A 67305-nucleotide genomic window follows, 5' to 3' on the forward strand; every position below is an offset into this window, starting at 1 on the left:
GTCTCCCCACCTTCTAACGTCGTCTTCTTCAATTTCTTTCTTAGTGTTCTTTGTTTTCATTGTAGAGGTCTTTCACCTTTTTTGTTAGATTGATTCCCAAGTATTTCAATTTTTAAAGAATATTGTAAATGGGGTATTTTTCTTAATTTCTATTTCAGTAGATTCATCACTGATGTACAGGGACACATTTGATTTATGGGAGTTGATGTTATGTCCTTGCTGAATTTGACACTTCACAGAAAAAAAAATGCAATTAATCAAAAAATATATGAAAAAAATGTTCAACATCTCTAACAATTAGAGAAATACTCTAAGATTTCATCTCACTCCAGTCAGAATGGCAATTATGAAGAATAAAAGCAACAATAAACGTTGGCCAGGATGTGTGGAAAAGACACACTCATGCATTGCTGGTGGGACTGCAAATTGGTACAATCATTCTAGAAAATGGTATGGAGATTCCTCAGAACACTTGGAATGTAACCACCATTTGACCCAATTTTCCCACTCCTTGGTTTATACCCCAAGGACTTAAAATCAGTGTACTACAGTGATGCAGCCACATCAATGTTTATAGCAGCTCATTTCACAATAGCTAAACTATGGAAACTTAGAGAGATGAATGGGTACTTATACACCATGGAATATAACGTGACCTTAAAGAAAAATGAAATGATGGCATTTGCTCAGTATTTGGTTGGATCTAGAGAATATCATGAAAAGGGAAGTAAGCCAAACCCCCAAACCAAAGGCAGAATGTTTTCTCTGATATGTGGAAGCTAATTCACAATAAGGTGGCAGGAGGGACTAGGAAGAATACAGGTACTCTAGATTAGGCAGAGGGGAGTGAAGGAAGGAAAGAGGATCTGGGGATTTGAAGGATAGGAGAATGAATTGAACATTATTACTCTATGTGCATATATGATTGCATAATTAGTGTATTTCTGCATCATATACAACCAGAAGAAGGAGCAGTTATACTTCATTTAGATATGTTTCAAAGTGAATTTTAGTGTCATGTATAACTAATTGGAACACATAAAACAATCCACAACCCAGAATACTCAGAGCTATTATAAAAAAAAAAGCTAAATTATACGTTTTTGAAATGAAAATGAGAACCATATCACAAAACTGCAGGAAAATGTCAGATGCTTTCTTTCATACAATGATGAACATTCTGGTCCAGTTCTCTAAATTAACGGGGTCTGAGGGCAGCTGGAAGTTGTGCACATACTCAGAATGAAGCTTGAAAAGTGTTGGGAGGGTGTGGGTACAATCCCAATGGCAAACCCTATGGTAATTTTTGAACAAATCCAATAAAATAAACTTCGGCGATTGTAAACTGTAATTGATTTAGTTTTTCAAGTGTGCTGAATTTTATTTTTATTTTTTTCAATAATACATTTTATTAACTTAGTTTCAATTCTACAGATTAAAAGTCATTAAAGTAAACATTTTAATGGTCACTAAAAATCACTGAATTAAAAGCCTCTCTAATAAAAATCAATGTAATTTCCATTTGCCATTTACACTGACATTTAGCATTTTCATCATTTTGTATTTATTTTTGTTCAGAATGGCTTAATTCTACAATAATGTAATTACTTCAGTGATTTTACCTCACATCTAGGTTATGAAATTTACATCTGTTTATTGACAAATGCTGAAGTTAACAAATTTATTTATACCAAACAACCAAATGCTCACATATATAAAGACATAATTTATGTATGTATGGTTTTTACAAATAAAAAACAAGTCCTCTTTTCAAACATCAGTGTATCAGGACTGGTTACCACTAAAAAATAAAAAGAAAAACAAAAAAAAAAAAAAAAATAGAAAACTTCTTTGAATAAGAAACCAAAAACAAAAGATGGCATTTCAGAAAGGAAAATTATGGTTTCAAAATAAGTGACACTTCTTTGCATTTCCAAAGAATGTACAGTGTTTTAAATGTGTAAAATAGAAAGGATACTTACTTAAAAAAATGCTGCATACCTTAACTTAAAAAACTAGGGGAAATAAAAACACTCCTTATTTCTGTACAGATCTGAGATGAAACCATGCATATTTTTATAATTCATGTAAGTCGTTTATGGAGAACTGTACCTTGCTAATGGAAGCTTTCATAAACTCTCCACATTTCTTAATTTTATTCCCTGGTTCAATAAATGATACTGTTTTCATCATATAAAGCAAGTTCATTTTTAGTAGTAATTTCTCTGAAAGGCAGGGAAAACTTAATGCTATATCCTACAAAGCAAAGTACAAAGCAAGGACCTATTGTAATGTTTTCAAAGTAGAACTATGTGATTTTATTTAAGTTTTAAACTAGCAGCTGCCTAATTAATCCAGAGAATAGGGAAAAAAGAATCAGGAAATAAGAGGTGAGACTAAGCAGTCAAAACAGCTGTGCACTTCACTCTGACTTCAGTTTGTTGAATTTTCATCAGGTTAAAGGCAAAAACTGCCCATTCCCAGGGCAGGAACAACAGAAAACCAAATAGGAGGTGTTATTACCCACTGTGCTCCACTAACATTTCCTATAAAAATGGAAAGAGGGCTGGGGATGCAGATCAGGGAGAGTGCCTGTCTGGTGCATAGGAGGCCCTAGGTTTAATCCCTAGCATGAAAGAAAAATTACAACACTGAAAATACATTTAGGAAAAACAGCTCTTCCACCTCAAAGGATGTTAGGAAAATCAGAGTTTAAAAACTTCTTTTAAGAGTAATTACATTATTTAACAATATCCTTTCTAAAACAATAGTCTGAAAAGGGAAAAGCACATAACTATTTTAAACTTCATGGAAACTAAATCTTTACACTCATATGATAACTTTTCAGCTGCCTCTTAAGTGTGCAAAAATTTCTCTTTAACCCTACAAAATTCCATGTATAACATGTAAGGTAGTATTGCCCATGTCATAGGTGAAGAAACAAAGGTAAAATATTACATGATTTGTAGGATAGGTTCTGCAATTACCAACCTGGGAAGCAAGACTACCCTACTCCTCTGTGAATGTGTTATACACACGTTGATAAATACCAATGGAGTTATTAAGCACTAAACCTGGTCTTATCTTCAGCAAAAGTTAGGGTGGAAAGGGAGGCGCTTGTTCAAAAACATTCAAAATAATTTTGAGGGCCTGAAGAGTCATGGGTAGAGCCAGTGACTAATAAACCTGGGATGAGGACCCTGAGCACCAATAGAAAGAAAAAGGAAACACAAAACAAAACAAACAAACAAAAACCCACTATTTATTCCAGTGATCTTTAAATTCTACTTTTCAACTACTAATAGGTACACTTACTTACATGGCACAAACACCATTTACTATGTAACAGTAGCATATCTGATTAAAAAGCTGACCACCCCTGAGATAAAAGAACCTTGGAACCAAGTCAACATATTAAGAAAGAGAGCAGAGAAGGACAGGAGGAGGCTGGGGCTTCTCATCACATAGTTCAGTCACTGTTCTCATTCTGGAACCATCCACCTCCAGACTTCCTGTTGTAAGAGAGAATTAAATATCTTTGTTTTTTTAAACCATAAAAGGAAAGGAGGGTAAGGGAGGAAATGTTTTACATAGGGGGAGACAACAAAAACAACCAAACACCTTTTTTCCTCCTTGAAACAAAAATGGTTAAAAACCTGGAGTGTTGTGAATACTGAGCTTCAAGGATACACCAAGCTGAAGTGTCTGGAAACACTGGGCTGCCTGGATTCCTCAGCAAGATCACAAAGTACTCAAAAATTCTTTGACCTTTTCAAAGGACTCTTAAGAACTCATTCATACCCAGAGTCAAGACTACTTCTCTTGGAGGTAATCTGTTTGTTTTCAGTGCTCAGTGCAGAAGTCAACTTTAATGTTTACAGGGCAGCTTCTCTATATTGGAGAGAAATGCCTTGCTCTTCAGTTCTTCCTCATAAATGCTTAAGTATTTCTACTTAAGTATTTCTCTGGAGTAGCTCAAAGATAAATGATTCCATCCAAATCAAGACTGTGGCCAAATAGGTTAGTCATCCAGTTATGTCAGTCTTGATGCATCATTCATTCTCTTCATTCATGCAGTCAGATTTATGCAAATTATATGCAAAAAGATATACTCATTATTATACAGATCATTAAAAACATACAGGTTTCTCTGCATCTTTGAACTTGCTATTGAGAGACAAGCTGAGCCTATATTTGATTGAACCAGGCATATAATTGGAAGATTTTAAAAAATTGTTCAGGTTTCTTGGACATCATCTGAAGAACATTCCCACCACCTTTCTGAGATACCAGTTCCTCAAATTCATTTGTAGTACAATGAAGATTACACCACCAGTCACAGCTTCAGGAACCACTTCCCCAACTTCCCCATCCTCATGGGCTTGTTTAAGGGCATCACAAACATTAACTTCCTGTGCCAATGCTCCCTTCCACAGAGATGTTCCTGATATGAGTCCCTCAGAGCTGGTCATGGGAGATGGGCAGGGTGGCCTTCCTTGGTCTTTTGGGTGCCCCAAGTGTGCTCTCCTATAAATGCTTTAAATTACTTCCAATGTATGATGTCAAATATCAAAGATAGATTTTTGATCACTAATCAAAAAATTTAAAATATCTTTATTAATTTCAATTCATAGATGAAAAACCTTATTCATTCATTATACATTTTAATAGTTTTCCACTGCTTTCATTACAAAGACCAATCTTCTATTAATATTGAGGTTATTTTACATTTTCTTAATGTTGCAATAATTCCAAATACTTGCTATAATGGGCTAGTGATTGGGGTAAGGGATTTAAAAAGATTTTAAATTTTAATTTTATGATGATCTTCTGTGTTGGTGCCATTAGTGTTTTGGAAGAAACCCAAGGAGGTATTGTGATAAAGATAGGCAGTTGGTAGTTTTAAACCTCAGCCTGCTTAGATGATTCACTTAGACTATAATGAATTTGAACAGTACTAACCTACTTTATCCATAGCAAGGACATAATACATATTTCTAGATTTGCAATTTAAAAGCAATAATAAAATAATATGCTGAATATTCCAAAATCATGTTAACATTTCTAATGCATAGCTCAATCAAGCACAATTAAGACTCTCTAATATGGTATGCAATTGAAGTTTTATGTGATATATTTTTCTTCATATTATATAGTGTATTAATATTATAAATTCAATAGTAACAATACTTCATTAGTAACAAAATAATTTACTAAGAAAATCTTTGTAATTCTAATTATTTCATGATGGCAAAGTAACAAGCAATATAAATTTTTATGTTTATGTTGTCATGAGTGCATTATGGTTATATTGGAGTTCATTTTGTCATAATCATACAAGCATGGAATTTAATTTGTTCCACTTCAGTTCCCGGTATTTCATCCCCCTATTTCCCTTCCTCTACTGGTCTACTCATTTGTAGATTTTTAAATTTAGTGCTATCTCTCTCTCTCTCTCTCTCTCTCTCTCTCTCTCTCTCTCTCTGTGTATGTGTGTCTATGAAATTCACTGTATATGTGGCCTAATTTGGGCAATTTGATTACAACATTCCTCTCTTTTCCTGTTCTTCCTCTCTTCCCCCTCCTCTTCCCCTGGTTCACTTATCTCCTTTCTGTTTTCATGGGTCCCCCTATTTATAATCTTATTTTGGCCCAGATTCCTAGTTTAAGAGAAAACATTCAACCCCTTTCTTTCTGAGTCTGACTTTTTACACTTAGCATGATGTTCTTTATGGCCAAGTGAAGTTCCATTGTGTAAATATACCATACTTTCTTAATCTATTTATTGATTCTTGGGCTCCTGGTCTGTTTCCATTTCTTGGCCAGATTGAGTTGTGCTGCTAAAAACATTTGTGTGGCAGTATCACTATGGCATAGTGATTTCAGTTTTTTTGGATAAATACTGAGGAGTGGGATAGTTGAATCTCATGGTGGTTTTATTCCCAGTCTTTTGTGTTATCTCTACTCTGCTTTCCACAGTGGTTGTATTAATCTGCAGTCCCACCAAAAGGTCATGATGTGCTCTGGCTTCTGACATCCTGGGAGCAGAGAGGAAAGGACCCAGTGGTCTACCATGTACATTTTCATTTGAGCCTTGCATGTACTAAATGAAATAAAATGCATTTCCTATATTTGCAGCAATTCTCGGAACCATAACTGATATGGAACATCTCTCTTTTGCACAATCCTCTGTAGATAGCTCTTTCACCCTTGGCCAGCACTTTAGTTGTTTGAGTTTTGAACCTTGATGGATAACTATAAAGTTTATCTATAAAAGATCAATCCCTTAATTATCTTTCTCTCAATTATTCACCTAAACTGACATTTACCATTGTCTGCACAGGTGCAAAACAATCCACTAAATTCTTTGTATTTTTAACAGAGGGATTCCTGTTCTAATCTAAGGTAGCAACTCTCGTTACTCACACTAAAGAGAATCAAGTATCTCAGCCAGAACATCAAACTTCTATTTCGTTTGTTTCACTTGGATGAGAGCACAACTACAGTGATTTCCACTGTGTCCTGGGCAGGAATTTTCTTTACAGAATCGAAGACTCTATATTGGTGAAAATGAAGACTATCAAGTGGGTGACTGGGAGCATCAACATCCCTAGGAAATCAGGATGAAGGATATAGGCAAAGGGGACCCACAACTTCTTGGTTCAGTATTCAGTTTATACTTAATTTAATTCTTAATTTAACTTTAATTCTGAGGACGAATCTCAGTGCCTCCCTAAATTGACTTCTTTGACTTCCAGTTATTCTCTGAACTGAATTCTTAAGAAGTTTTTGCTCTGTTTTGTCAGGATGCTGCTAGTGGGTAATATGCTACCTGGTAAGATAAGTGAATTCTGATGTCATGACAATATTTTCACATCTTCTTTGCACAAAGATAGGTAACTTGTCTTTGTCAATGTTTAAGGGATATTATGTCAATTTGTCAGTTAGTTTAAAAGCCATGAAATGTTGGTATAGATTAAAGAACTGTGGAGTCAAGAAGGCAAACCTATATCTAAGGTATTTATCAATTCAGAATGAGGAAAATCTGCTGCCACCTGTTGTACAAGGGGTCTGATATAATTAACCAATTGCCAGCTGAAAGTCTGATGTCTAGGGACTGATTTCATATAGAGTGCTTAGATGCAGAATGTGTATCTGGGAGGTTAGACACTCACAAGTGGTAGAAGGCAGATCAGTGTTTCTGATTTGGAGCCCACATCATTGAGACTACACATAGCTTATATCTTTCCCCTACAAACCCTATATTCATATGTCTGTTATGCTACCATCTGATTGATATTCATAGTCCAGATTATATCAAAACAAAATTTAGCCTGATCATCTGGATATTAAAATTCTACTCTCTTGTATTGCTTTCTAGTTGGTGCCTGCTTCAACAGGTCTGTTCACATTACTCTTTCTAGACCACCTTGAAGGATCTTTATATCTTTCAGACACTTGGTCAACAAACCCAGACATTTTCCATTGTCTTTGAGTCAACAGATACCCATTATCCAGAGCACTTATTTCTCCATACAAAGGGAAACCAAGTTTATTATTTGGAAATTTAACATTGATTTAAGAGAGGTCGATGACATGAATCAGAACCATCCATTTGTTCATGAAGTACCCTTGTTTTTGACTACTTAGGGTCTAGTTATTACTAGTTTTAGTTAGTTCATCCTCCAAAATTTAAGACATGTTGACTTTGTTATATTCTTTTAATAATGGATAGTTTAATCTGAAAAGCCACCTGGCATCCCTGGTCAAGAGTCAGTATTTTTTCTACTTGCTGAGTAAAGTGAATTGATTTTAAGCTTCTTATTTAAGAAAATGAAGAACTATGCATCCACCTAGCATCAACATTTCAGTGTTCATAGCAAATGTAAAACACCCAAGTTAAGAAGTTATGCCTGGGGGGCTGGTGATATAGCTCAGTTGATAAAGTGCTTGCCTCACAAGCACAAGGCCCTGGGTTCAAATCCCAGCACTGCCAAAAAAAAAAAAGAAGTTATGCCTGGAATTTGACCTTCTTCATCTGTAATGCATTTGAATTTTGCAGGAACCAGACAAATTAATAAAAGAAATATATTACAGAGACTATTTACTCTGCATTTCTTACATCTTTGATACTGGCAATAATCTTTGCAATGTCTGTCAATGTGAAGCATTGCTTCTGATTTATTGTATTTTCTGGGAGTCAGAGACTGCTTCAGGAACTTCTCATTGTTCCTCCCTAACATAGGGGTAGTATTCCACAGGACAGGAATTGATAAAAAGTGGACCAACTTACTGGTTTATTTAGAGATTGGAAAAGTAAACTGAGTTAAACTGAGTTGACTGTTCAGATGGTAAGATGTACTCAGGTGGTATCACGTGGCTTCCACATTCTCTTACTATAACATAGAGAACCTAAGAGCATTTTAATTTGTTTTGTGCACTTTTAGTTATGCACCCACATATAGAAATCCCTGAAAAATCTTAGTATCCTCTTTTCCCTATGAATTGCACCAGCAGAAGCAGTTCTTTGTTGGAAATATGAAAAGAGTATTTTTTTTATGCTCTCAGTATAGTGGTCCTACGTCAAGAGGATCCAACATTCAATCACTGAATCTTAGGTTTTAAAATCCACTTAATTCCAAACCTGGTTGAGTCCACAATTTTCTATTGCAGTTATTGATATTACTGTTTTCACCAATTATCATTATCATTAAACAATGTCTTGAAAATACCAGTTTCATGTCCATTCATTTGTTTTCCTATCATCCAAATTGAACTTAGAAACCTCAGGAGCTATTTTTCATTGTAATAGAGTCACTTGGGAAAAAGCACATGATCATACGTTTGTCTTGCTGTCATGATAACTGTATAAAATTTACCTCTAACAGATACTAACTGCTGCTTCTTTCTAGTCTAGAATCCCATCACTACCATTTATGCCAAGAAACAAAGTTTTTACAGAGGCATTTTTATCTATATCTATCACCAAGGGTCTCAGAAATGTCTGTACTCTCTTCCCAGTAAATTTTTCTGTTATTACTGGGGGATGTGCCTTCACTGTAAATCAATGGTGGGTTCTCTGGTCTTGGATTCTAACATTCTTATCACTCTGAGACTTCCAATACTTTCACAATACTACACCTAAGAACTTCTCGCCCTGCACTTCATTTTGTTGAGTGCTACTGTTAGTGACAAAATAAAGGCTTCTAGACCTTCCCTCACCTGAGAATATATTAATTTACATGGAAAAAATGAAATTGTTTTTTTAATTAGCTGCCCTTGTAATATTAGTTTATCCTGGAGTAGTTAGATGGGCCCTACATAATCACAAGTTGTCTTTACCTTCAATATCTCTTCCCATAGTGAAGTGTTACCAGGGTTCAAACTTACACCTTAGCAAAATCTTGCAAATTCCTCAATTGTATCATTTTTCCTAGAAGAAGATGGTGTCACGTCCAGCAAGTACAACGAAGACTTGGCTCTCAAATGAAGTTTTAAGGTCTTTATTTTTATGGGAGAGCTTCTGAGCCGAGTGCCTGGTTCTTCCTCCTCCTCCACCGCCGCCGTCTTCTTTTTCTTCTCTTGTCGCGCAGCTCTCTCTCTCCTTCTTCTTTTGTCGTGCAGTTTTCTCTCTCCTTCTTTCCTCTCGTGCAGCTGTCACTTCTCTCTTCTTCCTCTCTCGTCGCGCTGCAGCCCTCTCCTCTTTTCTCCTCCCACAGCTGCTGCCTGCCCTCCTTGCCTTGCTTGCTCTGCCTTGCTTGCTCCCTCCGCCCCGCAAAATACGCAGCTTTATGGGATATAATAGCCAATCACCTTAATGGGTCAGGCGTTTGGCTCGTGGAGACTTAATGGTGGGTAATGAGGACATGTACTGATCACGAGCTAAGCATGGATGCGGAGGAGATCAGTCAGCCAATAGAAAGCACTTGCAGCTGGGCTTCTTGGCGCCATAGAGCGAGGCCAGCCACCACTGCGGGCCCTACAGGGCAGCGGCCTCCAACAAGATGGTACTTTCCTGCTTGGACCTTCCTTGCACTTTGCCTTTTTAGGGTCAACATGAGATATAGAAGAATGGTCCCTAGGGAAATAAGTAGCCATCCTTTGATGACAAGATCTTCCAGAGAGGTACTAGCAGGGTGGTTGGGCTAGGGAAGACTGCTCTCTGTCAAGGGAGAGGAGCTGCGGACATGACAACAGAAAGGATGCAAGTTGGTTTATGTGAGTATGGTTCTCATTCTTCCCCACACTAATGTCTTTATCTCAGTTCTCAGATTCCCACTCTTTTCCTATTAGAACACAGACTGTAACCAAAGAACCTGGTGATGTTTGCCATTCAGTCTTCTTTGCACCTTTCTTAAAAACCTGAACCTGGTACAGAGTTAAATCTTTGTCTGCAGGAGCTGTGATGACAGTAGATGTGGAGCTGTGTATTGCATGAATGTCCAGAAGTCACATGGGAGTGCATCTGGGGAGGCACCTACACTGCATCCTCTACATGTTCCTTTTTGCATCTTCCTTGTCTTAAAAGGAAAGAAGACACCAGCTAAAACTCTGCCCACTGGAATCTACTACCCTGCACACCTTACAACAGCAGAGTTAAAGTGTAAATTCTGTGCTTAACGATGAACCTCTTGAAAGGAATTTTTACCTTGAAATCAACAGAATATGAAGAAAAAAGGGATGCATACATGCCTCTGTAGCTCATCATGGAATCCACTGTTTTTCACATTGTGGAATCCACAGCTTTGCATTATCACACAGAGAAACAGAAAAATTTGTCATGTCAAAACATTCTTAAGTTCCTAGTACTGTAAATTTTATCACATTTAGTACTTGTAATATAATGTAGCAATTTATAAATAGAAATGTAAGTCCTAAATAAACAAAAATGCACATGCTTAATTTTCTTTATGGATAAAAATACAAATGAGGTAGCAAACAGAAAGCTGAAGCAACATGAGTGATCATGCAATTGTGAAAAGTGACATTGGTGGATCATGACAGAGTTAAATCCATCTCCACTGCAGAAATGCGTCTTTGAATCCAGTATCTCTCTTTCCCTGCTTGAGCTCCTCTCTTCTGGTTGTATTGAAAACTCCTTAACACAGTATCTGTAGTGTAACTATTTTTTTTTGTTTGAATAATAGAAATATTCTTTTTGTGTTTATATGTAATCTGTTTATCCAATGATGATCTTTCTAGTCCTGTCCATGCATTTATTTCATTGTGTTTAGAGCCATTAGACATTAGACATTCTAATGGCCATTAGACATTAGCCATTAGACAGTCTAAGCACAGAACTTCCATTCACATGTGGATTTCCCCTTTTCTGTAGTAAATATTTTTTCTCCTCAATTGGTTTGAAATTTTTCATTCTTCTTCCAAATTGAAAACATTTAAGAAAATGCCCAATCAAGTTACTTATTTTATGCTGCCAAGAACAGAAATAAAAAATTATTTTTAAAATGTGTGATGTTTGTCAAGATTCTTAAACTGCATACCATTTGCATATTCATATATTTACATAGAGTAATGATGTTTGATTCATTCTGTTATTTTTTCCCTTCCCCAGCACCCCTCCCACCTCTCTTTTCCCTCTATACAGTCCCTCCAGCAAATGGTATGCTGTTACTCCATATACAAACTGAAACAACATGTATCTCATTTGTTTACAATAAAAATAAATTAAAAAAAAAAAGAAAAAGAAAAAAGATTCTTAAACTACAAGGAAAATGAGTGTTGACAACTAAATAATGAAATAAGATCATTCTCTTTTATTGATTTATAAGAACCATCTATCAAGAAGTAATTGTACTTAAATAAGTGGTAGTCGTCAGAGGCCAGAAAATATCAAAGGATCTTCCCCTTCAATAGTTAATGCATTTAGCCATTCCTTTAACTATATAATTTTGGTTTGTTATTAATCCTATTAAATTGTCCATGTTTACAACAAGGATATTTCTTTATATATTTGATCCATGTTTTAAGATAAATTAATAATCTGATGCCAATTTCTAATATATTGTGAATTATGGGTCTTTATTAAAATGTTTAATCATTGGTCTCTTTCCTTCCTTGAATGATTTTCCATTTCCAGTTATTTTGGCTGTCTCAAAACTTCAGGACCCAGCTTCCAAGAAAACTCCAATAGGTGGCCTTTTACTAGTATTTGACACAATAATAAAATCATATTGATCTGTTGCTCTCTAAAGCCTTTCTTCAGGGTTTATCTTATAATTTTACTCACTATGCTGACATGCAATTTTTTGTGTACTTCTACTTTTCCTCCCTGGATTAGAATCTTGGAAAACTGTGAATTCTAAGACTTTTAGTCTTCATAGAACCAAACCCAATGCTTTAAACAATGCAGTAGTTTAGTAAGTAAGCTAGTTTTTAAAAATGAATCATTGTTCATTATCTCTTAAAATGAAGTAGCATTTATCTTCTTATTTTGGTACTAGTCACAATTAATTTGCTGAGGTCTTTTATCTATCATATATAATAAAGTGACTACTGTGTTCTTTATTTATAAAATCAGGAATAGAACCCAAAAAAACAAAACAAAAACAAAACTGATATTGATTTTTTTTTAGCTATCATGATACTTTTTTAATTTTAATTTTAATTGGTTCTTTTTTATTATATAAGATAATGGAATATACTATGATACTATTATAAAAGCATGGAAAATAAGTTTTTTCTAATTCAGTTCCCAGTATTTCCCCATCCCCTCTGTAATAGTTAATCTGAATTGTCAACTCAATTGGATTAAGAGATGCCAATGATTAAGAGGCTTCTGGGTGTGTCAGTGAGGGCAAGTCTAAGGACGATTGGAAGGTGGGATAGTGAACTGAAGTGAAGATCCTCTCTAGGCATGGACAGCACCACCTCATAGGGTGGTAGCTTGGATGGAATAAGAGTTGGAATACTAAGGAGGCAGATGCATATGCAAACTTTACTCTTCTTGAACAGGTTCTTGACTGCTTCTTCAAATGTCTGAGGATATCCGACTCTTGCTTCCTCACTCTTCCAAAGCAGCCTCTGCCAATGATTCTCCAGGTATTTTCCAGAAACAATGGTCTCAGACTAGGGTAGCACTGTTGATCCCTCTTGTTCTGGAGCTTCCACCTCTTGAACTGTGCAACTACTGGGTCTTCCAGCTCTCCATCCTGCAGACAGTCATTGTGGACTATCCAGCTTCTGGTGGTGTAAGCCAATCTAATAAATCCCTTTTTCATAATTGTACTTCCTATTGATTCTGTTCCTCTAGAGAACCATGACTAATGCACCCTCTTTTCCTCCAACTCCCATGTTCCCTTCTCTACTCTTATTGATCTGTTATTTATTTATAGTGAGATTCATTTCATATGAATTGGGCATTAGCTCCATGGCCTGGAATACATTATGTGTGATCTTCCTTAGCACCATGCTGCACCAAAGACACTGGAAGTCTGCCCCCATGTATATGATCCTCTTAAGCATTTCTTGAAGAAAAACATGAATCCTTGGCCTTTAAGGGATACAAGAAGAATCTTGACATTTTTGTATATTCTAGTTACTAACCCATGATTATGTCTATGACGTGTGTGTATGTGTGTGTGTGTGTGCGTCTTTTTTTCCAGAGGTGTGTTAACACCTTTTATCAGATTTCCAAAGGAATCAAACAGAAAAATAGATAACAATGACTGAAGACAAGAGAGCCCCAATATCGTAGCACATCTTCTAGTAACTACCACATACACCTCAACATTTAAAACAAGATGAGGCAGCTTTAGGACGACTGCATTGGTCAAAGCAATAGTAAAAACACAACATGCTGGAGTTGTAGCTAATGGAGAAGAGCTGAAAGAAAAGTAAGCAAGAAAAGGTGGGGACTAGATGAGAGTGGGATAGAGTGTCAGAGCTTCTGCAATGCTTCTAGGTTTCCTAAGCAAGAAATGATGCTTTCCATAAAGATTCTCTCTTAAAGGATCCACCCATTCCCAAGCCAATTACACTAGACTTCTATCTTTGGAAGAATCCCTCTCACTTTCTTTATAGAAGTTACTGATTCCTGGGACTATTAACTGGCAGTCCCAATTCCTTTACCCTGAAACCCTTGAAGTATGATATAATTGACCCTCCTTGAGCTTCTCACTGTATGCAATTGAGCCTGTTGTCCATCAGAGATGCCCTGGGAAACAGCCAGGAAACCAAAAGGTTGTCATAAAATTCCATATTCACTAACTTTCCTTTCTATATCCTGTTTCCCCAAGGTCATGAAATAAATATTTCACCATTATTCTTTGTGAATCTTCCTTGACAGAAAGAAGGAACATTGTGGAACACTAAGGACACAAATGGACAGATATTTCATGAAAAATAAGATTGGATATTTACAGATATTTAGTGAAAGAGAAGACTTATACCCAAAATATTTTCAGTAACACCCCTACCCATGTTATCTTTCATCTTTATTATATGTCACAATGCATTTTTTAGTTTCCTCATTGTCATATTTGATCTAAATTTTATCTGAAAAATAATTATTCAGCTTCTTAAACTAAATCTCAGGAGTACATCAATTACGAATTACATTCTTATTTTAGAGACATGTATAAATTAGTAATTCTATACTGTAATAGGTATTATTCTACTCATATATGTCACTTGGAGATATAAAAGTGAACATTCTCCAGAAGTTTTGACAAGGTCACTATTCTCTGTGAGCCTTTTCTCTATTTTTAGACACAATCCAAGTTTCTGGTTCCATAGCTCTCAGTGAAACTTACCTTCTCATCCAACTTACATGAAGTTTTGAAATTTTTCCAAAGTCTGCCATCTCAAGTAAGGGTGAAAAACGTAAAGAGAGAAACTTTCCCCTTCCCATATAACAAGGGCAGTTTTTCACATATCCGGGCTCACTAAGTGTTTGTTTAATTCAAAAGTTTGCTTTACTTCAAATATTAAATTTCACTCAATTGTCTATAACAACAATAAATCTTTAAAACGTGTTTTTTTTTTCTGTTTCTTTTCCAGAGGATATAGGAGTAGCTTATTCACAAGAAATCTATTATTTAAAATACATTGGATTAACATGCAATGATTCATCTGTGAGCCACAAACATGGGAATAGCCTCTCCCGTACTTGTTAGAGGACTCTGTATTTGCCTTATCTGTTCATCTCCTTTTTATAGCAACTTTCCCAAAGGATCATAAACAAAAGCTATCCAACTTCCAGAGGGAATATTTTAACACATAAGAATGAGTAATATTATCACCTTAGCACTATTCCCTAAAGATTCTCTTCCTGTATTAAATATCCTAGAGGTGATACATTTAACTTTTGGTTTGTTTATTTAGCCTATGAGAATATCAAGACAACCTTCCTTATACATAGTAACTGGGTGGAAACAAGGATGAGAAGGTGTCAGTTTCCTCAGGCACATGGTAGTTCCAGGAAAAAAGAAGAAAAGTATAAATGGATGGTGGAGAAGGTGAAGAGCACAGGAAGAAGAATGGATAGTGTCACTGGTACAGAAACATTGGGTTACCAAGAAATGACTGCCCTAATTACCTTTCCCTGCATTAGGAAACACACTACTCTAGCTCCTTAGAGCCCTTGCAATATTTTGTGTTTTGTTTCTGGTGGTGTTTTAGCTTTTAAAACAATATTTTCAATTCATTTTTTAGAATTTGATTTCCTCCATTTAAATTCCCAGTTCTACCTTTTTCCTTACAATCATAAGTTCTGGTATCTAAAGCCCAGTCACATAAAAATATTGATTGAGATGATCAATGACTAATAATTTTTTTTTTTGCATAAGACTAGAAATGAGCAAACAATTCTTATTTCTTTTTCTCAGAATCTTATAAAGTTCTATACACTCCAAATGCTTATTGAAGGTAAGACTCATGATTTTTATTCTTCACCATAACTACCACTGTTAAAAATAACAAAAAAATAGGGCTAGATTATAACTCTGTGGTAGAACAATTGCCTAGCGTGGGTGAGTCCCTGGGTTCTATTGACACTGAAAATAAAGTGAGTATGTGGTATATGTGTGTATGTGTGTGTGTTTGTGTGTATATATACACGCGTGCTTGCAAATATATAGTATGCACTTCATCAGTTAAGTGAATGAGTAAACAAAACACATTGAAAGAAATCTTGAGTAATATTTTATAATTTTTTTTCTGATGAATTACCTCTGTGATGCTACATGAAATAAGTAGAAGATGTTGAATTAATATTAAACAGATCATTTAGAAGAACAGCACATAAAGGTGAAGTCAGGTGCTGGGACACTCCAAATACTTCTCCAAATTTTCTTTCCATCTGTGATTTAACACTTATAGTCAACAGCACAAGGAGATAGCAGATGAAACACTGTAGAGACCAGGCTGTCCAGAGCAGGCTGCAATCATTTTCCTGATATAATGTGGAAAACAGTATCAATAAAGGCATTATTCAATCTTTGGTGGACATTTGCCATTTTATGCACAATACATATACACTTCTGCAAATGTGTCTAGTCTGTGTCATAGGGTACAAAACCCAGATTGTGAAAACTGTCTTAGTAGGCTCTGATCACATCTGACCTGAGTCTGTCATCTTTGAGTAACCGAATCCTGATTTTCCTTCAAGTAACCACGTCTTTTTCATGTTTTGGTTCATAAGATCTGGGCACAGTAATTTCCCAAGTGTGAAAACATGACTCATACCTGTTTGATCAGAAAACATGTTCCTCAGATTTTAATGATTGGCTCAGGTATCTGTTGGCAAGCAAGTGCAAAGGCAACACTTTTCTCTACATCCCTGAAAACACCACATTTTTTCCTATTAGAATTCCTGAAAGTTCAAGGCCAGTGCTGCTGTCAATCTCACCATAAATGGAGAGTCAAAGAGAAGGAAGCCAACTTGGAAAAGAGCAGAAGAAACCAGCTCCTATAATACAATTTCAAAAGTAGAATTAATCTATTTACAAATCATTTGATCATTTTAAAAAATAGACAATATTATTGCTTTATACATTTATTAAAATGAAATAAAAATCAAACCTATCCATACCAAGAACTAAAATATTGCCAATATTTACTCCTGTTTTTATATCTTCCCTATTTTGCCCACTGTCTCATCTTAAAAGTGATCAACATCATGAGTTTTAAAATGTATAATTATCTTGATACTTAGAACAACAATATATTTGCCATATATATATTTATTTTTAGTTTTACATGTTTTTGGATTTTAAATAATTTAGCATACTATATACACACTTTTAGTAATTTTATTTTTATTAAAAAAACAAGTTGCTTAAATTTATTTTTTTAGTATAGTTTTGGATTCATTTTCACTTCTCTAATTGCCATTTTGTATTGCATTATGTTATTATATCAAAATGTGTGTATTTCTGGTTCTGTCAATGAACACTTGACTGATGAACTGTATATTTTGGACAATTTTGAATATATGTTCTGGAAGGGCAATTAATGGGTTGCAGATTACTTAAATATTTGATTTTATAAAATAATGTATATCCACCAGAGATCCAGGAAATACAATCTATCTTATGCACCAAAAAAGAAGAGAGCTGGAATATTTGTGAACTGAATTTCCACACAGAGAGTAGAATTACATAAAAACAAGTTCTATTTTCCCTATTCATTGTTTTAACTAGAAAGTAGAAAAATGTGTTATCCACAGAAAACTGTGTCATCCACAAAATAACCTGACATATTTTTCATGGTTAATTTCAAAATATCAGTTCTTAGTCACTTTATTATATCATATGTGGAATAGAGTGTCTTGAACACTAAAATACACTGATATCCTGAGAAAGGAAAATATGTTCTTTAAGTCATAAAGAGTTCCTATTATTTATTAAATATTATAAAAATATGTGACCAAGAAAATTAAATATGATATATGTATGCTTCTATTGATGAGAAATAGATTTATAAAAAAAATTCATCTATGCTTACATAACTACATTATAGATGACTTACAGAAGTTAGCAGAGACATAATAATGAAAAATCTCACAATATTTTACTAAAACTTACAGTTCCTTTTATTTTAGAATATAACCTGGACTAAACATCTACCTATGTAAAACAAGATCTCCTGTTTGGAAGATTATAATGAGATATATCACCTTTTCTTAGCTCAATAAATAAATAAACTTCCAGAACCTGCAGTCCCAAATAAACCCAAAAGGATTTAATGGCAGACTCTGTCTACAATTATGTTATCCTATGAGGAATTCCTTAAAGTGAAGAGCTCAAAAAAAGCTACTAATAAAAGAGATTTACATTTACAGCATCATCTCTGGGGAGGCCTTGGACAACCCAGCATCCCTCACCCTCCAAAGCACACTTCTTGCTTGCAGTTCTCAGAATAACTGAAATGTGCCGACATGTAACATCTTGAGCTGAGGATTCATATCTAGATTACCTTGGCTTTGTTCCTTTTTTTTTTTTTTTTTTTTTTTTGGTCTGTTTGTTTTTGATATCTGATAATATTTCTGAATATTTCTGTCCTGCTAGAAAAATGTCTTCTGTTGTATAATACCTAGAGAAGACTGCTTTGGAGATTCCTCAGCTGTAGTTCAACAGGAGACACAGGTGAGATTACAACTGCTTAGAGCAGCTTTTCTGAGCCTTTACAAGCAGCTTGCTGTGAATCCTGGGATTTTACTGCCCCTTGTTGGCATCTGGGATTAGTGAAGTCTCCTTAGTTAACTTCTTTTGTGGGTATTCTGTCTCCCCAGAACCAGATAATTGGTAGAAACTGCAGTCAGAGAAATAGTAGGCTGGTGCATTTGAACTCCTGTTCCTGGTGGTTGGCATAGTGATGACACCTGCTACCTGCCATTCAGTAGGCATCCCCTCTGGGATTGATAGCCTGTGAAATGAATCTGCTTCAAATCTTTCATCCTATTTAAAAATCCATTGTGATTTGTTAGAAGTTTGATAGAGGTTTTACATGCCAACTGTTTCTTCAGGGTGTCATTTCTTGGGATCATGAGCTGCCCCAATGATAATGATGTGTTCTTTAGCTCAGCCCTACTTACAGGTCCTTAGAACTCTAGCCCCTGCTCTGGATGCTGAAGTGAGGAAGGGAAAAGAGCATTCCCTAAGGAATATGGCAAGCTGAGGTCAGTAGCTTCTTCCAACATGGTCTCTTGGTCTCCAAGGCTGATGCAATGTTTAATTATTTAGAAAGTTTGCTGCCAAACCATTTCCACGCTAACAGGCACTGTTGTTTATACAATCTCCAGTGATAAATTCCGGCAGTTAATGGTTTCTTGGCAAGAAGCTTTGAAGCTGAATCATACTATTGAACTACTGAAAAATGTCTCCAGCTAACTGACCCCAATTCCCTTACCTTAGTAGAAGGTTCTCTGAAGTCATTACATCAGTGACCTTGCGTGGTGTTTCTGCCTTCAGTGTTCTGCCCAGTCAAGAACTGTCACTAGGACCTCTTTCCTTTCTCCCTGTCCATAAGTTCATGTCAATTTTCTGCCTCTGCAAGTCCCTCTCCTGAGATAACTGTTATCCCCATCTCTCTCACAGCATGAGCACTGCTCCATCCTCTCTCAAGCCGTCTGTCCCTGGGAATGTCCACTGTTCACATACAGGGCCTTTGTACTGTGTAGACACTTGTTTCTCAAATGTTAATATCTTGTAAATACTGCCTTTTATTTTAGACTGTCTGAAGTTCTACTTGTTCTTGACGTTCAGTCAAAATCATTTATTAATTTAGACTTCACACTTTGAAATTCAGAATGGGAAAACCACCCACAAGTGTGTCATTTCTGACATCTCTTCCCTTAGGTCTAGGATGGCATAGGCTATTGTCATGTCAAATGTGTATGGTTCTGTTACTGTTAGTCAAAATAATCAGATTCATTGTCAATACCTGATTATTCATTCTTACTTGTTGCTGAACATTTCAAATGTAACTTGAATAAATTATTTCCTTATTTGTTTCCTTTTTCCACTTTGGTTTTATCTTGAATATCAAACATCGACCAGATTTATATGCTTATAATATCAATAATTATAATACTATTTTTTTCCAAAAATTAAACACAGACCTGATAGTTCCAGCTACTAATAACCCTAAATCAGTCAGGAATAGAATGTTTAGGATCACACAGCAAAATGAAACCGTGCAAGTAATTCCCTTTTACTTTTTATTTTTAATCTCAGACTTTATTACTATAGAATGAAATCCTGCTTTTTCCTTTTACTAGAAAATAATACAACTTTCCAATCTTTATGGCATAGTTCTGTAAGATTTTAAAGCGCATACATGTATGATCCATTAAAGTATATGAAATTCATCTTTTAATAATATTTTTATTTTCTGTTGGTTTGTGGGGTTTTATTGGATATCTGTAGAAAATAGTGACCATTGATAAAGGATCTAGGTAAATTTCTCCAGAGATGTTGAGAAAATATTTCCAGGAGAGGGCAAGACACAGTAAGAGGATTAAGCAGAATATGGAAGAAGGATACCAGATCAACTTAAAAATAAATGAATGAATAAATTGAACTCTTAAAAATTAAATAAAAAAGAAAATAAAGTATTTGGAAAAAGAAATAAAACAAGCATTTTACTCATGGGTACAGAAATGCTCTGGGTACTAGTTTCAGTACCCATAAATATTTCCAGGATATTATCTCTTGATTAATTCTCAGCACAGCATGCTCTACCACATATTGACTTAAGATTTTCAACTATGGTTATGATATTGAAGAGCCAATGATTGTCTGAATTTCTATTCTTGCTGCATAACACCAGACAATACTGTTTAGTGCATAGAGAGCCACTGAGATGAGTATATGGTCAAGTTAACCCCTTACTGTAATGTCTGGAATCAGCTCTGTGAGGCAGATGTTCCAGGTCCCAGGCCTCTGGGAACATGGGAATAGAGCTTCCATCACTAGGTTAGAGGAACTCATAATGAAATTACACTCAGAATGGACTTCGGTTGGATTTGGAGTCATTTGTTATGAGTTTATTCTTGGTTGTTTTGATACAAGCTTTGACAAAAATTTTATATAATTTATCCTCAGGACCTATGGGTTCTTGGTATAGAAGCAAATGCCATTCATTGTATACTTGGTCACTTTTGCTTCTACTTCACCTGTCAATGTGACATTTTTGGTTATCTGGAATTGATTTATCAAAGACCTTCATTAACTTGATTTTCTAAACGTATTATTATCAATTTTGAATTATTTCTGAATTATGTTTAAAAGCATAATTTATCATGCGTGCTGTTGTGAATCCTTTGAGTATTTTTTTCTTTCTGACAATGTGAGATGGCATAGTGAATATTCTGATTTTTTAACTGATCACTATCTATTATGGTTTAAATATGATGCATCCCTTAAAAACTCATGTCAAACAATACAAGAATGTTCAGTGAAATGATTAGATTGTGAGAGTTAATCAGCAGATTAATCCACTGATATGAATTAACAGTGAAGGAAGGTAGGGGGAGGCTGGTAGCTTTGAGGTTTATATTTTGTCCCTGGTGAGTGGACTTCTGTCTGGTCCTGACTGACATGCCCAGAGCAGCTTTCCTCCACCACATGTGTCCACCAGGATGTTCTGCCTAGCCTGAGTCCCAGAACTATGAAGTCAGCATTCTAAGTACAGATATCTCTGAAACCATGAGTCCCAAATAATCTTTTCTTCCTCTACATTGTTCTTGTCAGTCCTTTGTGTCACAGGAACAAATAAGCTGACTACATCAGAAATGAGTACTGAGAAGTGAGATGATTGCGGTTACTAACCTAACCATGGGATTCAGAAGTGTTTGGAGCTGGTTTGCGGGGAAAGTAATTTTGAAAAGTTTAGAGATGCAAGCTGGAAAACTCACAAAATGCAGGAATTTCTATCCAAATATTCTTCCAACCATATACCAAATATTAAATGCAAATGTTTAAGTAATCGCAGTACTGGGGATTGAACCCATGGGCACTCTAACACCAAGCAACATACCCAGCCCTTCTTTATATTTTTATTAGTGAAACAAGATCTTGAAAAGTTGCCAGACTAACCTTGAACTTCCGACTCTCCTTTCTGAACCGCCCACGTAGCTGGGATTGTACGTGTGCCCCACAGTGCCCAGCTAAATATCCAAATTTTAATATCCACTAGATACAGAAAACTAGGTATATCATCCCTTTTGATATAGTTCCAATCAAGGGTTAAAAATTGAGCCTATTATAGTTTTAAGTTTTTATTTTCAATTGAAAACCACAAATTGTAGGATTTATTGAGTGCAATGCAGGGTTTCCTTGCTTTCATACATTGTGCAATGATCAAATTCCACAATTAATATACCCAGGCCCTTACCTTACCCTGTAGTTTCTGTGCAGTGAGACCATTTAAAATTAATTTTTTATCATTTTGAAACACATTATTTAGCTCATCACACTATGCGATGGATCCCCAGAACTTGTTCCTACAGTTGAATTAACACTTGGTATCCTTTACTCAGTATCTTCAGGTTTCCAGTACACTCTCAACCCCGTCAGACTCTGGAACCCACACCCTATTCTGTTCTATTGAAAGAATGGACATTTTTTTAAGCTGTCTGTTTTATCTCAACTCCCTAAGGTTTCCCTCCCAGTAATGGGAACAAAGCCCTTAAAGCTGTTCCAGGAAACAGCCCCAAACAGAGAGTAAAAGAGTAAATTGAGCCTGATAGCCAGATAGTGCTCAAACAGTAGGATTACCAGAAACTATTGACCAGAATCTACAGCCTGTTGTAAAACATTGTGAAACATGTTGTCAGCAAACCCAGACCCCCTTTCAAATTTCCTGGCAGCTTTGTTCCCCCTTTTCCCCCTTTCATGTGTGACCCCTCCCGATGTGTGGTTTCTGCCTTTATAAACCTACAAGATTTTCTGCTAGGGACTCGACTCCTGGAGTTGGGTCCCAGCGCGCTGGAATAAACACCTCTTGCGGTTTGCATCAAGTGACGCCTCCTGCGGTTGATTGGGGTTGCCATCCATCCATGGGACAGAGTTGGGGTTTCCTTTTTGGGGGGCCTTACACTATGAGTTCAACTTTTTTGATTCCACATACACATGAGATTATGAGGTATTTATCATTTTTAAAACCTCATGAACTATGAGAATGAGCATCAATTTTTCAAAACCATCCTTACCTTAAAGGGGAAAAAGTCAGTTTTAAGGAAAGCTTCACACTAAATAATTCTGCTTTGACAGATCTTCATTTGCTTAGGTAACTGCCTGTTCTCTGAGATTAGAAACCTGTGAGATTAGAATCCTGGGGTAAGCAGAAGTTAATGGGTTGGCCAGAGATCCTGGAATTGTAATGTTCTGGGAGAAAATGAAAGCATGTGAGGAAGGTGTCTCTAGCAATCTCTTCAGTGAAAACTGATTGGAACCATATTTATAGTGATAGCTACAAAACAGTGGAGGAATTTTGTTAATTATAGGAAGATTGGAAAACAAATACATAGGATAAAATCAGAAGCAGATGTTCCTTAGTGTTCCCAGGGCAGCATCAGCTGCTCTGGTACTAGGTTGCTTCCAGATTTAAAATAATTAGAAAAGGTGCAAGAAAGTCCACTTACTCTCAGCTGCAGCCAAACACTGTTCAGACTTTTTAGAGAAAAACAGACAGACTCTTAACCGAAAGGAGAAATGGAGCTTTGCTATTGACAAAGTTGCCAATACATCTTTTAAAGTAGAAATTTATCATGTTTGTGGATAAATAAATTAAGAATATGATATAATAAGTGCTTCAACATAATTTCCTAAATAGGAAATGGAAAAAACCATGCCCTCTAATCCCTGATCAGATCAGAATAACCCTGTTAATTTCTGAAGTTTTACTAGCCTTTTGGTTAATTTAGCCCTTACGTGATTCCCGCTAGGTGGCGCTCAAGTCAGATACGAAGCCAACTCTCAGCTTCAAATTTATTCAAGGATTTTACCGATTTGCCCGGTTTCAGAAAATGATAATAGATTGTGTGCGTTTTTGAAAAAGTTGAGTTTAATTCTGTGAGCACTACTTTGGGACCAATAACTGGTCTCACATTAGAATCATGACCCGAGTCTCCCATGAGCTCTTAAAGCTGCTAAAGCATGATCATACCCTTGGTCCAGTCTGAAAGGACTGTTTTACGTCATTGGTTCTACCTTTTACGCTTCAATAGTGCCTGCCTTTTTCTTCAAGCTCAGTTGATGACTTCACTTTCTAAATCATAGAGATTCTTGAACAATGAGAACAGAATTAACTTTCTTTCTTTCTTTTTTTTCTTTCTCTTTCTTTTTCTTTTTTTCTTTTCTTTTCTCTCTCTCCCTCCCTCCCTCCCTCCCTCCCTCCCTCCCTCCCTCCCTCCCTCCCTTCCTTCCTTCCTTCCTTCCTTCCTTCCTTCCTTCCTTCCTTCCTTCCTTTCCTTTCCTTTCCTTTATACCAGGGTCTCAACCCAGGGGTGCTTATCTATTGAGCCGCATCACTTTCCCTTTTGTTGTTTGTTTGTTTTTCTTAAATTTTGAGACAAGGTCTGGTAAAGATCCTGAGACAGGCTTTGAACTTGCAATCCTGTTGCCCTCAGCCTCCTGAGCCACTGGGATTGCAGGTGTGCACTGCAAGAACTTCCAAAACACATACCACCCATCTATCCACCAGCATCTGGACTCACATAGTCTCCCTGCCTATTACTACAGAGCCCTGCTGCCTATAAACTGTGTTGCTTATGCCCAAGTTCCCACAGCCTAAGGAGTAGATGAAGCATTCCAGTTCTTAACTTCAGACTCCAATATTCTGCGTGTTGATAAACAACTTTATTTGGTATGTAAATCTCCCTAACTTCAGCTAATCCAAGTGCAATTGTATTTTTAGTCATGAAACGATAATTTGACCAACTTGTTGGAAAATCTTGACAAAGTTGTCACAGCACTCCAAACTCTGTGTCTTCTAACAATAATGGTCCCTCAGGGAAATTAAAAATAGACACTTCAGAATGGAACATGTAAAGATTCCCTGAACTTTATATTTTCTGTTAAATATTCTAATTTTCCCAAAACCTCCATGTGTCTCTCAACCTCTTTTGAATCTCTGGAAGATCAACTAATGGCCTTCCCACTGCTGGGTAACTGCAGGCTTAAAAACAGCTGTACTGATTAGTTTTAGAGCAGTTCCATTTATTTTTAGAAATTATAAATCCTGAAGAATGTTATAAGCAACAATTGAACAATTCAAAACTGACAATAGTTGCAATTGTTGCTGAAAATTAGATGCAACCAAAATAAGAATATGAGGTAACACACACCCTAATCATTAAATTCAGTGTAGTCAATTCCCAATATGATCATATTTCAAAACAGCATGTTGTTCAAAGTTACATAAAATTTTTATTTTTCAATAAAAATTAATAAATATGAACATATGTATATAAAACAAATATAAATATATAATAAGTGTAAATATTTTATTTATTTTAAATGTTTACATTTTAAATAAATTAATTATAAATATTTAATTATAATAGAAATGGATGGAATAAAAGATTTCTTATCATGGTGAGTGTCACTCCCTGCTAGGGAGTATGGGATACAACCAACCAAAGGCAAGTGTCAGCTTTGGAGAATAATTGGAAAAATTTTATTCAACTCAAAACATAAGTAAGTTTAACAAAAAATATTAATGAATGTAGGTCTGACAGAAATGACAATAACTCAATGAGGAAGGTGCTGAAATAATTACAACAGAGATACACACACATACACACACACACAAAACAGCAAATCTGGAAATGATAGGACACAAGGAGGTCACATAAGTAATTTTGACAATCTCAGGATAAAAGTTTCTAGTTCATGAATTTACTTAAGGAATCAAGTCTCTCTTTTTGCTTATGATACAGAACTCCTCAAGGATGCAATGGTCATCCAAGACATCTGGTACTTTACAAGGAAATCATTCCAAAGGGAGAAAATAAACAATGCATATTAAGAAGCATACAGCTCTGTTTGGAATAACACAGGATAAAACTGCACATTCCATTAAGAAATGTGATCTCATGTGGATCCTTAAAGCAGGGGATGAACAAAATTTCATTCAATGCTCCCATGAGCCAGGCTTCCAAATGTATTTTACAAACCTTTGAACTCTCTCTTTCTTTCAATGCATAATGTTAGATGAGCTTGACAGCTTTCATCACTGTCTTGATGAACATAACTTGAAAGAGGAAAGATTCATTCTAGCTCATGGTTTCAGAAGTTTCAGCCCATGGTTGACTAACCTCATTGCCCTGGACCTGAGGTGAGGCAGAACATCACGGCAGATGGGCTTGCCTGAGAAGAGGAAAGCGGCTCACCTGTGGCAGCTTGGAAACAGAGACAGTGGGGTGTGGGGAGGGGCCAGGTGCATGATGTGCCTTTCTAGGCCACACCCCAGTGACCTACTTCCTTCAACTATGGTCCATCCCCTACAGATTCCACCACCTCCCAATAATTCCATCAACTATGAATCCCTCAGTATGTTAATCTGCAGATGAGATCAGAGCCCTTATGATCCAATCACTTTCTAATAGACAATAGAAATGTCTATTTCAGAAAACTGCTGTATTTGGGGAAAAAAAAACAAAACAAAACTTTAATACATAAGTCTTTGGGCAGCACTTAATATGCAAGCCATAAGATGAGAACCACACTTGTAACAAAATTTTTATTGAATAGTGTGTTACTGATAACTATAAACTTAATCATGTAAAACAGATTTTTAGAGCATTTTCATACTGAACAACTGAAACTTTGTGTCTATTTAATAGCATTTCCCAATTCTCTCTTACCATAACCCGGGGTATTCCCCACACTACCTTCTGTTTTAATGAGTTTTGCTACTTCAGACAATTCATATAAGTGGGACTGGAAAGCATTTGTGCTTTTATAACTGACTCGATATTCATCCATGTTGAGCATGACAGGATGTCCTTTGAATGGATGAACAATATTCCATTAAATGTATCCATACCACATTTTCCTTATCCATTCATCCAATTGGCATTCAGGTCCATTGAAGTTCTTGGCTACTATGAATAAGGCTCATTGAAACTGATTTTAATATCATAGATAAATTCCCATAAGTAGAGCTACTGGAGTATTTTTTTAATTTTTGAGAAAACTCCATATTTTTTTCATAATGACTATTCCAATTTGCATGCCCAAAAACAATTCACAAGGGCTCAACATGTTTTCTTTCCTTATTTCTTTCTCTTCTTCCTTTCCTTCTCTTTGTTTTCATCTTTGTCTTCTTCATGTTTATATTTTTCTTCTTCTTTCTATGGATAATAGACATTTTAACTAGTATGAAGTGATATCACATTGGTTTGATTTGCATTTCCCTGATGATTATTCATATTGAACATGGCTACTTATGTCTTCCTTGGAGTAATATCTATTCAATTTCTTTGCCCACTTTTTATTCAAGTTGTTTATGGATTTTTAAAATGTTTCTTTGGTATTTATTGATTTACTATTAGGTTATAGGCATTCCTTTTATGTTTGGTATTAACTCCTTATCAGGTATATGATTTGCAAGTGTTTTCTCATATTCAAGCTTTTGACTCTAAACTTTTGCAACAGGATTATGAGTTAGTTTTATATCTCATTTTACATGTGTAGGAAAACAGGTGGAATGAGAATAATTGATTACCATGTCTTTAGAACAGTGCCTGTCTTCTTTCTACAATGTTACATTGATACGTTACATGGTTCTGAGATAATGAGACTTAGGGGTGACCTTAGGCCACAGTGTCAAAGTCATCTTCTGTGCTAACATTTCTGGATGACTGTCTTTCCATTTAACTCTCAACTGATCATCAGCTTTTCAGGATCCCCATCCTCACTTCCTCCTGTCAAAGGGCAAAGCAAACTGATGATTTTGTTCCCAGTGAAAAGTTTTCCTCCATTATCCTACTTACATTTTGGAAAAGATATGCAGTTGATAATACATTGACTAATTAAAAAAAAAATGAAAAGCCAGCTAATGGTAGACTCTTAGATGATATGGCACTCTACTTGCTCAACTGGAGATTTCAAGAAGTAAACAGCTATTTGTGTATTACTCCTTATTTTCCCCCATCATGAATAGGTAATTCTATGTCTTGTCTAAGTGGCTCCAGTGATCATGAAATATCATTAATTTAAAAAGAAATCCATAGAAAAGACTGTGCCCACTCTGAAAGATTTAGGTTCTGAAAATTGAGATGATCATCCTGTTCTTGATAGACTTATAGGTGTTGAGCATACAGGATTCAATGTGAATGAAATCTGGTGGAGTGGAGAGCTGTTGGTTTCTATTGTCATGATTTCTTTGTCTTCAACTCTTTCATGAGAAGGGCCACAGTCCTGCAGCTGCACCCCCAAAGGATTTGCTTGTGAATATTTACAGCACACCTGCCGGGGTCCAGCCCTAGCAGGAGTCCATGGGTTCCACACTGGTAAGGGGGCGCGGGGAGACAGCGTAGGCGATGGATGGAGAATGAAAGACACAGACTCTAGTTCTGGTGTAGTCATTCCCACTTTATTCTGGGGAAGGCTGGGTTTATATACATTTTTCTTCAGGCTTTAATGACAGGCTTGTGACTAATAAAATCAAAGAAATTTCCAAAGCATAGGCAGAAATTTTTTTTACCAAAGGATTATGAGAAAACAGTAACCTTACAGATTATCCTTACTTAATCACCAGGGCTTGCCATTGATAAAATAAGCTGGTCCATATCTAGTAGCTACTGTGGGAGGTGCTTTGTGCTTAGAACTTGGGGAAACATTGTTATCTATAAGTTTCTGTGCCCCAACAGGTTCTGGCTGTGCATTGATGTTTCCAGTGGATGGCCTCACTGAACTCTCACACGAACAGTGCAGATAGCCCTTCCTATTACACTCATTCACAGAGCATAAACTTGAGGCTTTTAGAATCTTTAAACGCTATAAATAACCTCATCTCAGCCTCATAAAGATTGGAAGCCAGGTCTGCCTGGGCCTGGAGCAGATGTGCTTCCTCATTCTTTGTCTTTCCTGCTTTGGTTCTTGGCTAAGCTACCCCTGCTAAATTACATATTGAACTTCCAGGGTTGTTGTCTGACCCAGTGACTTTGTAGTGTTTGCTTATACTCGTTTCCTTGGTGACAGCATGTGAGTGGTAGACAGAGCTCATGTTGCAGACACTAGTGAGGAATAAACTGAAAGCACAGTGACAATGGCTGCCTTCAAGTTGGCAGAGGACATATGCTAAGGCACACAGTTGTATATGCTAGTTTTATTAATATTTCAAGTTGTTTCTGTTGGCTCTAAGGATAGGTCATAAAAATCAGCATACTTTTCTTTCTGGAATAAACCAAACGATTGTTTTATTCCCCTATTTTAACAACCAAAATACATACATGTGCATAAGTACATATAAATATTCACAGACACAAAAATGATTTAAATAATTTTAAACCTGGACAAAAATGGCAACTTTCGGACTCAAGTATGTCTCCAGAGAGAGAAATGGACTATAGACATGATATCTGACTCAGGTCCCTTCCAGTTCATATATTCTAGTCACTTTAAGATTGTGGCCATCATGTAATTGAGGTTTAGATCACAGTGAAGGAGCTAATGAACAAAAGGTTAGTACTGAGGTATAGATTGTGGCCTGTGGAAAGGCCTGTTGGTTTGGCCCCAGGGATACTCCTATCCACAAGAATACCCTATTAGAAACCTAGGTAGGTGGGAAGGCTTGATTTAGAGATCTGCACCTCCTTCAGGTAGAACCAGTCTCAAGGGGTGCAACCAGAGTGACAAATGGTGCTGTGCCACTACTTCTCAATGGCCACTGCATGCTCTTACAGCCCAGGTCTGGCACCCAGAGCAGAGAGCATTCTCTGATGTGCCTCCTAAGAAGGATGAATGAAGACATTCTGCTTTCATTTGAAAATAGACCACAGAAATTTGAAAGCAAAGATGAAATGCATTAGTGAAGGCTCTACTTGGCTAACACTTTAGCAGTTGTTCCTAAATGGAGAGAAGGCAAATCCCTCAGTGACCAGGAAGGTTATTTCCTTATTAGGCTCAGAGAGTTGCAAAACTTCTGTTTCAAACCTTTCTTGGAAAGCAGTAAAAATATCCTAGTTCTATGAATTTGACCAAGATTGAATAGATAGATGACTTCCCCCCTGTTCCCTAGGTATCTTTTCTTCACAGTTAGAAGAATCCAGCTGAAATAATTTCACCTGTTTCTTGGATTATTTGAAGAAGTTTACTTCATGTGAATGAAACTTGGATGTGATATGATCACAGATGACCTCAGAATTTTACAGTCTCCACTTTTGAACATCTATAAAACCTACACTCTAATAATCATCTTATTCATATAAGTATTTAATAGGTAGGTTTAGTCATTGCATAGAATTGTAGCATAGAGATTACCTGAAAATGATTAATTTAATTGATTTTGTATTAATTTTATTTAGGTACATATAAACCTGTTACACAAAAGTATGTCAGTCTTTCATACACAACACTTGTTTGCTTTATCTGTAAATGTTACATATTACCTGGATAAGGAACTCGAAGGGCTTCAGTTTATATTTGTGCTTAAACTTGTGTTAGATCAGATTACTTTCTTTTTCTTATTAGTGCATGATAATTATGCATAACTGTAGAGATTTTGACATAGTTATAAGTGCATGTAACATGATTTGCTATTTAATAACAAGTAATATCCCCGTAGTTTCCCACCTCCTTTCCCTGATCCCCCATCTTTAATTTACTGATTTTTCTTTGTTATTTATATTTTGATCGATGCATTATAGCAGTGCCTATAAGTGGAAGGGTGACATATTCATACATGTATCTAGCAGTTTGGTCAATTTCATTCTGCAGTTCCTCTCCTTCCTCACCCTCCTCCTTCCCCCTTGATCGCACTTTGTCTACTGCCCAGTTCTCCCTTCTACTGTCAAGAGTTCCTCTTTATTTTTCTCTTCTTCATTTCTCTGTAGCTTCCATACATGAGAGAAAACATTCTTCTCTTAACTTCTGAGTCTGGCTTATTTCCCTTGGCATGATGCTCTCCAGTTCCATTCATTTACCAGCAAATGACTTAATTTCATTCTTCTTTGTGGCTCAGACTCCATTATGTACTGATATGACATTTTCTTTATCTATTTGCCTTTCAAATGAAACCCCCTGTAAGAGAGAAAAATAAAATAAAAATTGAAAAATAAAATGTCTGATTTCCAAAAGTTCTCACGGGCAGGAAGAGAGATAATACATACATGAAAATGGTTACTGAGAGACCCTTTTCTGCATTTTTTTCAATTTTACTTTAACCTTTCTTTTCTCTTTCTCCCTCCTTTCACACATACCCTCTTTCTCTTCCCCTTTGTTTACACATCTTTCTCTCCTGCTTTTCTTTCCATCTCTCTCTTTCCTTCACACAGGCCCACAAAGTAATTTCTCTCTCTCCTTCCATACCACTGACCTCTAATTTTTGACCAAAAAAATAAAATGCATTATTTCCCTTAAAATTTTAACATGTACAATATTAAGTACTAAGTTAGATTGAAGGTTCTAGTTTTGAAATCTTTTTTTTCAATATTTCCCTATGTGTCAAAACATAGCTTCCTCATTCAGTCATGAATCTATCCACAAGAAAGGCTGCTAGTGTTGGTGGCAGTGGGGTGACAGAGACAATAACAGTTTTTTTTGTTTTGTTTTTTTGCGGTACTGGCTATCGAACTCAGGGCCCTGTGCTTGCGAGGCGAGCACTCTACCAGCTGAGCTATCTCCCCAGCCCCAGCGAGTTTTTAAAATGCTCACTGTCAATGCCAGTGTTTAGGCAAAGTGAGGGAAGTGGACTGGCGAAAAGGAAAGCATTAATTATAATTATCCCTGTCCTCACCAGACCAACTTTTCAAAGAATAGCTCTTCACTGATGCACTGGGAGGCAGCTGAGAGGCCAAGGTACTGTTAATTGTTTTGGTTTGAGCTCAGGCAAGTTTAGAAATACACATGGTAAAGGACAATATAGCACGTTAATGGTTTCACTGGACCTGCTTACCAAAGAAGTAGCAACCAGACTCTGGTAAGTGTGAGGTGGTTACAGTTTCTCTCATCTTCAGTTGCTGCTTTTGAAATTCAGTCAATAAAGATACATACTTCATAAAGCTGTGATAATTAAGTGAGAAAATGTCCTTTGCACATTGCCCTTAATTATTAGGAGGCAATACAAGTATGACAGCTATGGTGTATTAATTACACTGCTGTAGAAACTTGTCGGAATCTTCTCTGCTGCATCTGGCGTGGAGGAGGAAATTGTTGACTGCCTGAGGAGGATGTTGGTTTTTCTTTACAACAACCGGGTCTCCCAACTCTCCTTTATTTACAATATGCAGGTCAAAGGGGGTAAGGACTGGGAGGAGCTTCTTTTGTGATGTACAGAATAAGGTGGAGTTAGGGGAGCCATCCTCTTAGGAGGAAGATTCCAGAAGGAGACAGGGAGACACTTCCACGCAGTGCCACATACTTCCTGGCAGTTCCTAGAAACCAGGCCTCTGCATCACATGGCTCAACCTAGTCTGACTCTGCTAAATAAGGACGGTTTCTCACAGACACTGAGACATGCGCAGGTGACCGTGACAAAGCTGATTCATAACCTGACTAGAACACAGAGCTGGTTTTCTATGTCTGGTTCCAGTGATATTTCCTGAGAACAGGAAGCCATAGGTGGAAAGAAACGGGGTATGAGTCTGGCAGAAGCAGGTGGATCTGACAATGGGGTAAAGAACAGAGCACAAACAGTCTGGTAGATAAGGGAGACCAGGGCACACAACAGAAGTCACATGCCATGAATTTTGTTCTGTGTCAAGAAGGAGTTGTTCTAAGATCCACACCTTAAGAAGACAGGTGTGGCTATTACTCAAAGCATTGACCTTCGTATGATGTGAACATGAATGAACCACCTCCTAAGGAAATCTTACCCAGAGACCTAAGCAATCACTGTAAAAAAACAAAACAAACAAACAAAAAAAAAAAAAAAAAAAAAAAAAAAACTGAGTGTTTATGTTTGAGGAGAACAGAGTCCCTCCTGCTGCTACTCCTCACTGGGCCATCCTTATACTGCAGATGAGGTAAGCAAGGCTTGGGGAAGCCAGCCGGTTGGCCATGTGACAGATTACACTAAGAAGGCAGCCTAGAATATGATCCACTTTCCATTTACTGACTCCTGAACTAGTGCTCCTTGAACTCTCAAAGGATTTTGCAATAAAGGCCTTAGTTTTGGGGCAAGAGGGAGAGGCTTTTGTAATGCAGGGCCTTCCAGCCCCCTGTGAATGCTCTGGGCTTTGTGTAACAGATGGGGCTGAGGTAGATCATAGATTACCAAGCAGGTCCTCATTCAGGGCGTGATATAATCTACATTTAACTTTAAAGCTCCTACAAAAATACCTGGCAAGGCAAGCCGTTTCCACTGCAGCTTCATCTTGGCTGTCATAGCAATCCTCCTGAAGTACCACACAATGTGATTTTCTCTTCTCTGATAATGGAATATAATAGGTAAGAATTTGAGTTATGTGATAAAAACACTGACTCCACAAAGTACTAGTTATAAAATTATAACATAGCTTCCAAGGTTTCAGGAGTTCTTTCCCATGGGAGAAATAACCGTTCCTACCTCTTGTTGTATCATCCTGTTTACATGAGGTAATATACCTGTCATACCTGGCACAGTGCCCAGCAAGGAAATCAACCTGCAAGCTAATTGTTTAGTTGTCATAATTATGTTCAGGAATCTTTTGCCATATTTAGGGGACAAAGAAACTAAAAGAAAGGACTTGGGTTAAATTTTCATCATTAAACAATAGATTAGTTGGGCATTCTATAATCACCACTTTTTGGTATACTTGCTCATTCAAAATTTAGAAGTAAAATATGAAATTACAAAAGCAATACCATATTTGTTTTAATCTGATTTTTTTGCTGCTGTGACTAAAAGACCGAACACGAACAATTAGAGGAGGAAAAGATTATTTGGGGGCTAACAGTTTTAGAAGTCTCAGTCCATAGATAGCTGACTCCATTCTCTGGAGCCCAAGGAGAGCTAGAACATCATGGCAGAAGAAAGCAGCGTAGGACATGGACACCAGAAAAGAGAGAGGGAGGGAGAGAGAGAGAAAGAGAGAGAGAGAGAGAGAGAGAGAGAGAGAGAGAGAGAGAGAGAGAGAGAGAGAGAGAGAGAGAGAGAGAGAGAGAGAAACATTGCAGACCAGAGAAAAAATAGAAACCATAAGGCATGACCTCAGGAACCACCGCCTCCTCCACAGCCTGCCTGCCTATAGTTACAACTCAGTTAATCCCTATTAGGGAATTAATGTACTGATTAGATCAAAACTCTCAGAACCAAACATTTAAACTTTTGGGGAACACCTCATATGTGAACCATAACAATATGCTTTTGAAAAAGAGCAAAAGAATAATTCATTTCACTAGGTTGTTTTAAAGAAAAAACAGGATAATTGCACCATCTCTAACAGAGAAAGCGCGCTGATGTTGGAGCATACTGAGTCTGGAGTTAGAACATGCGGTCCATATTTTGACTGAACTGTTGACTAGCTATGCAACCTTGGCTAAGTTTCCTAAACTCTGTTGGAGTTACCGTCTTCATCTGAAAGATAAAGCTAATCATAACATTATTCTAGTGCTTGGAATGAGGTAGGTGGCCAAAAATGTAGGCGACTATTAATAAGAATCTTTAAGGTAAAAGAAGGAGGAAGAGAAACCAATTAAACATGGAAGGATAATTTGAAAACAGAAAAGACACGAGGTAAACTTTCACGAATGAAGTATGCATCTATAAATTCTATATTTAGCAGTTTTCTAAAAGTCAAATTCTTAGATGACAAACAAATGAATAATAAATAGACAAGTTCCTGGGGTCCTAGAAACCAACTAGGAAGTCAACTAATCATGAACTATTGTAGAGACATGCTTGCAGGTTTGGGGAGGAGGCCGGGCACATGGGCAGGAGGACACACCCACCTGTTGGCATGCAAAGCCTCCTCCCATGCACTTACACACGCAGGGCCCTGGCTGCTCTTGTGCTGAAACCCCAGCAACCTCGCACTTGAGGTGGCAAGTGTGGAGGGGACTTTTCAGCTGGCAGCGGTGGTGGCTACCAGCCCTTCCCCGCCTCCCCCCCCCCCCCCCCCCCCCCCCCCCCCCCCCCCGCCATGGGGCTGCCCAGGGAGCAGGATGCCCAGGCCAGCGGTGGAGGATGCGTCCAGAGCCCCTGAGCTGCCAGAGGCGGCACACCACTGGATGAATGATTCACAGCCCAAGCTGCTGAGGCCAGCAGCAGGCGGTTCTGGGATCTGGCCCAGGCAGCATGCCCACATTCCACCTCCAATTAACGCCAAAGGCGGAGCTGGTGTTGGCATTGGCACCAAGGCGTCTACAAGGCAAAGAGAGGCAAGCAAGGAAGCAAGCAAGAAGGCAAGAAAGGAAGCACCCCTAAAGAAAAATAAAGAAGTTGTTCATTCCCAGTCCACCTCTGATTCTTTCCCATGGTCTCTTTGCTGTAGGTGGCAACAAACTATAAAGCATATGTTGCTTTTTTGTAGGTGCCCAAGCTTTCAAGAAAAGCTCATACATAGGTAGAGGAGAAATCAGAACAAGTGACAGAATTCAACCTTTTGGGTCTTACCAAGAACCAGGAGCTGAGGAAAATATTTTCTGCTGTATTCCTAATCATGAAAGTGATCACAGTGCTGGAAAGTCTACTCATTGTGGAGACCATGATTACAAGTCAGAGTCTGAGGTCACCTATGTACTTTATTCTTACCTTCCTGTTCCTTCTGGATGTCACCTATTCTTCTGTCATTGCCCCAAGTTGATCGTGGACTCCCTCTCTGAGAGCACTGCCATCTCCCTGGAGGGCTGCATGACCCAGCTCTTCCCAGAGCATTTCTTTGGAGGTGTGGGGATCATCCTGCTCACCGTGATGGCCTGTGACCGGTATGTGGCCATCTGCAAGCCCCTGCACAACAGCATCATCATGAGTACTGAGTGTGCTGCCTGATGGTGGGAGGAGCCTGGGTGGGCGGATCCATGCACACAACAATACAGCTTCTCTTCATGTATAGAATACCCTTCTGTGGCCCCAATGTCATCGATCACTTTATGTGTGATGACAATTGCCTGCGTGGACACTCGGACTCTGGGTCTCTTAGTCATTCTCAACAGTGGGGCGATGTGCATGGCCATCTTCCTCACCCTAGTTGCCTCCTACGTAGCCATCCTCTGCTCCCTGAAGTCTTACAGCTCTGTTGGGAGGCACAAAGCCCTCTCCACCTGTGGCTCCCACCTCTCGGCGGTCATGTTGTTCTTCATGCCATGTATTTTCTTGTATGTGAGGCCTGTGGCTATTTACCCCATAGACGAGGCAATGGCCATGTCTGATTCAATCATCACCCCCATGCTGAATCCCTTGATCTACACACAATGGAACACAGAGGTGAAAACTGCCATGAAGAAACTTTGGACGAAGCAGGGGACTTCACTTGGCAGCTAACTGTCATGCTAAGAACCGCACATTTCCCAGAAGAACTAGTGGTTCTTTCAGAAATGGGTGAGAATTAAGCTGTCCATTCTCCCCAGGGAACTTTGAAATTTAAAAAAGTTTAAAAATCTGTGTTGTAACTTATGATGTGAGCAACATGGAGTTTGTGATGCCTTCTTGCTTGATGTCCTGCTTTGTTCCCCATCACCTTAGAATCTCCTCCCACTGCCCTGGAATTCTCTGATCCATCTTGCTACTGCCTCTACCTCTCCAAGCACATCGTGAGCCCTCTCCTCTCTCAAATAGCTGTGCAACCCTTTCCTGTCCTTAAGGTTTTGCTTCTCTGGCTGAAAATGAACCCTCATCTTCCTCCAAGTGTCATTTCTCTCTGATTTCTGTCCTCAGTTAAGAAATTAAACCTTATCTTCCTTGAGAAGCTTAACCCCATGGTTCAGTTGAAGAAGCCTTCCCTCCTGCCCTGCTTCTCTAACCCAACACCTTCACTGCATCAGTAACTCTGATCAAGAGTAAAAATACCTCGTATGACCATGGTCGACTTTCACTATTTCCTATCCATCTGCCCCCCTGCTCCAGGGCTGGATATCCATGAGAGATGAACTTTGCATTTGTTTATTCTTGGTCCCCTATTAGTTTTTTTGGTTGTTGTTTGTTTGTTTTTGTTTGTTTGTTTGTGTGTGTGTGTGTGTGTGTGTGTGAGAGAGTGTTTCACAAGGGAATGAACCCAGAGATGCTAAACCAATGAGCCACAGCTCCAGCCTTTTTTATTATTGTGTTGTTTTTGAGACAGGTCCTCACTAAGTTGTTTAGAGCCTCACTAAGTTGTCGAGGCTCACTTTGAACTTGCAACCCTCCTGTCTCACCCTCCTGATCCACTGGCATTACAGGCATCTACCACCACGTCTGACCTGACTAGATTTTTAATAGCTACTTGATAAATGCTTATAAAAGACAAGAACCATTTAAAAACTAACAAAATGCATATAGTTAGGAGGAAAAGAAGACAGTCTTAAATAACTATAAAGTAAACAGAGAAACCAATAGAGCAAGTTTATGGAGGTGGAAGTCTATCAATTTGGAAGCTACTTCATATTGAGTAAGTCTGAGAAGAATTCTATTAGCAGGTTCAACTGATTTTTTATTCTATTGAGAGTTCATCAATCCAAGCCATTAAAGTTTGATACCAGGATTACCTAGTCAGGAAAACTTCCAAATATAAAATAAGAAATGTAAAACTAAAGCTAATGTCAAGCTCTTTATTCTATTGATCTTTATACAGTCATTAATCCTATCAGATTATACAAATACAAATGTAAGAACTTTAAGATCCTTTATAATATTCACATTATTATAATAATATAAAACCATCTTATGGTTTTCATAAATTCAAAATAATCATATTTTTGTGGATTTTTTCATTGCTGTTAAAAAAATGGAAAAAATAAATAAACATGAAGTTGTACAATACTCTGAAGTATTCAAGAAGATATTCCAAAGTGAACTCTACAATTGAAAGTTAAGAGAAAAATAGATGCTCAATACAAAACCTTTTCAGAACATGGAAAGACATTGCTCAACTCTTCTATAGCACACCATATCCTGAAAGAATGTTTTAACTTTGGATCACTTTAGAGCAGTCACAATAGCCTGCATTTCTTCTGGGGTTTCAAGAAGGGCTGAACACAGATGTACTGACAATACCTTGCCTGCATTTGAGATCCCTCTTCTCTCTGTTCTCTAAATGGATCCTTATATTCAACTCACTGATCTTATATAGTTCCTTGACAATGTCCCAGTCGTTCCTGTGTCAGAGTCAGAGCTTTCTCTCTCTGGAATTTTTATCCCACTAATCTTCACGTGGCCATCTCCTTTTCATCATTTTTGTCAGTCGCTGGTGCTCATCATTCCTATTAAACTTATTCACTTCAAATAGGTAGGATTTGCTGTGTGAAAACCCAAATTCCTTTTCTCCTATGGTTAAAGTGAGAAAATCTTTTGATATCATAGTGAAGCCTGGAGGCCAGGGTAGTCTTAGGAGGCAAGGTGCTGTTCTCATTCTGTAGCCCTGTTCTGCTTATTCAGGTACTAACCTTCTACCTTCTAAGGCAATGGTCTCCTCTGACTCACAGGTGGAGTAAGGGGATGGAGACTGATTCTTGCAGTGTGCCCCAAAATAGCGTGATCAACTGCCACCCTCTTGGGCCTACATCGCCCCTCTGTCACCCAGCTCTTTGAAGTGACCGGTGCTGAAATTACTTCAAAATTATCCTTCCTATTATCTGTTGACACTGTAGTAATGATTCTTCCTAATTCTTTCCTAAATTCTGAGGGTTATTTATTAATTAATTTATTTTGAAAAGAATCCTGAAACCGAAATGTAGAGCTAGGGAACTAAAAATGGCCCTTTCACCATAAAAATCACCAAATGACTTTACTGGAGCTGCCTTGGGTATTTTATGAGATCACCTTGACTTCTTCCTCTAACCCAGTAGGAAACTGATCTTCAAACATCATTTTCCTCCACCCACACCTCTGCTTTCCTCTTCATCTCTAAAATTTGTCCTTGTTCAATTTGCTTAGAAATTTCCTGTTTTCAGATAAGTTTAAGTTTACAAAAATTTTTCTCTAAAAGGTATCTTTACAGTGAATGCAAAGAAATGGATTATTGCATTAAAATAATGTACTGCCCCTTTCTAAATGAAAATGAATTTTCTCAAGATCCACTGTTGATATAAACAAGTCATTCATGAACCAACAACTCTCATGTTTTAATATGTAAAATTTTAAAGTCTGACTAGATATAGTGCATGTGAAATTACAAGTGTGTCCAGATCACACTGCCTATTTCCATACCAGAGGAGCTTATGTAGGTATGAATTTGCAAAACTAGGAAAAGGATTTAAACCCTTGGTCAATGTGTAAAGTGGGAAAATGGTTTGTGAAAATAGCTTTGGAAAACCCTTGTGGAGATGTGCCTGCTGCTCACGTCAAATTGCTGTGTGTGAGTGTGTGTGTGTGTGTGTGTACCTGCATGTCTGCTCTGAGAGCATAGAAGCTTCCCCACTAACGGTTCTAGAAGACTGAGATCAGAAACACCTAGGTAGAATGAGTCACCGGCCGATTTAGGAAAAAAATTATAATAATCAGGTGAGGGTTGCTGGTGACATCAACCTACACTGTTTTTATATTGATAGGCTTTCTCAGGATAAGATATTCATGGTCTGCCAAAGGGAGTCATAAGAGTGTTTTGGGTACCAGCCCCAAAGGGTCACAACATTTTAAAGACCTAAGGAGGCATCACCAGGAATCACAAGGAGTAGACATTTTCCTTCCACATCAAAAAAACTATAATAGAAATGCCAAGGCAGGTATCTTGAAAAGACGTGGGGAAAAAGTCCCAAAAAGGAAGGGAAAAAAGAGAATTTTAACATCTGTCAGGTCCATAAACAAGTGAGCCAGGTTAGTAAGAAACCAAGATAAGCAAGAGTTTTCTCCTTCCTTAATAATTCTCTCTCCTTTGTTCACTCAGACTTCACCATCAAGTTTTCCTTTGTAATGCTTTTGTGCCTCAGTGGAAGGAAATTTTGACAGTTGGAAAATAACACTTCTTGGACATTTTAGTTTATTTTTAAAAATTTTGTGTATGTTTTTAATTGACAATAATTTCATGGCATTACATTGTACAAGGTGATATCTCAACATGTAATGATCAGAACATTGTAACTGGTATATCTATCACTAACATTTATTATTCCTTTGTTCTGCAGTCATTCAAAATCTTCCTTATTTGTGATTCAGAAATAGACAATTGTTGTCAACCATAGTTACCTTGCTGTGCTATAGGGGAGGGTGGATAGAGAGAGGGTAGTTCATGGATACATGGGTTCATTTGGATGGTTTTAAATTTCTAATAGAGGACTTGTTCAAAATCCATGGGAATTGGGGCTGTGCTATCTAACAACAGAAAATTCGTGAAACTTTCTGAATTTTCATTCAGACATTGATAACATATTTTCTCATACTATATTATTTGATGCATCCGAGAGAGGCAAGTAATAAAGTTTAATTTTATGATGTCCTGCTTATGTAAGATGCAGTTAAATTTAAATATATCCCTTGTAGGACTAGAGTCAAATGTTTAAAAACAGAATTGGAAGACTAAAATTATAAAAAACTGAATATTCTTCTAGGAAGGGTATAAACAAAGTTGCCACTTGCCAGTATGGAACTGAGAACTTTCACAGATATACTTCTTGGCATGTCAAAGTATCCTCTGTCACCAATTGCCTGTGTCAGAGTGATTGCAAGTCTTTGTGGAACACAATGACATTTTATGTTCAGTTGACAGAAATGCCCATTTATATACAAAGCACATCATGCTCTTTGTTCATGAGCCTAAATCACTTAGAGTGGTGCATCTGGGTGCCACCGTGGTTGCACTCCTATGCTCAGGTATAGAAAGAGCATGATCATATTTGATTGTGAGTTTATAAGGGGGGTGGGGGGTGAGTGTGCATGATACACACAGATTAGATATTTTAAAATGAAAATACTTCAAAATGAGAAGTGCTTAAAACACATTTATACAATGCTAAAAGACCAAAGGTGAGAAACATTAGACTGGACCATTACTTCCAGGTTATCTAAAGTTAAAATTTTAAGAAACTATTAAGAGAGAAAAATAAGCATTTCTTTCCTCATTTCTGGAATCTAAATAAGCACAACAGCTGAGAAGCTAAGCTACTAAGGGCAGTGATACAGAGATATCCTGAAACTATCACTTCCTGTATATTTTCATATGGTCAAATGTGAATGTCAAAAAAGCTCTTCCTACCTGGGGAAAAATCGACACTTTCCTTTCACCTTCTCTCTCTTCTTACACTGATCTTTCTCCCTCCTCTGCATCTTCCAGCTGCCAAACCCTCTCAGGACCTCCTCCCTCTCTCTTGTGAAGAGCAATGTGAAAGATGCCCCCACTCCCACCCCAAGAGACAGGCTGGCTGACTCTGCCAAACTCATCCAAATAATGGGTTCCTCCTCCCTCTGTATTCACTGAACATTGAGAGACTTTGTAGGTAAGGCCTAGGTTTCCATTGGACTTTCATCATTTTATAGGTGTTTGAGCATGTATCACTCCATACTTCCTCAGTGAAACATGAAATTTCCAGAGTAGCATTTTGTAGAAGCATTCTCTCTAATCTTTAGCTTGACATGACAACAATTTTAGCTCTGTCCTGTTTCTTATGGATTACTCTTATGACCACTTTCAACGGGACTAGAATAAAATCTGGGAAAGGTATTAGTATACACAAATTTACATCACAATCATTTTGTGATTTGTCAGGTATAATATATATATATATATATATATATATATATATATATATATTACAGAGGATTGTATGAGATTATGATTTATGCACACACACATACACAGAGATCTTGTTTATCACTAATATTTTATCTTTCTATTACATGTAATAAAAACTAACCTGGTGAGAGAGTGTACATTAGAATTCTCATATCATTTATCAAGTAAAGTCATATTTTGCTACACCATAATTTTTTCATGGCATTTTTCACTTCTGCATTCCTCAGTGTATAGATCAAAGGATTCAGTAAAGGTGTCCCAATTGTATAAAATACAGCCACCATCTTATCTATTGGAGAAGTGGTTGGTGGACGAGTATATATAAATATGCATGGACTAAAAAATATGACAACAACAATAATGTGGGAGGTGCATGTGGAAAGGGCTTTTTGCCTTCCTTCTGCATTGCGGTTTCTCAGAGAATATAGGACATAAGTAAGATTGTGAAACTCACCATGCATGCAAATGACTCCACTGTTAGAAACAACTAGCAAATTTATTACATAAGTGTCCATGCAGGCAAGTTTCAACAAGGGCTGCAAATCACAGAAATAATGATCAATCGCATTGGGGCCACAGAAGGGCAATCTCAAAGCCAGGAAAATCTGTGCTGAGGAATGGATGCAAGTTCCCACCCAGGCCAGAGTCACCAACACACCACAGACTCGCTGCCTCATGATGGTTGTGTATCACAGGGGCTTACAAATGGCCACATAGTGATCAAAGGCCATGAGGATGAGCACAAATATCTCCATGCAGCCAAAGAAATGGGCTGCAAAAACTTGAGTCATGCACTCATTGTAGGAAATAGTCTTCTTCTGAGAAATGGCATCCATGATCAGTCTGGGGGCTATGGTTGTAGAGAAACAAGCATCAGCAAAGGACAGATAGAAAAGGAAAAAATACATGGGACTCCCAAGTGTCTGGCTTCTTTTAATGGTCCCCACAATAAGAAAGTTCCCCAGCAGAGTCATGAGGTAAAGAATCAAGACGATCCCAAATATTACCTTCTGTTTGCCAGCATCTTGTGTCAGCCCAAACAGAATGAATTCAGTCACACTGCCATTATACATCACCATGTCAGTGCCTGTGGGCAGCATGCAGTTGACAAATGTTTAGGTGCATAAAGGAGAAAGTAACAGACATCTTTAAAATATCAGTATGCTGATATATAAATTCTTTGATTCTACTATGTGTGTTCGTTTGTGGTGAGACAAAATTCCCTGGCATCTTTTAAGACTGTGATGTCCTCAACTCTTCTAGATTTCTCTGTTGACCCCAAAACTCACTGGGCTGGAGCAAATTATTATCATTATTTTTTTTTTGCATTTGGAAAATAATAGACAAATGTCCTTCAACTATATTGTTTCTTAACTAGATTGAGATCTGCAGAATTTGTTCTTTCCTTGGATGAGTGATTGTTTTGCAACTCAGCCTTCTTATATCAAAAATGGAATGCAAATACTTATTCTACTTTACTCTGGCCTTCAAAATTAAAAAAAAAGATTTCATATCACATATATAAACACATCTATGCATATATTTCTTGTATCATAATTTTAACTCTGCACTTTGCAATCTTTAAAACACTATTCCATAAAATTAAGAATTAATAATACTGGAGAATCCTACCCAATGAAACTCTTCTCAGTTAATTTCATTCATTTTTGTGTCCATTTTATCTTCCATCCCATTAGTATCTTGGATTCAATACATTCTCTAAAATCTATTTCCACAACCTCTTACCAATGCACCTTGGTTTAAGAAATCAGTTTACTGATGGTTATACTACTTTAAGAAAATGCATGATTAAATGTCTTGGATAATACAAGAGGGCATATTAGAAAGAAACTACTCTTTACTCTCTTGATTATACACTTATATTTATTTCATACATTGTTGGTGGGATTGCAATTTGGTGCAGTCACTCTGGAAAGCAGTATGGAGATTCCTTAGAAAACTTGAAATGGAATCACCATTTGAGTCAGCTATCCAACTCCTTGGTCTATGCTCAAAGGACTTAAAATCAACATACTACAGTGACACAGCCACACCAATATTTATAGCAGCTGAATTCATAATAGCCAGATTGTGGAACCAAAATAGATGCCCTCCAATAGACGAATGAATAAAGAAACTGTGGTATATAAACACAATTGAATATTTTTTTATACTTTTTAGTTGTACGTGGATACAACATCTTTATTTTATTTTTATGTGGTGCTGAGGATCGAACCCAGGGCCTCACACATGCTGGGTGAACACTCTACCACTGAGCCACAATCCCAGCCCCACAATTGAATATTATTCAACCATAAAGAAGAATAAAATTATGGCATTTGCAGGTAAATTGATGGAGTTGGAGAATATCATCTTATGTGAAATAAGTCAATCCCAAAAAACCAAAGGCCAATTGATTTCTCTGATAGGTGGATGATGATACATAACAGGCATGGGATGGGGTAAGGGAAGAATGGAGGAATGGTGAATTGTGTAGAGGGAAATGAAGGGTAGGGAGGGGGTGGGGGGAAAGAAAGATGGTAGAATGAGACAAACATCATTACTCTATGTACATGTATGATTACACAAACGTTGTGACTCTACTTCCTGTACAACCAGAGAAATGAACAGTTGTACCCCATTTGTGTACAATGAATAATAAATGAATAATTAAATGAAGCAAAAAATGTTTCATTAGAATATTGAGTTTTTCTATCTATAATTTTTAACCTGGTATGTTTTCTCATAGGTCTATAATCTGGGAAGTGCTTTGTGAAAATCTTGTAATGCCCCTCTTACACACATATACTGAATTCCCTCGAACATTATTTCCTAAAATCATTATTTTAAAAACATTTCCCTAATTCCAACATAAAATTTTACATTTTTACTATTTCAGGAGCTTGTTAATTATCTGACTACATGGCTTACTAATTATATTATTAAAATAATCACAGTGTCATTTTATACTATGACTTACATTTAGAATCATGCAAATAAATATTCCCTTTTAATACTTAACATAGCTTAATTACCTATTTTATAGTGTTATGATGTATAAATCTTTGAAAAAATTTTACTTTGACTTTTGTCTCCTGGAAAAATAATGATAATACTTTTCCAAGTGCAATATTATTGCACAAGTGCTAGAGATAATCATTGTGATTAATATGTATTGTAAACTCTACTTTCAACATTTTGTATCACTGTAATCACTCACTATACATTTGTTATAGGATAAATCATGTTATGATGAAATATTCAAAGTAAACTGAGGAATTTGAGAAGAAAAATTGAATATTGCTGGCAATGGTGGCGCACAACTCTAATTTCAGTGCATCAGGGGACTGAGGAGGATTGCCAAGGTCAAGGTCAGCCTGGGTAACTTAGTGTGACCCTAGCTCAAAATTAATACTAAAAAGGGCTGGAATGCAGCTCAATAATAGGGTACCACTGGGTTAATATTAATACTGAAGAAAAATTTCATTCCAAGTCATTTAAATCTATAGGCTCACTCTCCATTATTAAGTGTTTTTACTTTTTTATATCTACTTACAGAGACATTTACAAGTTTATTTGCATATATGCATATCTCTGTACCCTTATTTTATGTACAAATATGAAATGTGTTTCAATGTTGATTATTTTTCAGAAAACTTGAAAAGTATGCCAAAAGTATATTATTTTGTGACATTATCATCTTAATAGCCTAACAGAAATAAAATTATATTTCATTATAATCATATACTCTTCATCAATAAAATTTACATTTGTACACATGCATTTCCTTAAATTATTGCCCTTATGATATTCTTGAACTTTTTGTCAGATTACTATTAGAAATTTTAATATTTTACATGAGTGGATATTAAGCTAACAAAGAAAAAACTATATTTCTTAGTTATGAATTCTAAATTTGATTTGGTCTGTGTTCTATTATTTCTCTTTTTCTGTGATGTTTTCCACTTTATATAGTCCACTTTGCCAATTTTCCCATTTTAACATGATTCTTTGTTTCAAAATATTATAAAACTTGTATTTATTCTCCATTTTTCTAAAAAAGTTTTTTGTTTGAATTCCCAAATCAAAATTATCTAAAATTGCTGCGAGGAATAGGAAAAATGTTCACCTGTTCTTATCAACTTCTATGAGTACTAAATTAAATGTAGATTCATTTATCAATCATTTAAGCCACCATATGATTGATATTAGAAAAAGTAGATATCCTCTGTAACTAGAAATGGCAGCACATAATATTTTTTAATACATATAAAAAGGAAATGAATTAAATTTCATAATATCATAATATTGACTATAGGAAACCCATGATGAGAGAAAAAATCAAAACAGTTCTTTTGTTGTGGAGAAGGGTAGAATTCACAGATATGACAATCAGAAGAGTGGGCGAATTTAGGATGAGTCCAGTCCAATCAAACCAAATTTTAATGTAAATGAGTAGAAAAAAATCTTGAACTAATAGATCAATACAAAATCTCTGGTAATCCAGACTCCAAAAACATAGTAGAAAAGCTGTGAAAGCAATTTGTCATTCTAGTCATGGTTCATGAAAGCCAGACTGTGAAGTTTGGATACCTTGTCATTGGTAACCTATAAAATCTGAAGGCATTAAGCATGAGATCAGCTTTTATTAAGACATACTTAGCACAAGGAACAAAAACTGCCCAGTTATTTAATGTATTTAATAGGTTATGTTTGAGGGCACTTTGAAGAGCTTATATATAATGAAGACTCTATCCCCTAAAAAATTTCAGAGTTCAAGTTAAGATATCTCTTTCTGTCCCCTGCACTTAAAAACTTGGTGAAACACAAAAAAAGTGAATTCACTGTGGCACCAAAAAAATGTAGCCTGGCTCTGCAGCCTGCAGGCATGCAAAATATGATCCATTACAGTTTCAGACTTGCTACTTCCTTTCTTAAGAGAGGGACCAGATATGCTCTTTCTCAACTGTTCTCTGTAAGAGATTGCAAAATTAAATATCTTTCATCTGCTTTTACTTATTGGTTCTTTTTAGTTACACATGGCCGTAGAATCCATTTAAACATAATTGTAGAATCATGGAATATATCTTGTTCTAATTCAGACCCCAGTACCTCTCCTTCCCCTTCCCTCTCTCCACTCTCTGCTCTTTTCCCTCAATTGATCATTCTGGTGTTTATCTCTAGTTATTTTTTTAAGTTAATTTCTTGTTCATATACACCATTTTATCTGCTTTAATGGGAACATTTTTTTATAGTCACAAAGCCAAAGCCAGGATATTATTCCTCTTGCATAGTATCTTGTACTTCAGTTCTAAAGTGAATTTGGTGCATACCTATGTGAATTTTCATTAAGAATTATTAACACATATGCAACAGAAATTTATGCTAAAATTTCCCAAATGTCCATATTTTCAGTGGTCAATCCTAGCATCTTTCAAGATCCTTATGGGTTCTTACTAGAATATCTGTTCTATGGTATAGAAGGACCCAAATTCAGGTATTCCATCTTCTTACTTTTGACATTCTCTCTCTCTTTTTTTTTTTCCCCCTTCTTATCCTCTAAATGAGAAAGTGGGCACTTTAAAAATACAATAATTAATATATACAATAAAATGTTTGCTGTGCTTTTCAAACACAATAGTTGAAGTTCTTGCTGTGACTTTCAAACTCCCATTCCCTATACCACTTACTTGTCCTTTATCCTCTCAATGCTTCGCCTTATACATGCTCCAGCCATGTCTAAAGTTTCTGCCCTCATAAGTACAACCACAGTCTCATTCCCCGAATCTTCCATACCTCAGCATGTGATGGCCTTTACTCTTCTGTAATCTCCACTCTCCACTTCTCTTTGGATAGAACGCCCAATTCAAATAATATCTCCTCAGCAAAACCTCCCCAGAGTTATCCAGTCAAATGAGTTTCTTATTAACAATCTTGTTAAATTCTTTGTTTAATGAATCATGTAATCCCCAGTATATCCTTCTCTCACTTTTGATTTACCATTTTGCATTCATTTGATTTTACCATACCTTGTAAGACAGTCTTGTGCTATTTCAATTTGTACAATTTAGAATAATCTGGGAGACAGAGTATAGAACAGATCAATCAGAGAAGACCCAGGATGGGAACACAGACCTTTTCGTTGCATGGAAATCTCTTAACACTCCATCCACACTGCCATGTGAACTATCACATCCCATCCATCCTGGTGGAGCCAGCACAGAATCAAGAAGCCATGAACAGGCAGCAAAGAAAACCATGTAAAAAGTTCAGGACATATCCTAGTTATTAAAGGACTGCAGTCTTCAGGATGGGTCAAAGAGACCAGCATTTCATAGATATATCTGAAAAATATTAGTGCATGGAATAAAAAATGTTAGAGAATAATAGGAGGAATCAGAACAAAAACTTAAAAAAAATAGTGTTATTATGAACAAGAGTCAGAAAAGGGAGAATTGGGAGATAAAAGAGGGATACTCCCACCAGGCAAAGATAAGCAAGGAACCACAGATAAAGTGTATTCTTCTGAGGTTTTGCTGAAGAGTTTTGCTGCTCCCCACTTCACTCCTTGTGTTATGTCTTTCTCTAACACCAGAAAAAGCAAGGCTTACAAGAGACCCTGGACAGTCAACACTAGTATGGTCAATTTCAAGACTCTCAGTACCATCAGCCTCATTGCCAACTGACTGCATCTGATCAGTGTGCATCCCTATCTTTGTCCTGACTTCAGTCTTTGCAAACAAGAGATGTGCAGGTCCCCCTTGTCCCCTTCATCTTCAGTTGGAATTGAAAGCCAGTGAAAGCTGAACCACCCTGAAATACTGAAAACTTTTTCAACATCAATTAGGAAAAATATATTTACAGAATTTTAGATTTCTTAGAAGATGGAATCAGATGACAGTGACTTGGTCCTGAATGGGAAGCAAAGGAAAGAAAATAATTCAGCTGACCTTGAAAACTTACCTCTTTTCTTGGTAAGAAAGAGATGACATGTAACAACATGATCATACTTTTTTATTTTACAATTCCAGTTTACTGTGCAAATGAATAACCTACAGTAATCTGCAGCATAAAAATTATGCTTTAGGTTAATCCACTCTTGCTTTCCATTGTAGAATCTATGGTAGAGGAGATGATCCAGATAGACTTTATAAGAGGCCTAAGTTAGAATCTACCAAAGGATTTGGAATATTGACAGAAAATTTATTACTTCTCTTTCTAAAAATTTCTAGAATAAAAAGAAAATGTCACCACAGTTCCATGGAGAAGTATTCCTAAAGTCAATTATGTTACCCCAAAATATTCTCTTACAGAAAATCTCATTTTCCTCCACCACGTATTTTTAGATATTTCCTAAAACTCACAAGTGTCCAGCCTCCAGAGTGCAAGTACCACAACTCTTCCCACAAAAACCCTGAAGGATTTGCTCAATGAGCTACTCACTATAGTTAACCCAGGCACACAGCAAACCCTGAGCCAATTAGTTCCAGGCAAGGATGGCAGGAGGCAAATTCAGTTGCCTTCCTGTTCTCTTGGTTTGTCCTTGGGGACAACTGCCCTTTCAGTTACCCAGTGAACCATCCCAGCATGCATTAAAAGTCTCTTGGAGGTGTCCACTACTAAAGTTACCAAAGGCTTTCTCCTGTAAGTGGAATCGTTTTGAATGATAGTCACAATTCTCAGCCCAGTTAAAATACAAGTAGACCAGATAGAAGTGAATTCTACCTTCATTGCTTGTGTTTCTGGGACTGTAGGTACATTTCTTAACTTCTCCTAGATTCCTATTCTGAAACATGTTACCATCATGGCTGGTGGTATACAGGAGAGGTGCAGTGCTTTTACAGGACTTGGTCTTGATCCCCAGCACCACACACCTGCACACACACCTGCTCACACACACATACACATACATCATCATTAAATACAACTTACTACTAATGATTTAATAATTAATAGTTTTGAATTAATCCTAATAATATTGGAAATATGAATTATAATACAAGTAGTTAGAAATAAAACTACTTCTCCAAATCTCCATAATTTTAAATACATTTTGAAGTCAGTAGAGAAAGAGAGAATATGAATAAAAAGTATTTTTGCACGTTTTTATTTTTAATTAGCATCTTAAAGTATAATTTATACATAAAAAATGCAACATTCTTAAGTGCACAGATGAATTTTGAAAAATATATAGAACAATGTAACCACAACTGCATTGATGGAAAATTGTCAATTTTACTACTCTATTAAAGGAGCCAAGTTTTGGCTCTGTGTTCTCCTCATTTTTATGTTCTATTTCTTTGCCTCCTGCTATTTATTTATTTATTTATTGTTACATGGTTCTTTCTGAAGACCATGGTTCTTTCTGTGATTCTTTCCTACCACCAATGGATGCTGTTAATCTTTGGAGGTCTTTCATTTTAGTAGCATCCCCACCCCCACCTCATCTTCACTTGGCATTCTCTCTGAGCATATATTGGTCTGGGTGTTCATATTTTTTTCATTATAAGGGCACATTTATGTTGGATTAGAATTCAGTGTAATAACTTCCTCTTAATTTGGTTATCTGCAAATACTTTATTTGCAAATAAGGGCATGTTCATAGGTACAGGCATTTAGTTTTCAGTATCTTCTTGGGAAAATACAGTTCAATCCATACATCTTTTTGAGAGAAAAAAATACTAGGTCTCTTCAAATTTCCTCCAAAGCTCTTCTGGGTTCTCTGCTTCAACACTTTTTCTAGATATGACTCTGCTTCAGTACAAAGCCCTGATTCCCAAACTGTTCATGCCCAGAATCAACAAGCATTCCCAGGATAAAACCAGCCACAGAACAAGTCACTTCAGTGAAATTCTCATCTTCTTGGAGTCACCTTTTCATGGTGGTTTACCCAGCAGTTCACTAGTACCTTATATGGCTGATTTCTTCCACTCTGACATTTTTAGTTGTTTAGGACATAAACATTTGGACCACAAAAAAGATACACTTTTAAACTTTCTTATTTATTTATTTACTTTAGAGGTGTGGTTTTGCTATGTTGCCCAGGCTGGTGTCCAATTCCAGATGTCCAGTGATGAGTCCACCTCAGTCTTTTGTACTGCTGGGACTATAAGCACATGTCACCATGCCTGCTACTTCCTGTTCTTCAAAGCTGTGTCATTGGATCTCTTTGTTAGAGTGTAATATTAGTGGAAGTAACTATAAAACTCAAAATATGTACAAGTCCTCTTTCCATTTTATAATTCTATACTCCTGGAAAGAGTTTCTACTGTGTCCGATGTGCTCAACAATTGCACTCTAATTCCCCTCCAAAATAAGCAAAAATGTTTACCTTCTTGGAGATTGTGTTATGTGAAGGTGGGAACAGACAGGAAATAATAAATAAAACAAGTAAGGAAAAAAGTTAGATAACAAATACTAATAAAGAGAAAAAGGGAGAATGGGGATACAGGTTAGTGGTAGAACACTGGTTCAATGGTTGTAAGGTCCTGGGTATGATATTCAGAGAAAGGAAGAAAGGAAGAAAGAGAGGGGAGGAGAAAAAAACAGAAAGAGAAAAAAGAAAGAAAGAGAAAGAAAGGGAGATAAAAAGGAAAGAAAAAATGTTTGATAAATAATAAGATGATCAGGTTTTAGATGGGAAAGCTGTATTAAATATGACCATTAGAAAGACCATACTGAAAAAAAAAAAAAGAAAGAAAGACCATACTGAATGTAGTCTAGAAGATCTTAAGTAGCTGAAACTACTAGTCAAGAACCTTATTACAAAAGTCCTTTAAGCAGAGAAGGCAGCTGGAAGAGATGATTTTTCAAGGTGAACACCTGCCTGATGTGGTCAAGGATCAAGGAACAGCAAGGAAGCCAGTATGGCTGAAACTAGGAGAGGACCACGTGTGTAAGTGTCACAGGAGACCAATGAGACAAAGAATTTCAAATCGTTGTCAGGATTTTCCTCTTTACTCTGACTGAGATGGAGCCATTGCTGGGTTTTAAGCAAGTAGTTTCTCTGATGTTGCTTTTGTAATAACAATATTCTCTGGTAGTTTAACTAAAAATAGACTTAGCAGATGAAGGGTGCAAATAGAAAGAATGTTTAGAGTTTATGGGCTGTAATATAAGTAAGAGATGATGGCAAGTAGACCAGGATAGTATATATATATATTTGATGCATATTTTTTCTAATATGTTAGGTATAAGCTGTGATATTTCAACTGTTGACTTCCTGGTTTTAGAGGATGACTCTTGTGAGAAGGTTACAGACACAGTATGTTTGAACCAAACATAATCAATCACTGCATGTGAAGATATCTATCCAACATGCAAAGGAAAATGTCAAATAGGCAACTACAGAAATTTGGAATTCAAGGGAGATGTTATTTTAGTCAGCTTTTTTGCTGACACAACTAATAAATCTGACCAGAACAATTTTAAAGGAGCAAGTGTTTATTTAAGGGCTCATGGTTTCAGAGGTCTCAGTTCATAGAAGTCCAGCACCAACTCTCAGGGCTTCAGGTGGCCCTGAATATCATGGTGGAAGAGTGTCGCAGAGGGAAGCAACACCAAGGGTCCGGAAGTTCAGTTGTGTAGAGAGGAGTCTTATCACATACTGTCACAGAAACCTTACCACTGACCACGAACTCTCCACATGGTGAGACACCCCTCACCCAAGATAGGAAATTCTGCAGGCTGTCCTCAATGCCCTGATGAAGCTTAATCCCACTCATGAGAACAGAGAGGATTTGGAGGGACAGTGAAGCTTTGTGTTGAGGTCAGGGAAGCATTAACACCTCTGGGCTATCACTCTCCCCATTGATGGAATTCCCCATCCCCCAGGGACTCCAACTTTCCTGGAAGACATAGTGAGATAGATTTTATTAGAAAATCAGCTCAGTCTTGAGCCAGCAACATGAAGAAAATATTCTTAAAATAGAATTAAAATATTAAAATAGAATTAAATATTCTTAAAATATTCTTAAAATGCAAGGTTGAAAACCTTGCATCTTTGCTTATGAGCAAATAAATGACTTCGAATAAATTACATTTCTCATACTTTCCATTAAATTTACTTTAAATAAAGATCTTAGGAAATTTGGGAAATCATTCAAACTATACTTTATTGAGATTTATCAACACGTTCTCTCAGAAGGAGTGATAGGTTGTGGGTAGTTTATATAGAGAAGGGACTTTGCATGTGCACATACTTCACAAGCTTCTTCCACAACATGGAAAAGATGAAACAACATAGTCTATCTTGGAGTGGGGAAAAGGACATGAAAAATCAGAAATGTGTTTAAATTTGTTTCATGAAAGTATTATGGAAGAGCCAGGCACAGTGGGGCATGCTTACAATCCCATCCTCTTGGGAGGCTGAGGCAAGAGGATCACAAGTTCAAAGTCAGCCTCAGCAACTTCGCAAGACCCTAAGCAACTTAGCAAGACCCTGTCTCTAAATAAAAAATAAAAGGGGCTTGGAATGACTTAGTGTTTAAGTGTCCCTTGGTGGAAGAAACTATTCTAGTGATGTGAGAAAGGCCTCTGAAGTTCACTCTCTTCTCATAGTCTCTTTTTTGAAATAACAGAGTTAAATATTGTTTTCTTTTTGCATTGAATATTTATATTAATTCCCATAAATTTGCAGATGCTTAAGGCAGGTATATTTACCCTCAGGATCCCCAAGGATACCATACCCCCCCAACCCAAACATGAAGATCATCCAGTAGGCTACTTTGTTGGGACAGAACAAGGGCAAAAACAGGCATTAGTGTTAGTGAGTGAAGCTACAAAATACTCTGAGTTTAGGGTGTGTAAACTGTTCACTTCTCCATATAATTTGTTTAAGTTCATCTCTTCAGGATGAAAGAAAGTCTTTGAAGATAGTTTCACGCTATCTCCATGGTGGATATGAGTCCAGGTCCCACCACTTATCCGGTATGGGAATCTAAGCAACTGTCTTACACTCTTTAATTTTGATTTCCTATTTTGTAAAAGATAACTAGTAAGAGAAGTATTTATTTCAATATTATTAATGTTAATTTCTCATATTTCTAATCTTTTCTTTGTTTTTAAATTACTATAGGGAAGATACAGAATGAAGAGGGAAAGAATTTTTTGAATACTTGTATGGGGATATTTATTTTACTCTTAAAGATATGTGCTTTTCCACTTTCCAGGGAAGAACTGTATCTAACAAGGTGTTGAAGATTAGAAAGATTACATTACAAAATCGCTTGCCTACCATGGAGAGCACATCTCTACCCAGCACACTTGCTAGGTATGCAATTGCCTGCAAGGTGTCTGCAATGAGGACTCAGGGAAAGGTCCAAAGGTGAGGGAAGAAAGGAGGGAGACAGGGATTAAGGCAGGTAAATGGCATGAATAGTTTGCATGATGACTTTGGTGAAGAACCTAGAGGCAACCAGCAAGCCCAAGTGTCTAACAGAAACATCTCAGAGAACATCACACCCCAACTCTGGGTTGCTCTTACCGATGTGCTGGAAGAATCTTTAGAAAGGTTTGTGATGTGTCACCTAAAGTATCTGAGACTCAGCTTCCTCATCAATTAAAGGGAAGCATGAAGATATACCATTACAAGATTTCCATATAAGTTTAAAAGACACAGCATATGAAGAGAAAAAAATCTTTAGTTCAGATGAGGACAGAAAAGTATTTGTATGTTCTCATTAGTTCATCTTCAAAATGAGAAATTGAGACCCTGAGAGTGAACTAAATCACCATGTTCCCATAGTTAATAACACAACAGTCAATATTCCAATCTTATAATTGTATGTCTAAAGAACTCTTATATTGATATCTATGGTACTTTCCTTAAAATTCTATACTTGGAAAACTTTATTAGTCCCGATGAAGGTGCCTTGAGTGTGTGCCTGAAAATAAAATCAGTGACCGGGAGGATGAAGGCGAAGGAGGAGTGGGAGGGAACACTGTGCTCCCACAGTGTGCTTTGTTTTAATAAACCCTTTTATATCCTTGCCAACCTCTTGCATCTCACTCAGTTTTTTGTTTAAGTTGTCAAGAATTTGGACCCTGGCTGGGTCTGGTGGGACTCACCTGTAATCTCAGAAGCTTAGGACGCTGAGGTAGGAGGATAAGAGAGGCCCCAAGCAACTTAGTAAGACTCTGTCTCACAATAAAAATATAAAACTAGGGATGCAGCTCAGTTGAATACATGGTACGGAAAGAAAGGAAAAGCACCCTGCCATGCCCATACCTTTGGGGGCTCTTGGTCTACTGCAGAGCACATGCTTTGTCTGGATGATATTTTAGACTCTAGTCTTAATCACTCTTTCACTTGCTCAAGAGACAGGAATGAAGTCCACATTCTGCTCTACCTATTCTGAATCTAGCATTATGTACTTGTCTACTTTAGGCCTATCATGAAAGATGAAGGAAAGGCTGAAAAGAATATTATTTAATATTTTCTTCTACAAACTCAGTAACTATTCTTAGATTTTACATAGTGGACATTTTATTAATGCTGAAATTCTAGGGTAAGCTGTTTAAATAAATTTATTCTGTAAGATGCTAAGTAACCTGAGACTAACAAATTTTAGCTATGATAATGCCATGTAATACGTCTAAATTTCAATAATACCTATATTGATTATTTTTCAAATAGAGTTGCTTTTACTTGGAAAAAAATTCATATCACCAAGTAAATTGACATGTAATTCTCCAGTGAAGTCTTATTACTTATTACCTTGGCTTCTATTCTCCTCTTCAGGAGCAAAATCATCAGTTCACTTAAAGACAGGTTTGGTATTGGGATTTGCTAATAATATAGTTTGTCAAGAGTTTTCTCTTTCTTATAAACAAAAGAGATGTTCACTACTGACTCTCTTATGGACTTTGCCTTTTCTTCTCTCAAGCTGGTTTGTAGGAGGTGGTCTCCTGACCCAAGAGAAACTCAATTAGTAGGACTATATCAGTCAGATAGTATCTTCCAAAATTCAAAAAGTGACTCAAATTCTGTAACAGATGGTAATGGAAATACTGAATGATGGAGTCTTCTGTTCCATGGAGACCTACAGATAAGGTTCCAGAAATACTTCACTCTCTTTGTTGGGTGTTGACTATTTTTTCTCATTGTTGAGATCAGTGTCCTAAATATAAGCACTATTTCACTCTAAATATTTTAAATTTCTGTTTCTTAACTGTAAAATATTTCCTTTTCTCCACAATGTTTTCTCAAAACATTGGGTTAATGGCAAACTCATTGATGGGCAATTTATCTTTTCAGTCTTTTTTGCTTTAATGATTACCTTCTAAGTACCATAAAATTCAATTCATTTTAATTTAAAAATGAGGATACTGAGTTGAAACTCAGTTTCATTTGAGTAATCTGAATGTGGACATATTATTTCCTGACTCCCCATGGAAATGCTTTTCTAATACATTGAATTTCCACCAATTATATGACATTGATCTACACAACTACTTTTTCCGAGACCATTGTGACTTCTCTGAACTTAGATTTACATATTTAAAAAGTTTAATGCTTTATTTTTTATCATAAATTGTCACCCATCTCTTCCACAGTTTTCTTATGACATTTTTCATGTCCTTATTCCTGAAAGTATAAATCAAATGATTGAGTAAGGGGGTTAGTATAGTGCAAAATATTGCAACAATTTTGTCAAAGGAGAAGTCAGATGGAGGTCGTGCATACATAAATATGCACAGGACAAAGAACAAAACCACAACAGCGATGTGAGATCCACAGGTGGAGAGAGCTTTCTGACACCCTTCAGAACCGATGGCCATCACCAAAAGGCAGAAGATGTGAGTATCAGTGCAGGCCAGCTTCAGCAATGGGTACAAGTCACACATGATGTGATCACTGATATTGGGGCCACAAAAAGGGCAGATGGAAAGTAAAGAGAATCTGGATGATGGAATGTAAGAAGCCCCCCGTCCAGATCACCCCCACCAGAATGCCACAGAGCCTCCCATTCATGATGGAAGAGTAGTGCAAGGGCTTGCAAATGGCCACATAAGGGTCATAGGCCATGGCTGTGAGAATAATCACCTCTGCCCCAGCAAGGAAGTGCTCAGCAAAGATCTGCAGCATGCAGCCTTCAAAGGAGATGGTCTTCCTCTCATAGAGGGAGTCTGCAACTGTTTGGGAGCAATGACAGAGGAGAAGCAGGCATCCAGGAAAGACAGGACTGCAAGGAAGAAGTACATGGGGGAGTCCAGCAGTGCAGCGCTGCAGAAGATGGTCACAACAATCAGCATGTTGCCCACAATAATTGCAATATAAACTAACGAATATACCATAAATACTATTTTCTGAACATCTGGATCCTGTGAAATCCCCAGGAGCACAAACTCAGTTATGATACTTCAATTTTTCATAACTTTGAAGGAAAAGGTCAGCAATATGGATGACAGGCAGCATCCAGTTGCAGTAAGGATGAGAAGTAGTCTTTATCTCAATTGCCAGCTTTGATTAATTAGTAGTAGCTTCCTGAAGTGAATTACTGAGAAGCATCCCTGGACAGCATGGAACAGGAGCTGGGTTAGTTGATGCACTTGCTAATCAGAAGACTGCCTTATCTACAAAGAGAAGAAATAGCATGCAGTTAAGACACCATTGAAAATCATGGCTACTCTTCAAATATTTCTTGAAATCTCTGAACTAAATTGGGTGTCTAAGTGAATTACCTCATTCCTTTTAAAAGAGAAAGACCTAGGTAAAAGATCTTAACTCTATGTTTAACAAATAAAAAGTACAGATAAGCATTGAGAGGTTTTTTTTTTTTTTTTTGTAATTACTTGTCATTTTAAACATTTATAACAATAATGATTCAATGTTGTCTTGATGACTAAGTAAAATAATTCAAGAGAAGCAACTTTTCAGAACCTACTGGTGGATGTCGTCAGTGCTAGGTCTTATGTCATAGATGAGAGGTTCATCTTTAAAGATATAAGTTCAAGTCAACAGTGGTTTCTAGATCTGGGATTTTAACATATAAGCCTGTGTACTACCCAAGCCCTGTCACAGAATCAACAGGGAAGGAGGTGGGGCTGTTTCATTTACACCAAGGACCTCGAAGTAGGGGTGACCTTTCTGCAGTCTCCATCCACCTATAAAAGTCAAACCCTTTGGTTCCTTTGTTCATGTGTGAAAGATGCATCTTGATAAAGGAAAATGTAAATGATGTGGGATCAGAAGTTACACCCATATTTCACCTCAATAATGATTCCATATTTTGATTTAATTTTCAATTTAACACACAACCTTGAAGGGAGTTCTCATCTGTACCTATAACTGATATGTCTAATAATATGACCACTAGAGTGTGTGTGTATATTTGTACAGGTATGCTTATGTGTACTTATACATGTACCCATTAAATAGATGAATGAAAGAATGACAGAATCAGTGTGTTAAAAATGAGCTGATTTTATGAATGGCAGTTTCCAGAAATACCTTAAAATATTGATGAAATTTAAAAATATAAAACTGAGTATGTTAGAATTTGTCCTTTATCTTACTTTAGAACAACCATTTTCATTATTTCCCAATGTTTTAGACATCCTTAAAAGTTTCCTGTACTATATGCACTCCATATGCAGTTAAAAATTGTCACCAAGAAAATGGGAATGTAAACCAACCCCACAAGGTCATTAGACCAAGGCAGCAGTCATTTATAAAGAGTGAAAATCAACACAATACAGCAGTGGTCTGCTTAGTCCAGGGCCACAGCAGGAAAGAGAATAAAGTGACATACAAGAATACCAGCTCCAGACACTTGCAAACCTGGACTCAGATTCAAACCTTTCTACTTGTTTGGCATTAAACATTTACTTCAAAATTCATGAAGTTCTCAAAGCCTCAGATATCACTTCTGTTAATGGGTATAATAAGAGTGCTTATGGTAGGGTTCTGTGAGACTCAGATAAGGACATGGACATGAAATCACTAATGTTGTAAGAGACACAGAAACACATTCACCACACTTAGGTTTCCTTAATAATGCCTTAAAACATTTTTGTAGCCTCAGACCCTTTACATTCTCACAGTCCTATTTCATGCAACTTTGTTGTAAGGGAAAAAGAAAGCATTTTTATTGAATTATGAAAGAATAATTAATGAATTATTAATTCATTAATTAAATGAATAATTAATTTTTAAGCTTATAACTACTTTGCAAATTATAAGAGTATTTTAGCATTAAAATGTTTATTAGTTATTAGCAAACCAACTCTTTCTTTGTTCAGAAAAATAACTTCCAAAATTGTTGTTAAAACTTTAATGATGGAAAGTAAAGTGTCATTTTGGTTTATGGTGACAAGGTTTAGGGTTTTATGTTACTTAATGGACAATTGTTTAAATATTATATGTTGTTTTATATTGAAACCTGAAACAGAAAATGCAGTAGTAAAAAATAAAATAAATATTGAATAAAATCTTGTGTTTTCTTAAGACACAGTTTTGACAAAAATGTTTCCATGGTAATGCAAGATGATAATATTGGTACTAACTGAGGAATATTCTGGAATTTTTTAGATCATCTGGGTTACTTTTCTTATAAATTTACTCCAAAACAAAATGTTAATTAAAAATTTAAAAAACTTCAAAATTTAATTATCCTTTGTCATTCAACAAACAACTATGTCTCAGTCCCCTGTCCTATAAAGTAGTAATAATAACACTTGTTCAAAGTCCCTGACTCTTGAGAGCTGAAGAGATGTTATTTTGAACATACTTTGCAAATTAGAGATCAAAAACAAGATGTGAAATTTTGACATCAGCATTATTTTAAAGAAATAGAAAGTTGAGGTGAAAAAATAAATCAGTTGTCATGATCAGTAGATTTTATAACTATATTTTGAACAGTAAATTTTAAATGCATTTATATGTATATATGTTACATTTGCATATAGTTTTAAAATAAATATTGGTATTATAAACAAGGTTTAGATTATTGCTACATTCTTTTATCATCCTCACCGAAGTGCTTTTTAAAATTCACAGTATTTTTAACTGGAGATTGTTTTTTTTTTTTTTTCCTGCAACATTATAATGTGCATTTATCTGTGTAGCTGAAACTCTCCTGTCCCTGACTTTGAGGCTTTCTTCAGATTTCAGTCTTTTTCTATCCTCTCAATGTGACAATGTGACTCTGCTGATTTCCCCAAATGTCTTAACTTTCAAGCACTTACTATTTCTGGATATTTAAAAAATAATTAAAAATCACCTTTTCTCTTTCCAACTTTGCCCTTCCTGGTGACAGTTCGAGATTTCTTTTCTGCTATCTTTGTGCTTTAGTTCATTTTAAAAGAAAATGTCACCATGATGAGCAACATAGTAGTTCAGTTCTTTAAGGATTTAAGACTTTTTGAACAATTCTGAGGCAGGCATGTAACACTGACATCAAATGCACATAGGAAAAACTTAAGGGACACATTTAAAATCAGAAGACTTTTCTGTGGCATGAGTCACTCTTTCTTACCTTTAATGACTTTCCAGGTACATTTGTTAGTGCATAGTTTTGGAAATAGTGTTTTAGATCCCCTTCATAACTCTCGGTGTCACAGAAGGACTTAAATTTACCATGTTTCAACACCAGTTTCTTTTATACATCTTCAGAATCTCCTACTTTTTAATGTAAAACAGTAGGATGAAAAGTGTTAGAAGATGTATGGTAAAGGAGAACATGTTTAAAAGTGTAAGTAAAAGGTAACTGGAGATCTAAAACAATAGCAGGCATTAGTGGTATGTCTAAGCTATTATCTTGAAAATGCAAAGCTGAACATAGTTTCAGTTTCATGAGATTTGAAGTAATCTGTGACCCTAAATAAAATGTGGTTTACTCTGTTATAATAGCTGCTCTCTATTAGCATTTATTATATTATCAATTGCTGTCCTATAGGCTCCAAATGTATTTTATCTGTTTCCATGTATTTAGAGCTTAGTAGTATTTTAATCCCCTTAAAGATGAGGAGTCTGGAAACCAGAAAGGTTTTGAAACTATTAAACACAGATACTCATCTGTCATAGATAGATCCATGCATTGCATTTAACCTGGCACCCAACTACAACAGCAATGTTTTTAAAAGCTTATGTCACAATTTAAAACCATTTCTCAAAATGCAAACATTTAAATTATAAATCTCACCACTTATCAACTCCTTTAAACTTATAGTGATGATAACCTCTGTTGTCTATGGAGACAAGTCTATTTGGTGGTGGTCAAAATGTGTTTTCATGCAACCCCTCCTTCTACTACCAAAAGGAGAGGAAGAGCATCTCTTGCAGCCAAGGTGAAGAATGTTACCCCCGCCTCTCAGTGCAGCCTCCAACGTGGTCTCAAGGAAAAAAGAAACAAGGTACCTTCATAGATTCCAACTGATTTTAAAGAGGTTTCCCTGGGAGGTCATGGACCAGTAGAATTGCTTTTCCCCAGGGTTATGATATTCATGTATCTTCTAAGATACACTTTTCCATGGATTTTGTTTGCAAAATATTTATGTTCCTGAGCAATTAGTGTGCTTCATTAGTTGGCATGCTTGTAGTTTGTTCCTCTTTATTTTTTCTTTTCTTTTTTTTTTTTTTTAATATTGATTCTGAGTTTGAAGATCTTTTCATTTTCCTCCATGTTCCAGAATAGAAAACTATTCACAATATATGTTAGAATTTGTACATCATCTTACCTTAAAACAATGATTTTCATTATTTTATGGGATAGCAATGAGTGCTTATTAAAGAATAATATATTTCCATGTTAATTTGCAAATATTTAAGGATTAAATCAAAATATAAGCTTTTCTCTCAACCCCAAATTTGATATTCCATTATATCAAGACTAAAAATACTACATTTTTAAAAAAGGAACTGAATTTTTCTCTTCTCATTTTATTAAAAAATAAGGTGTGGCAGGTCTGCTTGCTCTGTTAGAATGTAATACTGATACCAAGGCTTTAGAGGTCATTTGGATTTAGCTCACTGAATCTCTTCAGAGAAAAAACAAACTAAAATATTTGTGACTTCATAGCATTTTTAAACAATTTCCCTTATCTGTTTTATATTTATTCATATCCCATAGAAAAATGCAGAACTAAAGCGATTAATCAGAAAACTTAAGGTACCGAGGGACCATCACTTCATCATTTCATCATATTTCCTTTAAGGGAATTTTTGGACGTGTGCTTTTACGTAAAGAAGCAACAGACCTGGACTGGATGACACACCTGATGGGAAATGATGTTTTGAAAATGTGACTCAATAGCAAGACTCCAGCAGCTCATTCTGGAATTCCGGTTCTCACTTCTAACTGCCCTTCCCATCTGCCAGGTTGTTCATTAAGACAGAATAAGACCTCTGTGCGTCTTCTTTCTTATTTACCATATTTTTATGTTAGAGGAAGAGAGTAAGATAACATGGAAATAAGACTACAAAACTGAGTGGGGCAGAAGAGAGTGACAAAGATAGAGGAAGCCACAGCCAAGAAAGTGTGAGAAATTGTAGGGTGTAAAAGAGGTAAATACAGCAATTTCCTAAGCAGAAGTTATCCAATATTTGATTTTTCCCATCAGTTTATAATTCCATCTTCACCATTTTTAAAATCACAGCATGGACACTACTCTTCTAAAGACAGGGGGCTTAATTTCTGGGTAGTTTCTCTCTTCTTTGGAATTTTTGTTACTTAGATTATAGTAACAAAAATTATTTTTATTTATTTTTAGAAAGCAAAGATTTAAGAAATACCCTAATATCTAGTAGATCTAACCCCACATTACTGTGCTTCTCTCACTGTATCAGGGCTGCTATCCTCACACAGACACACATCTGAATGACTCACTCAGTTGGCTAAACCATTTCTGTCAAAAAATGGTTTGTCTTCTGTGTTACTAATTCACCATAAAATTATTATTTCTAAAAATAGGGCCTAATTTAAGGTGTGGAGAGTCAGACCGATATATATTTTTTGTTTGTTTGTTTGCTAGGTTACTTCTTCATTTATTTTTCTGGAACACCATTTCTATAATCAGTTCAATGTTAAAAAAATACTTAAAAGTATATTAAGAACTTCATGAGAAAGTGTCAGATATAATGACTTTTCTTGATAAGGATTTAAGCTGTAAGCAGAGACTAAATATCATGTACTTGTTTGTTGTTTAGTTGCAGCAAAGATTGCAGATTCCTAGTATCAAGGCAACTCTCTTCCAATTTCAGTCCAAAAGACATCTCTTCTGCTTGTCTTCAGGACCTGTATATGTGGAAATAATGCCTCTGCAGTTCTCACTTCCAGTTATTGAATGCTATACTGTATCCTTACTCATGATAACATACGTTTATTAAACTGCCCATGAACACTGACTTCCAATGACCCTCTTAAGGATATGTTCTTGAAAATAAGCACAAATCCAAATCTGATGAAGAGTATGGATGGAAATGTGACTGATGATTCATTTTCTGTTCATGTCAAATTGACTGTACATTTATGGTGTAAGTGCAGAGTTACAGACATCTGAGGGGTTCTTCCCTTGAAGGAGTCAGATCACAATCATTGCATTTCTGGAAGACAGCACATGTTTTATATAGGTGTTTATTGCTGTAATCTTTCCTCTTGGATCTGCTTTTATTGCATCTCATATGTTTGATTTGCTGTGTTTCCATTCCTGTTGCTCTGAAGATAGCTTTTGGTGGGACTCTAGGGATTGAATTCAGGTCCTTGCACATGGTGTGCACATGCTCTACCACTGAAATACACTTCCAAATCCCAGTGATATCTCTTAATTTGGTTTTAGTTTGTTTATGGGCCCATTAGTTATTGAAGGGCCTTTTCAGTTCCACTTACTTGTGAATTCTCTAAATTCCTTGTTATCATTGATTTATAACTTCATATCATTGTGTTGAGAAAAGATACTTGATATTGCTTCAACTTTCTTGAGTTTGTTTAACTTGTAGTATTTATACTGGAAAATATTCCTCTGTGCACTTGATAAGAATGTATACTCTACTACTTTGTATGTCATGTTCCACACATGTATTTAGGTCAATTTGTATAAAGTGTAGTTCAAATAAAATGTTTTGGTATGGATATTCTGTCTAAATGATCTGTTGTTTCCTGAATGTGGGATATTGATGACTTCTATGACAGGCATTGTTCACTTTAGGTAGATTAATAATTATTTAATAGATTTAAGTCCTCCAATGTTGGGTGCATATGTGTTTGTTGTTAACATTCTCTGAATAAATCTGTATTTTATATCCCTTAATGAATCATTGTAGCCATTAATTTTAATCTTTTTTTCTTTTAGCCTGCATACTAAAGACACAAGTGATTTTTACATCACTTGTTGCAATATAAGAGTGATTTAATTTTTTTTTGGTTGTTGTTGTTGTTTTTAGTACTGGGGATTGAATTCAGGGGCACACGATCACTAAGTCATATTCCTCAATTCTATTTTCTTTTTATTTTATTTAGAGATGGGATCTCACTGAGTTTTTTAGAGCATCACTTTTGCGGAAGCTGGCTTTGAACTCCCTGGCTGCTGGGACTGCAGGAGTGTGCCACTGCACCTGGCTAGAGCAATCTGAATTCGACTGGGCACTCACACTTACCAGGGTTTCATACTTTCATATTCAGGAGTGTCCTTTGCATTCAAGTTGAAGAGCTTGCTTCACCCTTTGGGTAACAGGTCTGGTGTGATGAACTTCATCAGAGTCTATGTTTCTGGAAAATTCTTTATCTCTCCTTTAAGTCTGAAGGATAGATTCCCTGGGTACAGCTTCTTACTTTGACCTGCTGCTGGGGCTTTCTGGATCCTGATGGTGAAAATTTGTGGTGTTTATAATTTTGGAAATTATAATTAAAACACTTGAAACCATTCATGTTCCAGTTTTGTGGATGACTAAGCCACATTAAGTTGATAGTCTAGTTCAAGTCCACTACATCATCAATCACCTCTCTCCCACTCATTCAATTGAGAGTCAGGTGCTGAACCCCAACTGTATTTGTGGATTTCCTTATTTTTCCTGAAGGCTCTACTGTGGTTGGTCATGTTATTTGAAGGCCTGGCTATAACCATTTACACAGGTGAACACTCCTTGTTTGCCAGATCACTTTGTCTTTAAGAAATGAAGTTCGCTAACCTTGACAATATTATTTGCTTTGAAAATTTCTGTACATATTTGGATAGCCACTCCATCTTTCTTTTCACTGGTAAGCAATTTATGTGTGTGTGTATGCGTGTGTGTGTGTGTGTTTGTTCTGTTAAGTTATACATGATAATGGAGTCAATTTTGACATATTATTTACAATCAGAGTGTACCTTATTCTAATCAGGATCCTAGGATTGTAGATATACATGAAGTGCAGATTCACTATTGTGTATTCACATATGTACATAGGAAAGGTATGTCAGATTCATTCCACTGTCTTTTCTGTTCCTATTCCCCTCCCTTCCCCTCATTCTCCTTTGTCTAATCCACTGAGCATCTATTCTCACCCATTCCTTGCTGTGGGTTATCATCCACATATTAGAGAGAACACTTGACCTTTGGTTTTTGGTGATTGACTTAATTCTCTTAGCATGATAGTTTCCAGATCCATCTAATTACAGAGACATGCCATAAAATCATTCTTATTTATGGCTAAGTAAGATTCCATTGTGTGTGTGTGTGTGTGTGTGTGTGTTGTGTGTATACACAATTTATTTATCCATTCATCTATGGAAGGGCACCTAGTTTAGTTTCACATTTTTGCTACTGTGAGTTGAGCTATAAGCATTGATGTGGTTATATCACTATAGAATGCTGATTTTAACTCCTTTGAATATATATGGAAAAGTGATAAAACTAGGTCATATGGTGGCTTTGGTCCTAGTTTTTGAGGAAACTTCATACTGCTTTTGAGAGTGGTTGTTCCAATTTATAATTTAAAGTCCCACCAGCAATATATGAGTGTACCTTTTCCCCACTTTCTCACCAACATTCTTTGTTACTTATATCCTTGATAGTTGCCATTCTGACTGGAGTGAGGTGAAATCTCAGTGTAGTTTTAATTTGTATGTAACTAATTGCTAGAGATGTTGAATATTTTTTCATGTATTTGTTCACTGTTCACATTTCTTCTTGTTAGAAGTGTTTGTTTAGTTCCTTAACTTCTAATGTATTTTTGTCTATTATGTAAGTACATTTTCTAAGACTGAAGTTAAATTGCATTTTTGTTTCCCATTTTACAAATTGACATTTAATATTATTTAGATAATTTATATTTAATATAATTATTGATAAGATTGCATTTAATCTCTCATCTTGCAATTGATTTGCTGATTATCTTGTTTATATTTGTCTTCCTTTATTTTATTTTTTTTCATTTTTCACTATCACTCTGTCTTGCTATATTAGTGGTTACCTTAGTGTTTACAATATACCATTTTAACTGCTCACACCTACATTCATGTGATATTATACCATTTCATGTAGAGGATATCAGTCTTGCCATAGTACACTTCACTTTCACCTTGCTAGCTTTATGTGCTAGTCACACATTTTTACTTCTACTATGTAATTTATAAACACAAAATAGATGAGTGTTATTTTGAAACAAACCCTGTGACATTGAGTACTTTATTTAATTTCTAGGAATTTCATTTTCTCATCTGAGTAATAAGGAAAGTAATCCCATAAAAATATTTTTAATATTTATGGAAGACTATGTAGGTCTGATGCATAAAATATTGATTGACATATAGGAAATCTCCAAGAAAAGTTATAAATATGGTGATAATCTTACTAAGATGTGCTTTATAATGAGGTATTCTAAAATATTGATTCTGTGAAAACTTGGGTGCCTACACTAGTACTCAGTCTTTTGTCACTGTAACAAAATACCTGCCAGGCTCATTATGAGGAAAGAGAGTTTTAACAGCTCATCATTTGGGAGGTGTAATATCCAAACAGCAGAATGGGGGCTCTGCATGGCCTCCCCTTGCATGTACCTTCTCAGGGCATAGCAGCCATGGCAGAAGTGGGGAGGAGGTATTGCATCTTCAGACAGGAGGGGTCAGGCCTGCCTCTGTGTGACACCCCTCCCAGAGGAGCTCACCTCCTTATAACAGGCCCCAATTGTCTTCACTAATCTCACCTCTTAAAGAAGAATGGAATTGTGGCATTTGCTGGTAAAGGGATGAAGCTGGAGAACATCATGCTAAGGGAAATAAGCCAGACCCAGAAAGTCAAGGGTTGAATGTTTTCTTTCATAGACAGAAGCTAGAGCAAAATAAGAAAGAAACAAGTCGGGGGACCTATGAATATAGAAGAAAGATCAGTCAAGTAGAGGAAGTGGGTAGAGGGGGAGGTA

The 67305-nt window shown here is 36.5% G+C and overlaps 3 pseudogenes across 3 annotated transcripts; 1 reads left to right on the top strand and 2 right to left on the bottom strand.

Annotated features, from left to right (window-relative positions):
- The first annotated feature begins 35273 nt into the window (after positions 1–35273).
- Positions 35274–37162, top strand: LOC306639762 (olfactory receptor 4C6-like; annotated as a pseudogene). The gene is made up of 2 exons: positions 35274–35513; positions 35675–37162. The product of its transcript is annotated as an olfactory receptor 4C6-like (transcript).
- Positions 37163–42138: 4976 nt separating this feature from the next.
- On the bottom strand, positions 42139–43041 carry LOC306639175 (olfactory receptor 4C11-like; annotated as a pseudogene). Its single transcript has one exon. The product of its transcript is annotated as an olfactory receptor 4C11-like (transcript).
- Positions 43042–56485: 13444 nt separating this feature from the next.
- Positions 56486–58500, bottom strand: LOC306639763 (olfactory receptor 4C15-like; annotated as a pseudogene). Its single transcript has 2 exons — positions 58487–58500; positions 56486–57329 (listed from the first exon to the last, which is right to left on the bottom strand). The product of its transcript is annotated as an olfactory receptor 4C15-like (transcript).
- Between the last annotated feature and the right edge of the window lie 8805 nt (positions 58501–67305).

The sequence above is a fragment of the Sciurus vulgaris genome, assembly GCF_902686455.1.
Source record: "Sciurus vulgaris genome assembly, chromosome: 11".
Classification (NCBI taxonomy): Eukaryota; Metazoa; Chordata; class Mammalia; order Rodentia; family Sciuridae; genus Sciurus; species Sciurus vulgaris.